This window comes from Marmota monax, unplaced genomic scaffold (genome assembly GCF_021218885.2).
Source record: "Marmota monax isolate L192 unplaced genomic scaffold, Marmota_monax_Labrador192_F-V1.1 WCK01_AAM20220418_F8-fsc01623, whole genome shotgun sequence".
NCBI classification, from domain to species: Eukaryota; Metazoa; Chordata; class Mammalia; order Rodentia; family Sciuridae; genus Marmota; species Marmota monax.
The window spans coordinates 1-52,181 of NW_026694377.1; the positions used below are offsets into that span (position 1 = coordinate 1).

General features: G+C 32.8%; 1 protein-coding gene across 3 annotated transcripts; it reads left to right on the forward strand.

Moving 5' to 3' along the window:
• Window positions 1–8,915: 8,915 nt before the first annotated feature.
• Window positions 8,916–49,468, forward strand: LOC124109296 (guanine nucleotide exchange factor subunit RIC1-like). Of its 3 annotated transcripts, none has more exons than XM_046467799.2 (5): window positions 8,916–9,108; window positions 19,601–19,680; window positions 45,590–45,697; window positions 48,592–48,734; window positions 48,956–49,468. In XM_046467799.2, exons 1-5 carry the CDS (start codon window positions 9,094–9,096, stop codon window positions 49,153–49,155), a joined length of 546 nt encoding a protein of 181 aa, XP_046323755.2. In that variant the 5' UTR covers window positions 8,916–9,093; the 3' UTR covers window positions 49,156–49,468. The 3 variants fall into 3 exon arrangements, with proteins under 3 accessions (XP_046323755.2, XP_058442558.1, XP_058442557.1); XM_058586574.1 differs by having other exon boundaries at window positions 8,934–9,108; window positions 48,953–49,460; XM_058586575.1 differs by lacking the exon at window positions 19,601–19,680 and having other exon boundaries at window positions 8,927–9,108; window positions 48,953–49,464.
• The last annotated feature ends 2,713 nt before the right edge of the window (window positions 49,469–52,181 follow it).

A 52,181-nucleotide genomic window follows, 5' to 3' on the forward strand; every position in this document is an offset into this window, starting at 1 on the left:
CCCAATTGGAGTAGGGGCAAAGCAGAGCCTCCACCCGTGCCCGAAAGGTGGGCAGATCTGCGACCGACCAGCGGGACAGGCCCAGTGGCCTGCTGGTACGACAGACACGTCACCCCAATTGGAGTAGGGGCAGAACAGAGCCGCCACGAGCTCCCAGAACAGGCCCAGTGACCTGCCGGCGTGGTAGCCACGACACCCCAATTGGAATAAGGAGAGAGCAGAGCCGCCGCCCGCACCTGCAGGAAAGATACGCAAGCAGTATGAAAAGACAAGGAAAGAAAGGACCACAAGCAATGCAGGTCAACGCAACTTTAGAAGAGGTAACAGCTGCAGCAGATGGAATGTCAGATAAAGAATTCAGGATATACATGCTTCAGATGATCTGGAGTATCAAGGAAGACATTAAACAGCAAAATCAGACAATGAAAGATCACTTCCACAACGAATTACGCAAACAAATCCAGGAAGCAAAGGATCAACTATACAGGGAGATAGAGGTTATAAAAAACAAACAAACAGAAATCCTAGAAATGCAGGAAGCAATAAACCAACTTAAAAACTCAATGGAGAATACTACCAGCAGAGTAGAACACTTAGAAGATAGAACATCAGACAATGAAGACAAAGTATTTCAACTGGAAAAGAACATAGACAGCTCAGCAAGACTGTTAAGAAATCATGAGCAGAACATCCAAGAAATATGGGATAACATTAAGAGACCAAACTTAAGAGTCATTGGGATACAGGAAGGTACAGAGCTCCAAACCAAAGGAATGAGCAGTCTATTCCATGAAATAATACAAGAAAACTTCCCAGACTTGAAGAATGAGACAGAATCCCAAATCCTAGAAGCCTACAGGACGCCGAATGTGCAAAATCATAAGAGATCCACACCTAGACACATTATAATGAAGATGCCCAACATACAGAATAAGGAGAGAATTTTAAAAGCTACAAGAGAAAGGAAGCAGATTACATTTAGGGGCAAGCCAATCAGGATAACAGCTGATCTTTCAACACAGACTCTGAAAGCTAGAAGATCCTGGAATAACATATTTCAAACACTGAAAGATAATGGGTTCCAACCAAGAATGGTGTATCCAGCGAAATTAAGCTTCAGGATGGAGAATGAAATTAAAACCTTCCACGATAAACAAAAGTTTAAAGAATTCGCAGCTAGAAAACCATCTCTTCAAAACATCCTAGCCAAAGTATTACAGGAAGAGGAAATGGAAAATAACAATGAAAACCAACAGTGGGAGGTAGGACAGTAAAGGGGGGGGGAAACAATCAAAGAGGAAAACAAACAATGTTTAGTAACAGAAATAAACAAATATGGCTGGAAGAACAACCCATATCTCAATAATAACCCTAAATGTTAATGGCTTAAACTCACCAATTAAGAGACACAGGCTAGTAGAATGGATCACAAAACAAGACCCAACAATATGCTGCCTACAGGAGACGCATTTGATAGGAAAAGACATACATAGGCTGAAGGTGAAAGGTTGGGAAAAATCATATCACTCATATGGACTTCGGAAACAAGCAGGCGTGTCCATACTCATATCAAATAAAATAGATTTCAAGCCAAAGTTAATCAAAAGAGATAAAGAGGGACACTACATACTGCTTAAGGGAACCATACACCAACAAGACATAACAATCATAAATATTTATGCCCCAAACAATGGTGCAGCTATGTTCGTCAAACAAACTCTTCTCAAGTTCAAGAGTCTAATAGACCACCACACCATAATCATGGGAGACTTCAACACACCTCTCTCGCCACTGGACAGATCTTCCAAACAAAAGTTGAATAAGGAAACTATAGAACTCAATAACACTATTAATAACCTAGACCTAATTGACATATATAGAGTATACCACCCAACATCAAGCAGTTACACTTTTTTCTCAGCAGCACATGGATCCTTCTCAAAAATAGATCATATATTATGTCACAGGGCAACTCTTAGACAATATAAAGGAGTAGAGATATTACCATGCATCTTATCTGATCATAATGGAATGAAACTGAAAATCAACGATAAAAGAAGGAAGGAAAAAGCATACATCAATTGGAGAATGAACAATAGGTTACTGAATGATCAATGGGTTATAGAAGACATCAAGGAGGAAATTAAAAAATTCTTAGAGATAAATGAAAACACAGACACAACATATCGGAATCTATGGGACACATTGAAAGCAGTTCTAAGAGGAAAATTCATTGCTTGGAGTTCATTCCTTAAAAAAAGAAAAAAACAACAAATAAATGATCTCATGCTTCATCTCAAAATCCTAGAAAAAGAAGAGCAAAACAACAGCAAAAGAAGTAGAAGGCAAGAAATCATTAAAATCAGAGCTGAAATTAATGAAATCGAAACAAAAGAAACAATTGAAAAAATTGACAAAAAAGTTGGTTCTTTGAAAAAATAAACAAAATCGACAGACCCTTAGCGATGCTAGTGAAGAGAAGAAGAGAGAGAACTCAAATTACTAGCATACGGGATGAAAAAGGCAATATCACAACAGACACTTCAGAAATACAGAAGATAATCAAAAACTATTTTGAATCCTTATACTCCAATAAATTAGAAGATAGTGAAGGCATAGATAAATTTCTTAAGTCATATGATCTGCCCAGATTGAGTCAGGAGGATATAGAAAACCTAAACAGACCAATATCAATTGAGGAGATAGAAGAAACCATAAAAAGACTACCAACTAAGAAAAGCCCAGGTCCCGATGGGTATACAGCAGAATTTTACAAAACCTTTAAAGAAGAACTAATACCAATACTTTTCAAGCTACTTCAGGAAATAGAAAAGGAGGGAGAACTTCCAAATTCATTCTATGAGGCCAACATCACCCTGATACCTAAACCAGACAAAGACACTTCAAAGAAAGAAAACTACAGACCAATATCTCTAATGAACCTAGATGCAAAAATCCTCAATAAAATTCTGGCGAATCGGATACAAAAACATATCAAAAAAATTGTACACCATGATCAAGTAGGATTCATCCCTGGGATGCAAGGCTGGTTCAATATACGGAAATCAATAAATGTTATTCACCACATCAATAGACTTAAAAATAAGAACCATATGATCATCTCGATAGATGCGGAAAAAGCATTTGACAAAGTACAGCATCCCTTTATGTTCAAAACTCTAGAAAAACTAGGGATAACAGGAACATACCTCAATATTGTAAAAGCAATCTATGCTAAGCCTCAGGCTAGCATTATTCTGAATGGAGAAAAACTGAAGGCATTCCCTCTAAAATCTGGAACAAGACAGGGATGCCCTCTCTCTCCACTTCTCTTCAACATAGTTCTCGAAACACTGGCCAGAGCAATTAGACAGACGAAAGAAATTAAAGGCATAAAAATAGGAAAAGAAGAACTTAAATTATCACTATTTGCAGATGATATGATTCTATACCTAGCAGACCCAAAAGACTCTACAAAGAAACTATTAGAGCTAATAAATGAATTCAGCAAAGTGGCAGGATTTAAAATCAACACGCATAAATCAAAGGCATTCCTGTATATCAGCGACAAATCCTCTGAAATGGAAATGAGGACAACCACTCCATTCAAAATATCTTCAAAAAAAATAAAATACTTGGGAATCAACCTAACAAAAGAGGTGAAAGACTTATACAATGAAAACTACAGAACCCTAAAGAGAGAAATAGAAGAAGATCTTAGAAGATGGAAAAATATACCCTGTTCATGGATAGGCAGAACTAACATCATCAAAATGGCAATATTACCAAAAGTTCTCTATAGGTTTAATGCAATGCCAATCAAAATCCCAATGGCATTTCTTGTAGAAATAGAGAAAGCAATCATGAAATTCATATGGAAAAATAAAAGACCCAGAATAGCAAAAACAATGCTAAGCAAGAAGTGTGAATCAGGCGGTATAGCGATACCAGACTTCAAACTATACTACAGAGCAATAGTAACAAAAACAGCATGGTACTGGTACCAAAACAGGCGTGTGGACCAATGGTACAGAATAGAGGACACAGAAACCAATCCACAAAACTACAACTATCTTATATTTGATAAAGGGGCTAAAAGCATGCAATGGAGGAAGGATAGCATCTTCAACAAATGGTGCTGGGAAAACTGGAAATCCATATGCAACAAAATGGAACTGAATCCCTTTCTCTCGCCATGCACAAAAGTGAATTCAAAATGGATCAAGGAACTTGATATCAAATCAGAGACGCGCCGTCTGATAGAAGAAAAAGTTGGCTACGATCTGCATTCGGTGGGGTCGGGCTCCAAATTCCTCAATAGGACACCCATAGCACAAAAGTTAATAACTAGAATCAACAAATGGGACTTACTCAAACTAAGAAGTTTTTTCTCAGCAAAAGAAACAATAAGAGAGGTAAATAGGGAGCCTACATCCTGGGAACAAATCTTTACTCCTCACACTTCAGATAGAGCCCTAATATCCAGAGTATACAAAGAACTCAAAAAGTTAGACAATAAGAGAACAAACAACCCAATCAACAAATGGGCCAAGGACCTGAACAGACACTTCACAGAGGAGGACATACAGTCAATCAACAAGTACATGAAAAAATGCTCAACATCTCTAGCTGTCAGAGAAATGCAAATCAAAACCACCCTAAGATACCATCTCACTCCAGTAAGATTGGCAGCCATTAGGAAGTCAAACAACAACAAGTGCTGGCGAGGATGTGGGGAAAAGGGTACACTTGTACATTGCTGGTGGGACTGCAGATTGGTGCAGCCAATTTGGAAAGCAGTATGGAGATTTCTTGGAAAGCTGGGAATGGAGCCACCATTTGACCCAGCTATTCCCCTTCTTGGTCTATTCCCTAAAGACCTAAAAAGAGCATGCTACAGGGACACTGCTACATCGATGTTCATAGCAGCACAGTTCACAATAGCAAGACTGTGGAACCAACCTAGATGCCCTTCAATAGACGAATGGATAAAAAGAATGTGGCATTTATACACAATGGAGTATTACTCTGCATTAAAAAATGACAAAATCATAGAATTTACAGGGAAATGGATGGCATTAGAGCAGATTATGCTAAGTGAAGCTAGCCAATCCCTAAAAAACAAATGCCAAATGTCTTCTTTGATATAAGGAAAGTAACTAAGAACAGAGTAGGGACGAAGAACAGGAGAAGAAGATTAACATTTAACAGGGATGAGAGGTGGGAGGGAAAGGGAGAGAGAAGGTAAATTGCACGGTAATGGAAGGAGACCCTCAGGGTTATACAGTGGAGGGGGTAGAGAGAGAGGAGGGGAGGGGAGGGGAGAGGTGGGGAGGGGGGAGGGTGGATGATGGGAAAGGCAGCGGAGCACAACAGACACTAGTATGGCAATTTGTAAATCAATGGATGTGTAACTGATGTGAATCTGCAATCTGTGTATGGGGTGAAGGTGGGAGTTCATAACCCACTAGAATCAAAGTGTGGAATATGATATGTCAAGAAATTTGTAATGTTTTGAACAACCCACAATAAAAAATTAAAAAAAAAAAAAAAAAAAAAAGAACTTGAAAAAAAAAAAAAAAAAAGAATTTCCATTAGGTTCTTATGGGGGGAGGTATGAAAAGTTGTTTATGAGGGGAGGAGCAGATGAGGAGGGAGAGCCAATTTCTTTTGTATGGTTTCTTTTTCTGTTTTGAGATTTCTCCCTTTGTCTTCACTCATTATGAGTATTTTTCCTTGAACATATTTATAATACCTTGATTTAAAATTTATGTTAAGTTCAACTTCTGGGCCATACCTCTTTATCAGTTTCTCTTAACAGTTTTTTCTTTTAAATATGAGTTATCCTTTCTTGCTCCTTCACATGCTTATTAATTCTTGACATTCTCTATAAATTATAGAAACCAGATTTTGTTGTGTTCCTCCAAAGAGTGTTATGTTCATGAAGGCTGTAACTTTTATCTCAATTCAATTATCTATTTCTCTTATGGTAGGCAATATCTAGTATCTTTCTTCATTTCTCTCAACTGCCACCTGTTGCTTTTTCATCAGATGCAGTTTAGTCTTTCCCATGAAGGGGAAAGTCTTTCCCATGTAGTTTAGAGTAGTTTAAGTGTGATTTGTGAGATTGATCTTCCCTGAGGCACCCGTTCTTTTAGAATTTCCTCCATAGCTTTCCAGCAAGAGTAGCAGGTCTGAGCTTTATTTTCTGTTTTTTTTGCCTCAAGTAAGTAAATCTGCCACTTTTTTACCCCTGAATCAGATACAGATTGGATTGCAAATTTAGGCAAAAAGCAAGATTTATAAAATATATATAATATGTTTATATATGTATATATTGGTAACACAGATTGAACCCAGGGACGTTTATTCACTGAGTTATATTCCCCGCCACTTGGTCATGGTGCTTAATTCTTTTTATACAGTGTTGAATTTGATTTGCTAATATTTAAAAAAAAATTTGTAGTTGTCAATGGACAGAATGCCTTTATTTTATTTATTTTTATGTGGTGCTGAAGATCGAACCCACTGCCTCACTCATGCTAGGCAAGTGCTCTGCCACTGAGCTACAGCCCCAGCCCTGTTAATATTTTTTGAGAGTTTATGTAACTATATTCCTGAAGGATTTTGATATGTAGTTTACTTTTCATGTAATATCTTTTTCTGGTTTTGGTATTAGGATAATGGTCGCCTCACTAACCTTCTTAGCTCCTCCCTAAGTTGCTAAAGCTGACTTTGCACTTGGGATCCTTCTGCCTCAGCCTCCTGAGTCCCTGGGATTACAGGCATGTGACATTGTGCCTGCCAGATTTACAAATTTTACCTGTGGCATGTCATGTCTTTCAGGATAGCTACCTTCCAGTTTTTGCCTATTTTACTTTGATTTCCAATGCCTTGAAATACTTCATTTTCTAGATTCTTGTCCATATCTCCAGGAGGGTTAGTTCAACCAAGTTTCTCTGGCATTGCCTGAAGCCACTTCTAAAAAAACAGCTTTTGAATTTCCTTTTCTAGATTCTTTACACATATATAAAGATTTATATAACTTTTTATACCTTTATTTTATTTATTGATTTTTTTATGTGATGCTGAGAATCGAACCCAGTGCCTCACATGTGCTAGTCAAGCACTCTACCATTGAGCCACAACCCCAGCCCTCTAGATTCTTTTCCACTTTTATAGTGCAGATTATTAGTTAAGTATGTTTTATTTAGATAATACTCTTTGCTTTAAAGTCCAGTTTATCAATCATTTCTTTCAACATTGTGCTTTTGGTGTCATTTACAAAAAGCCTTTGCCATACCTAAAGCTGTTTAGATTTTTCTACTGTTTTCTTCCAGGGGTTTTATATTTTACATTTAGGTCAGATTTATTTTAAATTAATTTTTATGAAGGGTGTAAGCTGTACATCTAGATTTATTTTCATGAATGTTGATGTTCATTAATTCTAGCACTATTTGTTGACAAGACTATCTTTTCTTTCTTATATAGCCTTTGCTGCTTTGTCAAAGATCAGTTGAGTGTATTTGTATGGGTCTATTCCTAGACTCTGTGTTCTTTTTCTTTGATTGATTTGTTTCTTCTTTAACCAGTAAGTTTTGAAGTTAGGTTATAATATCATGTTCTCCAACATGTTCTTACTCAGTATTGAGTTGGCTCTTCTTCATCTATTGCCTTTTCATATAAAATTTAGAGTGCATTTGTTGATATCTACAAAATAACTTGCTGGGATTTTGACTGAGATTACATTTAATCCATAGATTAAATTGGGAAGAACTGACATGTTAATAGTATTGACTCTTTTGTTCATTAAAGTAGGATATCTTTTATTCTCAGAGTTTTATGATATTCCTCATGTAAATGTTATATAAAGTCTGTTAGATTTATATAATGAATATTTCATTTTTAAAAAGCTAATATAATGGGAAAATATTTTTTATTACAAATTCCACTTTTTCTTTGCTGGAATATATGAAAGTGATTGGCTTTTTTATATTATCTTTGTATTCTGCAACTTTGTTATCATTGCATATCATTTCCAGAGGTTTTGATGTTCTTTTGGAATTTCTACATAAATGATCATATTATCTTATGAATAAAGGTAATTTTATTTCTTCCTTCCCAGTATGTATATGCTTTATTTTATTTTCTTGTCTTATTAAATTAGCTAGGACTTGTGCTATTATGTTGAAAAGCAGTGGATAGCAGGAACATTCTTGCCTTTGTTCCTGTTCTTGGAATTTCTTACTACAAAGTATAATATTAGGTGTGGATTTTTTGGTAGGTGTTCAGATTGAGGAAGTTCCCACCTATTCCTAGTTTGGTGAAAGGTTTATGTTTGTTTGTTTTTATCATAAATGAGTGTTAGATATATTAAATGCTTTTTCTGCATTTATTGTTATAATCATGAGTTTTACTTCTTTAGCCTGTTGATGTGATTTATTAATTTATTTTCTAATGTTTGGCCAGGCTTGTGTGCCTGGGATCCAGCCCACTTGGTCATGGTACATAATTCTTTTTATAAATTGTTGAATTTGATTTGTTAATATTTTTTAAGAGTTTATGTATCTATATTCCTAAGGGATTTTGGTGTGTAGTTTACTTTTCATGTAATGTCTTTTTGTGGTTTTATTATTAGGATAACAGTGGCCTCACAAAATGTGTTAGGAGGTATTTTCCCCCATTTCTGTTTTCTGGAAGACCTTGTAGAAAACTAGTATAATTCCTTCTTTAAATATTTTGTTGAATTCACCTGTGAACATATCTGGGCCGGTTTTTTTTTTTTTCTATTTTGTAATGTAATTTTATTAATTATTGATTCCTTTTCTTTAATAAATAGAGGCCTAACACATTATTTTTCTTTTTGGTTGATTTGCTTAGAATGTTGAAAGCTGATAGTTTAATATTAAATTGTTTATTTCTCAAATACTTCATCGTGTTCTGTTATTTTGTTTGTATGTGTTTTATGAGATTAATAAAAATACAACTATTTTCTTCCAGCCTAGTGTGTTAATTGTAACCTACAAGGAACCTACAAAATCATCTACTCAGTTCGGATCCTACAGACAAGCTGAATGGAGACCAGATAGTACCATGATAGCTGTGTCAGTAAGTAGATTTTTTAATTTAAATAGTGTTTTCTTATAAAATCATTATATTGCATCTACACTTGATTGTCTTAAATGACTTCTTTCAATTTTCCACACATCTAAGTATTTATCTTTTAATAATAGGAATTGCTGTATTGATTCTTCTGTACTACTACTGTGTTCTCTATTCTTCCACCTAATATATCTTTGTTGACTTTACCACTTCCTGTCATCCTTAAATATAGCACCTGTATCCTTTTCTATGTAATCATCTTACTTTCCTGTTTTGTCCTTGACATCTAATCCAGCTTTTAAAAGATTTGTCCATATTCACATGGTACTTCTGAATTTATGTTTTAAGTTCTGCCTTCCAGTTTTGGAGGATATCCTATAAAATAATAAGCTTTGTTTCTCATATCTATTGGAATCTATTTCTGCATTTCCATTAGATGTGCCTAGAAGTGCTTCATTTTATCTTTTCCATTTTTATTTTTTCAGTATCATCTTTAGGGATGTCATTATCATCTAATTTTCCATAGTAATAATATGTATGGTTAACATTTACTGAGTCTATGTAAGTACTATATTGTAATAAGTTTACATGGATCATCTCATTTAATCTTTAGGTCAATGCTTTGAAGTATGTACTGGTATCCTTTATAATAAATGAGTAATTTGAAAAACTAATAAGTCCTATCCAAGATTATACAGATAGTGTGTACCAGAGAAATAAGATATAAACTTAGGAACACAGATTTTATGTACTAGACTACGACTAGACTAATCTCTCTCTCTCTGTTTTCAGTCTTTTTAGTCTGTGCTACATTATGCTGACTATATTAATTATCAGAAAATGCCCCAAATAGACAAAAATATTAAGTAGTTCTGTACTGCTTATAGCAGGAGTTGGCCGACAACCACCACATATTACCAAATCTATCCTGCTGCCTGTTTGTGTGTATTCCATCAACTAAGAATAGTTATTACCTATTTAAATGATCAAAATAAATCAGTCAAAATAAATCAATTTTATACTTGAAAATTATATGATATTTTAATTTCGGTGTCCATAAATAAAGCTTTATTGAAGCACAGAAATGCTCATATATTTATGTATTGTTTGTGGCTTCTTTGAACTATGATAGCAGATTGAGTTGAATAGTGTGGACAGCAACCATATGTGAGGCTCTCAATGCTTTACTCTTCTATTTGGTGTATTATAAATTATAATTATACATTATGAATTAGGTGGCAAAGTATTTTGCTTATTATGCAATGAATTACACTATAGTTATGCCTAAAGAATAAAAGTCGATATTACCAGACTAAGCACTCATCATAGTATTTACTGTTCAAAGTAATAGCCACAAAATTAAGATATTTAAAATAACAGTCACAGAATTTATTCACAAAAAATGAAATATAAAAAGTGCACTCAATATAAGCTTGATTCTTGGTGAGTTAATAAATGTTAGAATTGCTTCTAGTTTATTTGAATGATCAATGCTGAGTGTGAAGTAACTGAGAATTACTCTGAATAAATATCCTATGTGGAACAACTTCAGATGAAAAATTCTCAAAGAAGTTGAGAAAACTCTAATTCAGTACAATCTGAAGAGGAATCCACTAAAGTGTGCCTTAATTGATGTTGGTAAAAATACATGTAACAGAAAAAGACTTAGTTGGGCAGACTTACAAAGCTTGTGAAAATGTAAGGCTTTTTAAAGCCTGTGGTTATTGTAAGCTTTTGTCAGAGATCCAAGGTGAGTACCCTGCCTTGCCCCACCCCACAGCTACCTGCTAGATGGCCAAGAAGGAATAAAGGATTATTGAAACATTTTTAGCTTATGACTGAAAATGAGATTTTTCTGAACTTGAAAGAATCACCCAGCTGGGTTTGGTGATGCACACCTGCAATCCCAGTGGCTCTGGAGGCTGAGACAGGAAGATCATGAGTTCAAAACCAACCTCAGCAACTTAGCAGGCCCCTATCTCAAAATAAATAAATAATTTAAAAAAGGACTAGGGATGTGACTCAGTGGTTAAGCACCCCTGGATTCAATCCCTGGTACCAAAAGAAAAGAATCACCCTTCACTACTTAACAGACACTTAATAATGGCTTTTTTACCCTAGAGCTGGGGGTAGAACTTAGGGAGTGACTCATATATGCAGAGCAAGCATTCTAATACTAAACTGTATCCCCAGCCCAGAAAATAGTTTTTGCTGCAGACTTGACAGAATTTCCTAATGAATTTAATCTAAAGCTATAAAGCAGACAGTTTTATCTGTGAAACTTATTTGTAGTAAACTCATTTCAGTTAACAACTAATAAAATTGTTTGAATTACAGGTAATGTCAGGGTGTTTTTTCTTTTCTTTCTTTTTTAATAGTTTTAGTTATAAATGGACACAATACCCTTATTTTATTTATGTGTTTTGTTTTGTTTTGTTTTTAATGTGGTGCTGAGAATTGATCCCAGTGCCTCACATGTGCTAGGCAAGGACACTAACACTGAGCTGCAACCTCAGCCTGTCAGGCTGTTTTTTTATACTTACAAATTTAGAGAAGATCTCTAACCCACACACATTAGCAGTAGATATATTTTATGAGCTCAAGCCACAGTTGTAATAGCATTTTAAATTTTTGTGTATAAAATCCAGTTGTGCAAAAGAGAAACTTCCTCATAACCTTCAATTAGAAATGATTAATCTGCAGTGTTAAAGTAAAAAACCAGGAGAAGAATTCCAGAATACCCTACAAGGTGACATATATTCAGTTAAAATTATATACTCATAGATTGATATCCATATTTGGCTGTACTTGTATGAAAAAAATTTTCAGATATGAAACCTATAAGTTCTCATTACTGACCTGTATTAATAGATAAAACTTTACAGTAAGTTTTGATGATAGGAATGATAGGAAAAGGTCACTTTAATCACTAATTAGTTAAAAATGTTATCCTCATAAAAAGAATTCCATTCTCTCTCATTAGTGGATGTGTACTACCAAAATACACACACACACACACACACTCTCTCTCTCTCTCTTTCTCTCTCTCTCTCTCACACAAACACACACACACACGGTTGTCATTATAATTTTATTTAGACAATCATTACTAAAACTTATAAAATTTTGGTTCTTTTCTTTGTATTTATTTTTTATTTTTACTTTTTATTTTTCTGTATTTCATTTTGACATCTTAGGGCTCACTTGTGTTTGGACAAATTGCACCCTCCTAGGAGTAGCCTATTTCTAGAGATAGTAAAGGACTTGCCTACAGCTGTACCTTAGTATGCAGACCAGTCTATCCAAAGCCCATGCTCCAGCCACTTTTATCATCCTTACCATCTCTGACACTCTGGGCCACTATTCCCCTCTCCTACTAACTGCAGGGACAGGTACTATGTAACTAAAGACCACTACTACAGTTTAGAGCTCACTGAAATTATTCAGACTCACCAATACTAACTCTCTTTACCTGTTTTACTCATTCCTTCTAATGGAAATCACAGTAAAGGCTCTTAACACGTTTTCCCTTTGCTCCTGTTGCTTCCTTGCTGACCCTGGTACTTCCCATGTAGCCTTTTATGTAATTTGTCATTCTTCCTCCTCCTGGAACTGAATAAAATTCTTCAGTGGTATTTGCCTTCTGACCTGTTGGCCTCATCATACCTGCACAATAATAAAACTTACCTTTTAAAATACTGTCGTGGTAAGCTGGGGTTGCGGCTTAATGGTGGAGGGCTTGCCTAGCATGTGAGACACTGGGTTTGATCCTCAGCACCATGTGTAAATAAGTAAAATGAAGGTATTGTATCCGTCTACACTAAAAATATTTTTAAAAAGCTGGTTGTGATGTGTATGCCTGTAATCCCAGCAACTTGGGAGACTGACGCAGGAGGATTGCAAGTTCAAAGCCAGCCTCAGCAAAAGTGAGGTGCTAAGCAACTCAGTGAGACCCCGTCTCTAAATAAAATACAAAATAGGGCTGGGGATGTAGCTCAGTGGTTGAGTGCCCCTGAGTCCAAACCAAAAAAAAAAAAAGCTGTCATGTTATATAAGTACCTATCTAATATCCTTGGTTTTCCTTTCTTGCTCAGAGATCCTAAAAATATATACTATCTAGCCCTTCACAGCTAAAGTTTGCAGTTCTGTGTTCCACATAATAAAGTCCAGGCTTCTTAGCATTGCATTTAAGGTCCTTTAATCCCTAAAATCCTACTTCATTATTACTTTTCCCATGTTATTTTTTCATTTTTCTTCTTCAGGGACTTTCCTTTAGCCAACCTGGCTTCTTTATTATTCATAGGAATATCCAAGGGAAAAAATATTTGCTAATTGTAGGGAATAAATGAATATGAGTAGTTGAAGATGACTGTGGTTTCAAGCTTAGATGAGTGTTAGGAGAATGTTCATGGCAATTAGTGAAAAAATGTAAGAAGAAAAGCAATTTCATGAAAGAAAATATGATATTCTGTACTTGGTCTCATTTTCGGTATATTGCATGATAAATTTTTTAAAATTGTAAGGTGTATATAGCATAAAGTTGCCATTTTAAGTGTGCAATTCAGTGTTATTAGTCACATTCACTGCATTACACACTATCACCACTGTTTTCTTTATCATCACCCCAAACAGAAACTTTGTAATCATTAAGCTTAAGTAAGCATTCCTAATTCCCTCCTGCCCCTGATAACTTCTAATCAACTTTCTGTATCTATGAATTTCTCATACCAGATACCTCTTGTAAGTGGAATCATAATATATTTGTGTCCTCTTGTGCCTAACTTATTTCACTTAGGGAAATGTTTTCAGGGCTCCTCCACATTATGGTATGTGTCAGAACTTCATTTTTTTTATGTCAGAATTATATTTTATAATATGTATGTAGCATATTTGTTTATCCATTGATCTATTGATGGGCATTTGTGTTGTTTCCAACTTATGACTATTGTGAATAATATGCAATTGAACATTATCATAGAAGTATTTGTTGGAATCCTTATTTCCAGTTCTTTTGGTTGCACACTCAAATGCAGAATTGCTGGATCAATTTCACAGGAGTTGCACTGTCTCATTCCCTTTGGCAGTATAAAAGTTCTGATTTCTTCTTATCATCCTTAGCATTTATTTCCATTGTTTGTTCTTTTGAGTTTTGAAGAGTTTGAAGGTGTATCTCATAGTAGTTTTGATTTGTATTTCTCTAATGACTGATGATGTTGACTATTTTTTCATCTATTCTTACATATTTAGAGAAATTTCTATTCATTTTTTTTAACACTTTTTAAATTGGATTGTTTTTGCATAGTTCTTATCTATAGTCACCCTATTGGGCTGTAGTATAACAGAACTACTTACTCCTGTCTAACTGTAATTTAGTACTCTTTCATCAACCTTTCTGTATCCTTCCCTGACCTCCTTATTATTTTAGTGTCTCTAGAATCTATAATCCTGTTACTATTCTCTCTTTTGTATTTAGTTTTTTTTTTCCTGATCAGTTTGAGTAGAGGCATGTCAATTTTAGTGATTTTCTTTTCTTTTTTTCTTGTGATTTTCTTTAAAAACTCGTAATTTCTTTCATTGATTTTACTTTTCTCTGTTCTATTCCATTTCCACTCTGATCTCATTATTTTTTTCCCTCCTGCTTAGTTGAGATTTCATTTGGTATTTTGTTACTAGTGTAAAATAGAAACTGAGATCATTGGTTTGATTTTTCTTTCTTTCTTTTTATTTATATATGACAGTGGAATGCATTACAATTCTTATTACACATGTAGAGCACAATTTTTCATATCTCTGTTTTATACATAGTATATTCACAACAATTCATGTCTTCATACATGTACTTTGGATAATAATGATCTTCACATTCCACCATCATTAATAACCCCATGCCCCCTCTCTTCCCCTCCAACCCCTCTGCCCTATCTAGAGTTTGTCTATTTCTCCCATGCTCTTGCTCTCTATCCCACTATTAATTAGCCTCCTTATATCAAAGAAGATATTTGGCATTTGGTTTTGGGGGAATAAGCATTAACTTCTCTAACTCCATTCATTTACCTTCAAATGCCATGATTTTGTTCTCTTTTATTGCTGAGTAATATTCCATTGTGTATATATGACACATTTTTTAATCCATTCATCTATTGAAGGGCATCTAGGTTGGTTCCACAGTTTAGCTATTGTGAATTGTGCTACAATAACCATTGATGTGGCTGTGTCCCTGTAGTATGCTGTTTTTAAGTCCTTTGGGTATAGTCTGATGAGAGGGATAGCTGGGTCAAATGGTGGTTCCATTCCCAATTTTCTGAAACATTTCCATACTGCTTTCCATATTGGCTGCACCAATTTGCAGTCCCACCAGCAATGTATGAGTGTGCCTTTTTCCCCACATCCTCGCCAACACTTATTGTTGTTTGTATGCAGTCTTTATTTCTAAACAGGTATTTAAAACTATAAATTTCCCCCTAAGTACTGCTTTAGCAGAATCCCACAAATTTTGGTACGATTTGTAAATTTTTTAATTTCCCGTTTGATTCCGTCTTTGATCCATGAATTAGTTAGAACTATGTATTTTAGTTTCAAAACACTGAAGGTTTTCCAGAATCTTATTTTATTGGTCTCTAATTTAATTCTGTTGGGATTAGGGAATGTACACATTTTATTTTACCTATGGTATAAGCTCCAGTATACATTTCTATTATTATTTAAAAGAAAATTGACATTTTAAAGAAATTTAAGTGAAGGAAGTGAATTTTAATTAAATTCAATGGAAATATAAATATTATCATTTGGGGACTTTTTGTGTATATGCCTATTGGGCCATATAAAGTTCCACAGTTTGTTGATCTCTTTCTGTTTTATTACTTTTTTTCTGTTTCATTGTGAAAAATTTTTATTGCTATACTTTTATAATCAGTAAACTTTTTTCCTGCAGTGTCCAACTTATTCATCCAATCCAATATGTTTTTTGACTCTCATATTTTAGCTTTTATCTCGAGTTCTGTTGGGTCTTCTATATTTTTGTAACCTTTTGAAGATAAGGAATATAGTATCTGTTTTAATGCTCTTTTGTGCTAATTTCAACAATCTTATTGCATTATGGATTGTTAAAATTGGTTGATTTTTCTTTTCATTGTGTCTTTGATTTCCAGCCTCCCTGTATCTTTTAATTAGATATCAGAAGTTGTGACTTTACTTTGTTATATACTGGGTACTTTTGCGATCCTATAAATCTTCCTGGAATGCAGTTAAGTTACTTGGAAATAATTTGATGTGTTCATGTCTCATTTTAAGCTTTTCTTTGTGTGTGTGTGGGGGGGGGGCTGGATTTAGAGCTCAATCCTGAGCTAGTTCTTGCCCACTACTAAGGCAATACCTTTCTAGAATTACCACAGGAAGACCTAAGAACTGCTTTCCCGAGTATTCTATCTAGTGCGCTGTAAATTATGACTTTCTTTAGTCCTGCTTATGCACTGTTTACCAATTCTTTCAAATTGTTCTTTCTTCTACCATGAGTAGTTTCCTCACATATATGTCCTTGTTGGTATTCTTGAGTTACTTCTGTATGTAATTCTTTTCTCTCTATTATGGTACTTTGTCACATGAATTTGAGTTGCCTTATTCTTCTAGAACACCGAGCTTTAACTTCTGAAGCCAGAGAGTCTATTAGACTCTGTTTCAGCTTCCATTCTCAGTGCTGTAACCTGTAAATTATCAACAAGGCAATAAACTGGGCAAGAGGAGTAGGGCTCACCTTCATTTCCCCTCTGTTAAGGATGACCAGCTTTCATTGCTTGATGCATGTTTTGAAAATCATTGTTCAATATATTGTCTGATTTTTTTTGTTGTTGTTTCAATGCAGCATAAATCAACTTCAGTTTAATACATTTTGGTTGGAGTCTTGCTGTTTTTGTTGTTTGTTTTGGGGATTTCCCCCCCCCTTCAAATTAATGCTCTGATATAGAACATAAAACAATGTGGTAATATTAGGAAAAATAATTTTGAAAGGTATGTCAAAAAACACTCTACCTACATTTAAGAGTGCTTGTGATTTATAATCTGTAATCATTTACCCTTTAAGTATAATCATTGTATGTATGTACAAAGTCTAGAAGTTTATACAAAAATATTAAATTATTATCTTGGGAGGGTGGTATGATTTAGGGTAACTAATTTTGTTTTTTCTCATTTGAACATGTGTCATAAATAAAAACAAAATATCATTTATAGACCAGTGTAAAGAATTTGAGTGCTAGTCTCTTATTCCATCCTTATTTGAAGACTGACATAACAATATGTTGGAATAGAAGATATATATATATCTAAGTCTTCAAACCCTTTATCTCTTAATTGTATCTTTGTGATACATCATTCAGGTCATTGAAGCTAGATCCTTAAATGTGTCCTACGGAAAGAAGGAAAGTGTATTTAAAACAAGTCATGATAACAGAAAAAAGAACTTCAAGATTATTTTTTTCATTTACTTAAAAATTAGTTTAGTTTTGGGTGACAATATGTATGTATGTAAGAAGAGGATGGTGGGATTGTTTCCTATAGATTAAGTAATAGTCATGCTTTATTTGCATTATTTTGGGAGCATGAAGAGAAAGAAAGAGAAGGTCATTATAACCCTATATCGTGACAAGATTCAGTGCAAATTAAGAGACTGCTTTTTAAGGATAGTTTACTATCGACTTTTTAATTTGTTCAAAATCAAGACTGTTTAATAAAAGATTGGTGATAGATGGTCATGAGATCCAGAATTATTTGGCATTTGGTTTACATATTAAGTTGATTGATATAAAATATCAAAACAGTAAATCAAGATATTATTTGTAATTTTACCTAGTATTCTATGTATATAAAATTTCCAAATGCTAGTGCAAAATGCTATGTTCTTCCTGACCTTGTAGCCTTTTAAGCACTTAATTTGATTTATAATATTAGCATTTGATACTCTGAAATGTCAAACTTTTGGCCTTCAGTGACTGATAGTTGGGACAGTATTTGTATGTCAATGTTATCCATGATATCATACTATGTTACTCTTGTTATGTTACTGTATGTTACTAAGGTAACAGTACAGATTAAAGTTTTTGAACAGTCATTTTTTTCTGTAAAGGAACAATGATATGTTTGTAACTTTTGTATAGTTTGATTTAAAGCCATTTTCCTTTTGTTTTCTTGTTTTCCATATGGTAAGAACATAAAACTGCTTGTGAAGATTTAGAAAGGTGATCTTATCTGAACAATCTTCAACCTTTTTCTTTTGTATTCTGATAAATTGAACTCTAGTTTTTGAGAGCACATTAAAAAATAGTTAAATTTATAGTTAAAAAACAGACCTGGCCTTGCTGAAGAAACTGAGTATTTTTTTTCTTTGTCCTTTCTGTAAATGAAAAACAGGAAGTTAGTACTGGAAAGAAATTTGAAACGTTGATCTTTTCTTTGGTTCTACTTTGGGTAAATGCTCACTTGCCTCTAAAATGATAGGAATTCAGTGTTAGTATAAAAAAGTTTGGGGAAAACATTTGCCACTTTGTTCTGTTCTGTTTGAAAATGTTTGGTTAGAAAAAAAGCTGTATATAGTATTTCATGTATAAATGTAAAATGGTTGCTTGAGTTTCACAAGTCACAGATGTATGCTTTGATCATATAATGGCATTGTTTGTTTTTAATATAGCTTCTGTCTTAAAACTATTTTGTTAACTTAGGAAAAAAATGTTATTCAGACTATGCTGTGTCCAAGTACAAATTTACCCAATGTGAAAACCTGCATATATAAAATTTAACACACTAATTAAAAAACAATGATAGAAAGGAGATCAGTAGAGTAGAGGAAGTAGATCTGGGGAGAAAAGATTGGGAGAGAAAGGAAAGGTACTGAAGAATGAGATTGATCAAATTAGTGCATATACAAACGTGACATAATGAATCCCACTATTATGTATAAATACAGTATACCAATTTAAAAAAAGAAAAATGATGTTCAGTTTAATGTTCAAATGTTCACATTTTTGGAAATTAAAGTTTAGCACTGCTTTTCTTTGATTTAGACTGTATTTTATGTAAATCGATTGATTTTGAAGTATGTAGATAGGCTATTTTGAGATTAGTGTTATATAAAGTTTATTTGGCCAGAAGCATTTTACATACTGTTACTTGCTTTAAAGCTTGGAATAATTATATGCTATATTATTGCAGAATAATAATTTACCCATTCAATAAATGTAATCATTGGAAAATATTCACATTTAAAATTAATATTTAATGAACAACTGATTTCAGTTATATGTTTCTGAAATATTTGTAAAACCTTTTTTTCACAATGGGTTATATTAAAACAAGTTGTTTTATTTACATATTTAGGCTAAAATTATTCAAAGGAAGTTTCCTAAGAATGAGATTTTTTGTTTCATAGTAAGAAGATATAAAATTAAAATTTAGTGGACCAGTCATAGCCTTATTCTTTAATTCATGCTTAATAAAATTTCTCTTTCAGACAGCAAATGGCTACATCTTATTTTTTCATGTTATATCTTCAAGAGGCGACAAGTACCTTTATGAACCAGTATATCCCAAGTAAGTTTGTTGGCTTTTATTTTTTTAATATAAATCTGCATACTTTATATTCACAGAAACATTAAAGTTTTGGATTGTCTGAAGTTATTAAAATAAAGATAAGCCAGCATTTCCAAAATAGCATTTCAGAAATTACCAGGTCTTTGAACCATAATTTCTTGATTAAAGAATTCTGTAATTAAATAAGTTTGGGAATCATTAGGAATGTATTGTATCCTTTATAGCCATTCATAATTACTATTAATATACTCCAGATCTGACATTCTGCAGTCTTTATTAGAGAGGAGCTAAGAAATCCTGAGTGGAAGAGGTGAAATATGACTATGTTATAAGTACTTTTGCCTGTATTTTTGTATATGCATAGATTTAAAAAAAAAGAAGAAAAAACAAATGTCTAGGGTTCTTTTTTAACTCTTGATTAAAATTTGAGGGAACATGAACTTTTGCTCTTTGTGTAGTTATGTATATTTTGTGTTTTTTCCTCCATAGCATGCCTTATTTTCAAAATAAAAGGATGTATAGGTTTAAAGCTTGACATCGTTTTTAAAAGATCAAGTTTTGGAGCTAAATATAAAATATTATTTATCATGTTTCTAGATAATAGAAAACATCCAAAATTTAATAGGTATGTAAGGAATTAATGAGAAAAATAGATTTTACTATTTGAAAAGTTTAAATTTCTGAAAATTAACAACAAAATTAAAACATTAAAAATCAAATAACAAACTTGGGGAAAATATTTTTAGTAAATAGGGCCTCAGCTTATTACTTTTAATAAAGGAATCATATAAATTGTCAATAAATACAGTCTATAATTGATAAAACAGTCTCAAAAAGAGGAAATGCAGTTACTATAAACAGAAGAGAAACTGTTCAAGCTTAAGATTATTCAAATAAAATATCAATTTCAACAATTTTTTAAAAAGAAACTCAAATTTTAATATAAAAAAAATGTTTGCTGAATTATTGTTCCACTAGCAGAGGTATAGTAAATGTTGTGTTGCTCACTTTTGATAGATGTTATATACCAAAGTGTGATAATAGCAGGTTAACTGTAGTACATCCTTCTCAATGATGTAGTCATTAAATATAAAGTCTCAGAAAATTTTGTGTACTCAAAAACCTGATCATATTAAAATAAATAAAGCATACACAAAATTACATGTATAATATTACCATAGCTATTTAAAACAAAACAATAAGAATCATATAAAAAATCCAGAACAATATAATACAAATTTTTATAGTATTTTGCCCCTAAGTGATAGAACTGTAATATAAATCTTTCTCTTTTTTTTTTTTTTTAATGGTTTTGGGCATTGAAACCAGGGCCTTGTGCATGTGAGGCAAAACACACTCTACCAACTGAGCTATATTTCTAGCCCTGTAATACAGCTCTTTATAGTATTTTGCTCCTAAATGGTAGAACCAGAATGATTTTTCTGCTTTCAATTCTAAATTTTTTTTAACATTTTTAAAATATGGAAATTGTATTTAATTTTGTTAAATTGGATTTGCAAAATCCCAAAGGAAAAGAAACCCATGATTTCCCAAGAAAATGGTACCATGGAAGTTTTTAATTTCTGTTTAAGAAACCTTTGTTTCTTAAACTAGGTCATTTAGAATATAGGTCAGATTCTTTTATCATAGATTCTAGAGAACTATCTAGACTTGCCTAATGGAAGAGCCACTTCTTTTTGTGACAAATATAGTGTTAAAGTATTAGCTGAGTTTTGGAAAACTTTTGTTAAGTACAGGAAAATTTTAATGATTTGGTTGTTTTTCAATATAAAACTTTAAATGAAGAAACCCTTTCAATATTGCTTATGGTATACTTATATACCATAATGGGCATTATGGTATATTTATAACTTTTATATTCTTTTAAAAAAATATTTATTTTTTAGCTGCAATTGGACACAATATCTTTATTTAATTTTTATGTGGTACTGAGGATCGAACCCAGGGCTTTGCACATGCTAGGCAAGTGCTCTACTGCTGAGCTACAACCCCAGCCCTTATATTCAGTTTTGTGAATATTAATAAAACTAAATTTTTTTATTCTAAGTGATAAATTTGTGAAATACTCTTGTAATCAATGTCTAAAATTTTATTGTGTATTTTGAACTATTGTGTCTGACTTCTTTTTTGGGCTTGATTCAGACGTGTTCCTGTAAATAAAAAGCAATAATCACAGTCAACTGAATTTAACTTGATCAGTCTATACAACTGTGGGCAGAGTACAGAAATAACTTCTCTTGAGATAGTAAAAAGACTCTTTTCTTTATCAGAATAGTACTTTTGAGACCCACTTTTTGTATCACAGAATTTTAAAAAATAGTGTCTTACCTTTTGATTCCAAAACTACACAAGATGCCTCTTAACTGAATCCTGACAATGCATAATCTTTGCTGTGCTTGACTATGTGTGTTGGGGTAGAGAATTAAATAAAGAATATTATTCTGTTTTCAGTTTGGACATTATTTCCTTATATTGAATATTTGGAGTTTTAATACCTGGGCTCAATAAAATGTTCTTAGAACAGCACGAATCTTGGTTTAAGAGATAAGCTTTGGTGGCAGATAGACCTGGAATTGAACATCAGCTTTACCATACCTGATGTATGATTTTTTTCAAGTTTTTAATACTGCCCCAAACGGTTTCATTTGTAGAATGGGATAACAGTACAAACCATTTCATAGAATTAAATGAGATCATTTATATTTAATGCTTTGATAAATACCTGGCTTAGGAGAAAATTAACAACGGACAACTGCTGTAATCACTAATGTATTTTTCTTTCACAAAATTTTTACTTCATTTTTAAGATTTTAAGTGATTAAAATATATATACATATAAGTAATTTGTTGATGCTGTGCCTCTCTGCCAACATATAACTTCTAGTAACTGCTACATAAAATCAAATAATATCTCATATACAAAACAATTTTGTAGGATAGTCAGTCTGTTACAGATTTGTGCATTGAACTACTTTTAGGTTAGGTTAGTTTAATAAGGTCCCCCCCGCCCCCACAGAAGTCATTTGTAAAATGGAAATAAAAATATCTTAAATTGTTAGATGTTCATATATTTAAAACCTGAAAAATAGTGGTTATATAAGTAAAAAAAAAAGTTTGATTTTGACAATATCACTTGTACCATTGTAAACAATTATGTAGTTCACAGACACTGTTGTAAGTACTTTCACTACTCATTTAATTTCTGTAGTAACCCAGAGAAGTAATTAGGTACAACTAGTATACAAACTATTACACAGAGAGGCCAGGTGACTCATCATAGTTGTATTCTTAAGTGGCACAGCCAAATCAGATATAAGTGTTATAGCTCCAGAGTTTGTGCTTTTAATCATTACTACTATACTGCCCCAACCTTGTTGTGCCCTATCTAGCCATCTACTAGGACTTACTGGGGGAATAGGGATAGAAAAAAGGAAAAATGATCTGGAGTGCTTTATAATGGTCCTGAAGAACAGAGGTAGCATAGTTAAGACCAATAGTTAATTGTCTTCTCAATTATAGAAATGCTGTTATCTCTTATTTCACTTCTCTAAATCTTAGCAGTATATCACATGATTTTTTTCTAGAGGATCTCAGCTTTCCTGTATTATATGAGAGCATCTTAACCTCAGGCTGCATATTATTCTCATTGTGTTCCATCTGAGAACACAGGTCAAATACCTCTTTGATCTTTCATAGTTTCCACCTATAGTAGTTGCTAGCATCCTTGTAGATACAGGGAGTCAATCTTTAAAAGTGATGGCAGTTTTATTAAATGACTCTACCTCAAAGATCACTCATTTATAATAACATTTTCTATTTCTTTGTCTTTCGTATCTTGACAGATTGCATTCTGTATAAAATATGTCTTCATACTACAAACCAGTGTGCAGGCTGGTTGAAGCTTGTCTTTTTTTTTTTAATTTCATGTTTTAGAATATGTAGTGAAATTAATGAAAGAAACTGCCAGGGATAAATCAGAAAAAAAAATGTTTTTAGATGGGAATGTGTTCACGTACTTGTATTTAAATGAGTTCAGTCAATCTTGAAATTGCTAATTATATTTCTTCATGATGAAAATAATTTCAGGGCTTGGGATTGTGGCTCAGCAGTAGAGCGCTCGCCTAGCATGGGCGGGACCTGGGTTTGATCCTCAACACCACATAAAAATAAAGGTATTGTGTTGTGTTCATCTGAACTTAAAAAATAAAAACGTATTTTTTAGAAAAAAGAAAAAAATTTCAGCAAATATATTATAATGTATATTTTGTTGAGAGCAGAGAACCTCCACACTTCTCTCACTTCTGTCTCTCCACCAGTACCATTAAGCTCTCTCTCTCTTCTTTTTTTTTTTTTTTTGTTAAGAGACAAGTCTTATTGAGGCCCAATTACAGGAGCTGGTGTTGTAGTTCAGTGGTAGAGTGCTTGTCTAGCATCAGTTAGGCTCTAGCTTCAATCCCCAGCACCACTGAAAAGAAAAAAAATTACAAAAATTGAGTGTACTTAATTTCAAATATCTAAGTTATAGATCATCATCTTCTTCATAGAAAAAAAATAATCCCTCCAAACAAAAGAACAAATCTCCCTCTCCTTTACTCCTTTCCTCCCCAACATAGTTTATCTTACAAGCTCTCTGTTAATGAATTAGTACTGACTAGAAAGGAAGAAGAGACTGACTGAGGCTATAATTTCTGATTTCAATAGTTTATCTCCAAAAATCCACTTTTTTTTTTTTAGGAAAATCCTATATCATAGGTCATAAGCATCTGCTGAATCACATCAAATGTATAGGAGAAAAGACGTCTGAATTAGTCATAGAATGAACGTTTCCCTCAACATATATTTAGTTGTGCATTGCTTAAGAACAGGATAGTTCTGAGAAATGCATCCTTAGGTGATTTCATCCTTGTGTGAACATCATAGAGTGTACTTATACAGATCTAGATGTTATAGCCTATTATAGATGTTTAGAGCTTTTGTATTCCAGGCTACAAACCTGTATAGCATGTAACTGTACTGAATACTATAAGCTGTTATACAATTATAAGTTATTTGTTTATCTAAACATCTAAAAATGGAAAAGGTATAGTGGTTGGACTTTTTTTTTTTTTTCCTTTATATTCTTATACAAGCGGTTTTGATATCTTCAGATTTCCAACACCAGAAGCTGTGAATACACTTTCCTATAACTGGCACCTCAATAGATTTGTTTATACCAGCATCACTACAAACATGGGTAATGAATGTTTTGTCTCCTGTGACATTACAGTAGCTGTAATGCCACTGGTTGATAGGCATTTTTTAGCTCCATTATAATTTATGGGACCACTGCTCTGTGGAGTCTACCTATTACAGTTTAAATATAAGGTGTCTCCCAAAGGCTCATGTCTGAGACAATGCAAGGCTGTTCAGAGGTGAAATGGTTAGACTTGAGACTTTAACCTAATCAGTGGATTAATCCACTGATATGGATTAACTGGGTGGGAACTGTAGCCAGGTAGGTTGTAGTTGCAGCACGAAGATCACTGACGGCATGTCTTTTGGGTTTATATTTTGCCCCTGGTGAGTGGAGTGCTGTCTGTCTCTCTTTGCTTCCTTGTTACGATGTTCTGAACTCTTTTTTTCTGCCATACCTGTGCACCATGATGTTCTGACTCACCTTGGGCCCAGAGCTATTGAGTTGGCTAATCAGGGACTGAACCTCTGAAATCATGGGCCAAAATAAACTTTTCCTCCTTTACATTGTTCTTGTCAGTTCTTTTGGTCACTACTGTGCAAAGCTGACTAAAACACCACCTTTGATTGAAATGTTGTGTGTTGCATGACTCTCTGACAGCATAATGATATGAGCACTTGTTAATAGGATTGGTAAGAATATTTATGTTTAGATTCTGGGTAGTGCAGTCTATTCCTTTATTAGCCACACTTTGAGTATGGCACCTGAACTCAGAGGATAAAATCTAACGATCTGTATAATTCACTTGTTTAAACTTTTGTAGTCTATTTTTTGATTTTTAAAATTTGTTTTAAATGACAGTAGAATACATTTATGCACTTTGATACATCATACATAGATGGAATATGATTTCTCATTTTTCTGAGTGCACATGTTGCAGAATCATATTGGTCATGGAGTCATATGTAAACATACAGTAATAATGTCTGTTTCATTCTACTATCTTTCCTAACCCCATATCCCCTCCTCTTCCCTCCCAACACTTCCCTGTACCTAATCTAAGGTAACACTATTCTTTCCTAGTGCCCCCCACTTTATTGTGAATTAGTATCCGCATATTAGAGAAAACATTCAGCCTTTGGTTTTGTGAGATTGGCTTATTTTGCTTAGCATGATATTCTCCAGCTCCAACCATTTACTGGCAAATGCCATAATTTTACTCTTCTTTTAAGCTGAGTAGTATTCAATACAATTCAAAGAGCCCTGCACATTGTTATTATCAGACTGAAGGCCATTTGATGTGTTCATTTGCAATTTTTTTGGATTGGGGCGGGGGTAGTTTATAAAATATCCAGTAGTCAGAGTAATACCTCTTTAAGAAAACTCTTCCAAAAATTATTTTCATGCATTTAAGAAGTATTCAGTTTTGTCAGGCTTTAAGAAATATTGTTTATGCTAAAGATGCATCGGTTAAGAAATGGAACAAAAAATCCTCTCTATAGAAATTGTATTCCCCTAGTGTAAAGGATGATAAATAATATTTCACAAATTAGAAAATACATTTTAGGCAAAAATATAAAGCCAGATAAGGGAATATGAAGTTGGATCATAATTTGATATAGGGTCTTCAGTAATTTTCACTGAGAAGATAACATGTAGAAGAATCTTAAAGAGTTTTGAGAGAACAAAACAAACCTAGGAAAAGAGTAATTCTGAGTTGGCGAGATTTACCAGGTAAGAAAATTCATAAGAAAACATTGTGAATAAATTCCCTTGAAGACATTAAATAAATAAAACATATAAGTGCTCATGCATTTATGATGTCAGTTAAGGGAAGCATGAAATATGCAAAGTTCTGCAGCTAAAGATCATAGCATATACATCTACAGAATATACACATAATGAAATCAGATTCAAAATGATGTTTCAGTAGGCGCAAAGGGAATAAAAAATATTGAGATCGCTAGTGTACATTATCAAGTTCATGAACTGAACACAGAATAATGTATGTTAGTATACTCCCATAGAACTTTCTTTTTTTTTTTAAATATATATTTTTTTAGTCGTAGGTGGACATAATACCTTTATTTTATTTTTATGTGGTTCTGAGGATCGAACCCAGTGCCTCACGTGTGCTGGGTGAGCGCTCTACCACTGAGCCACAGTCCCAACCCAGAACTTTCTAACTTTTTAACTGGTAATCCCTGAATCTCATTTAAAAAAAAAAAATCAAACAGTTATATAAAGAGAAAATATGGACAAATTGCCTGCTTTTTCAGATTGTAATCTTGTTTCACTGTCCAGTTGTCTTAAATCTCTTGGGTAAATAATTAGGAGTAGAATTACTGGAACATATCATATGCCTAGTGATTGTAGATTGTATGCTAGACATTATTATTAATAGTCTGATTTTTGTGTTTTTCCTTTAGAGAGTGTTGAAACTTGTTTTGGATGGCAGTTGATTGGCGTTCTTGATTCTTTTGAGGTGTGTGTGTCCTTTTTAAGGGTGGATTTAAAATTCACTTGGGCTAATTTATCCCCCTGAGGTCTTTAATAAGGTCTCTCCACTTGAGCCAGTTGGAATTGAAATTCTTTCAGCCTTATATGAGCTGGACAGCCAAAAACCTTAGCAGTTGCCAAGCCTTGTGGGGTGTCACAAAATATTTTCATAATTTAGTATTCGGTAAGACTCGGGGGAATGTGGATTTCTAGAGCCCTTTATATAATACCTTCCTGGTATTCTGCTCCATAAATTGCTTCTTCTGCTTCCCTGAATTTTAATCTTGCTCTCCTCAACTTTTATTGCCATCCTATGTTGGATTCTCTCACCCTAGATGATAGTCTGAAAGTGACTTCTGCTAGAAAACCTTATTTGCTTACCTTTGCTCATGATAACAATTTTGTGCTACCTGTTATTTACTTTCTAAATATAGTTGTTTCATATATTTTGTCCAGGTTTGTTTCTAGGGGGCTAGAAACTAATTATTCTATTAGTGGAATAATGAAATGAGTACTTACATGCTCATCAGTCAGCTTCAACAGTTTTTGGTCTTTTTCCATTAGAGTATATTTATGAACATCCAAGAAATCATTATTTTATTTCACCCAGAATGCTCTCATTATTATGGGCATATCAGTAAAAATATTGCAGTGGTGTGGCTCAGTGATAGAGCACATGCTTAATATGTGTGAAACTCTGAATTCAACCTCTAGGAACCCCTTGCTTCTCCAGTTGCATTGTCTGCAACTATGAATGTAAGATATGGGAAAAGAGATAATTCTGAGCCTTTCTAGAACTATGGTTAGAGAAGCAAAGCCTCTTAGTCCCAGAGTTCACCGAGGATTGCCAGAACCCCCTATATCAAGCACATTCTAGAATGAAAACCTACAATGGGATTCATCCTCATTGCTATATTTAAACTTATGCCTACTATCATTTGTAGACATTAGCTACATACTCAGGCTTAAGAGAGATGAAATAACTAATGAAAATAAATATTTAAAGTTAATGGCAATGTAAAGTGACAAATGACAAGTGAATGAATATTATGAAAAGTTATAATAGTAGTTCAGGGGAAAGTGCTCACTTATTAGGGGAAGCTTTCTTTAAACTTTATTTAAACTATATGCCTAAAGGAAAAGATAGGCCATAGATAAGTTACGTTAAACAATGAATAATTAACTATATTCTTGAAGTTCCTGTATCCCTGCACCCAAAATCCATCAGTTTATTTGCCACATTATTTTCTTTATCTTGTACTTAGAGTATTTGAGATCTTTTACAAAAAAGAACTTGTTGAATTGTATAGTAACAATTTTCTGTATCATCTAGTGTAATTCCCAAAGCATATTTAACATTTGAGAGAACTGTGGTTTGGTTTGCAGTTTTTTTTTTTTTTTTTTTTAAATCAGTTTAATGGGAACTTATTCCCTTTTCCAAGGATATGATAGTAAATTTGAATAGTAATTGATATCCCATTAAAGCATTTCAGTTTTTATTGCCCTTTATTGACATGAATGTCTTGTGTCATTCATTAGAATAGAAAGGTGGAAAATGCTACTTTTAATTTATATAAAATATATTAGTAAAATAAATCTCTCAAACAAGTGTTCTTGATCAAAAGCAAGTCTCAGATTGAGTCATGTATTAAATGTAAGCAATCACAAACTTGACTCTTCCTGACAACTTTATTAAGAGTATTTGTTTACAAATACTTGAAAATGTAAAGTGTTGACAAAGATAGCTTCTTTAATAGGGATAAACTCTTATTACCAACAGCAGTGTACTTATATTACAATAACTTGCTTATTTGTATTAATAGTTGTTCATTTAAATAAAGTTAATATTATAACATTAAAGCTTATTTACTGTATGTTAAATATAAAAGTGGAATTTTATGAAATATTCTCTGGAGAGACTTCTATGCCAAGTGGTAAGGGCAACCTAGTCTCTAGATATGTTTTACTTCATAAACTGAATTTTAACAAATCTTGGATAAATCATGTTTTTTGAATTAAGATTGTTGGACTTTTGCAGAAATCTGACACTCAACAGTTTCTGATATTCGCCCACTTTAATTAACTGAAACTAAATTAACATTATTATATTTCATGTATCAAAATTAATGGCAGTTTTCCATGATTAAACTTTAAAGTATATTCAAAAATTTCTTTGTTTATTTTTATGAATAACCTAATTGTCTGCAGAGGCTTTATGAACTTCCACAATTTAAAATGTTAAGGAAACAGTCACATAGTTGATCTGACGTTACATTGAGAGAAAAAAAATCAAAAATGCTTAAATGGTAACTTCTCATCATTTCCTTTATTCATTGGCTATTTTATTTGAAGAACTATTTATCAAAAACTCAAGGAAGGGCTGGGGATGTGGCTCAAGCGGCAGCGCGCTCGCCTGGCATGCGTGCAACCCGGGTTCGATCCTCAGCACCACATACAAAAATGTTGTGTCCGCCGAAAACTAAAAAAATAAATATTAAAATTCTCTCTCTCTCTCTAAAACAAAAAACAAAAACAAACAAACAAACAAAAAAAAACAAAACTCGAGGAAGAGGCTAAGGCTTACTCCAGTTAAAATTTAGAATGGATATTCTTTTGTATGCAATGAACAATCCTTTCAACTTTTTTTTTTTTTCCTATTATTAGTTTCTTGATCCTCAGGTTACCAGCTCTCCTGGATTGCCACCCCCACGACCCATTTGCAAGAAGTTCATTTGGTTTCCTTTGAAATTTCTGTCTCTTGTATCACAAGTTCCACCATAATTTGCAGGGGGAAAGCACCTGATTGAACTATCCAGTACTGAACTGGGAATGATTGAGCTCTTCAGCTAGTTACACAGATTTTTAGTTTTGTTGGCCCTATTCAGTCTTCAGTGGATAGAACTTTAGGACATTGTTGAGTCATTATATTGAAATTAAGCCCTTTTTCCTATCCCTTAATTCATTCAGCTGTTTTTCTCTTTTTGTTAATATGTGATTGTGTTTCAAGGTCAAGAATCTGCACATTAATTCAGAATTTTGATTTAAAAAATAGACAATTTATTAGTTTCAATATAAACATAGCTCTTAAACTTTCAAGTTCTATGTAAAATTATTATATTTATAAATCTATCAAATTTTAATAATTACTTTTAGAGAGAACTTTTACAACTTAAATTCTCTTAAGTATGTTAAGCTATGCTGTACAAATTTTATTTATTGTATTTCTTTATAGTCCTTCATTGTCTGACTAGCAAGCTTTTTAACTTTTCATTTGTAGTTTTTTTTTTTTGCTAAAGCATGGAATGCATTAGGTAAAAAGTTTCATTCTGCAAAATTGCATGTTAAAACCAGTTTGTGGGAAAATAACTGGAGATTACTGAAAACATTTTAAAACTGAATTAGAATATTCACAATAACAATCCTAATAAACATTCAAAGATAGTGTTTTAAATATAGGACTTAAAAGAGCAAAGAACACTTTATGAGTAAAGAAATTTAAGGAAAGAATTGAGCTATTAAATTATAGTGATAATGGCAAAATGTACAAATATAAACATTTGAGCTAAGAGGAAGAGAGTACTAAGTTCACTTGCATCTTTTGTTTCTCGGTGTATTTTGCTTTTAGTTGGTGGTGCAAAGCATTAGCAAGATAGGAGAAACTCTCTTAAGGAAGTCTGTGAAATTGGTAGTGAAACTTTGCAGATTTAGATGAGAGGATTCATCTAATATATTTAGATGTCTTATAGGATTTTTCTTTTCCATGTAGTTTTAACAAGACACTTAGAAATTTCATTTTTTTATTTAAATAGATAGAAATTGATTTCCTGCTACTGTTTTTCTGTTCATCATATTCTTTTTCCCCAGTTTAGCTTTTCAATTCAGATTCAACTCAGAATTGTAGAGTCAAGTGTTGTGTTTCATTTTTTTTCCCTCTAAATTTGTCTACTGTAAGACTTGTTGACTGGGTTCTGTTTCATTAATACAAATTAGCAAAAATTTTGTTATAACACATTCAAAAAGTCACTAGCTGGCTATTCCTTTGGGACTTGTAGGAATATTTTGAATTGTTTTATTCTATTCATCAAAGGATGTGTACATAGCACTCGTAATGTATTTGTCTCTTTTTAATGGGCAGATATATTTAATCCTCTCATAATAGTTTAAATACAAAGTGTAACTTAGAACTAAATTTTCTTTTGAAAGTTTAGGTTTTTGTTTTGATATCCATCTTCCTTTCCTTTAAATTTTAGCTCTGCAGAATTTACACCATAATGTTGATTGTGGATGTGGTAGTTATCAGATATCAAATTTTTTTTGGTTTCACCAGACAATTTATAATTTTTAGTGATAAAAGCTAAGGTAACTAAGAATATCAAAGCTTTTTAGTTTTTAAAGTGCATGATTGGAATAAAAAATAAAATGAATAATTATTAATATTTAATAAACCAAAATGTCACAAAACATTCTCATTCCGCTTATAGAAGGGTCATACACTCAGCATTCATCAGTAATCTGGAATAGCTAAGACCCAAGAAATGAGGCCTCAAAGAGGACACGAAGCAGCAGAATAAATATATTTATCCCATAAATGAGGTGCTCCTCATCATTTGCACTGCAGATAGCATGGATTATATTTTTCCAGTGTGCAATTCATAGTTTGTTAAGGGAAAAAAAAATTCAGATAATATCAAGTATACTATAAATATGATGAGAACAACAAATGAGGTGTAACTTAGTGGTAGAATACTTGCCTAGTATGTGGTAGGCCCTGGGTTTGATTCCCAGCACTGTCCCCTCCCCGCAAAAAGGGTCATCCATTTCACTTTAGCTATTTGTTCCCTTGATTACATAGTTTGACCTTATCCCCCTCAACAACATTAGCTCTAATTATATATATTTTAAACATTTCATTTGCTCTAAAATTCCCACTCTAATAATTCCTCTGTCTCGTGGAGACAGCCAGTCTGTTTTCACTATCTTCATACCCTTCATGTTTGTGTGCTTCACTCCTTGATTAAGTGACTTTTATGCTGGGAATTGTGTAGCATACAGAGATGATTTTGTATATTGATTGTATCAGAAGGGTTTTAAGATACTTTGCAAGGACACAGCCATGACTTTGTAGCAAGAAGAAAAAACCAGGATGACAGTTTCAACCAATGGAGCTGGAAACTGGTTATCCACATGTAGAAGAATGAGACTAGATCCTTCTCTCTCATCCTGCACAAAAATCAACTCAAATTGGATTAAAGACCTAGGAATTAGAACTGAAACTATGCAACTCCTAGAAGAAAATGTAGATTCAACATTCTAACATAAGAGGCACAGTCAACAACTTCCTCAATAGGATTTCTAAATCTCAGTAAATGATAACAAGAATTATTGAATAGAATAACATAAAGTTTAAAACCACCTGCACAGAAAAGGAAACATTTAAGAATGTGTAGAGAGAATCTACAGAATGAAGGAAAATATTTGTTAGCTATTCTTCTGACAAGATTAATATCCAGAATATATAAAGAATTCAAAAAACAACATACAAAAACTGAATATTCTAATTAACAAGTGAGCAGTTTAAACAGACACTTCTCAAAAGAAGAAATAGCAAATGTCCAACAAATATGAAAAAATTTTTCAACATCTTTAGTAGTCAGGGAAATGCAAATTAAAACTATACTAAGATTTCATCTCACTCCAATTAGAATGGCAGCCATCAAAATACAAGAATAATAAATGCTGGAGAAAAAGGAACACTTTTACACTGTTAAGATTGTGAATTAGTTCAAGCCATGTGGAAATAGTATAGAGTTTCCCCAAAAGACTAGGAATGGAACCACCATTCCTTTACCACTCCTCAGTATGTATCCTAAAGAAATAGTTATCATACTATAGTGATACATGCATACCTGTGTTTAGAACAGCATAATTCACAATAGCCAAACTATAGAACCAACCTCAGTGTCTGTCAGTGAATGAATGGATAAAGAAAATGTGGTATATGTACACAATAGAGTTTTATTCAGTCATAAAGAGAAGGAATGAAATTATATCATTTGCAGGAAAATGGATGGATCTTGAGAACATTATGTTCAGTGAAACAAGCCATACTCACAAAGTCAAAGTTTGTAAGTTTTCTCTCATATGTATAAGCAAGGTTCTCTTCAAAATTGAAGAGAGACCAGTGGAATACAGAAAGTTACCAGGAGGAAGGTGGAGGGGAGGGATGGGGGGAAACTGGTAAACACTATTGACCAAATTATGTCGTTGAATCATGTGCATATACAAATCTGTAGCAATGAATCCCACCACAATGTATAATTATAATGGAACAATAAAAAATATGGGAAAAAAAAATACAAGGGTGACAAAATAAAATGGAGTCAAGAACATGACTTTAAGAAACATACATACCAGGATTTCAATATGGTGGGGTAGAGGAGGTTGCTTTCCTGGCTGCTCTATGGCATGAAAGCAAGAAAGAAGAGATGCAGCTTCTCAGAAAGTAAGGTACTAGAAACTTTCAAGGACACTGTAAGTCCACAAGATAAAAACTCTACTGCCTCACATCCATACTGTTAGATGGGTAAACACACAAACAGCATGAAAAAGCAAGGGAGCAAATAGCCTCAAACAAATGAAGGTACTCCAATAATTGAATCCATCAACACCACAGTGGAAGAAATATCAGAGACAGAGTTAGAAATGTATATCTGTGAGGTAAAGGATTATATAAGGAGTGAAATCAGAGAGACAATACAGGAAGTGAAATATCACTTTAATAAAGAGATTCTGAAGAAAAAAGAAATACTCAAAATGAAGAAAAATTAAATTAAAAATTTAGTTGAAAGCATCAACACAGACTATACTTGGAAGACAAGAGTTTTAGACAATGAAGACTATAAATATTTAATCCTTGATGCCACCCACTTTCTGGGAGGAGAGTTGATTAACTGAGTCCAACAATTTGAATGCTAATCTCATCCAGATACACCCTCACAGACACATGTCCATAAATAAGGTTTAATCTGAGCACTCTATGGCCAAATTGACACATAAAATTAATTTGTCAACTATGCACCCATGCACATCTCTTTAAGCCATACTGATCCCCAAATAATTACAATAACAAGGTCCTTCTGTGAAACAACTATTCTGCCTATAACCAAAAACATGCTTTATCTCTTTTTCGAAAGAAAGTCCCTAATGATGTTTATTCCTCTCCTTCATTTTTCCTAAAAACTTAGTAATACTTAAATGCCATGACATGGAAATAAATCATGTCACATGATAAGAGAATAAAGAAAGAAAAAATATATATGCCACAAACATGTTCATAGCAAAATAAAGAAATACACATGAAAAAAATATATATATATAAAATATTGAAAATAAAGTTGACCATGGAGAAAAGATGTGAAGAAACTATGAACAGAACTTCTGAGAAATACAGATTAACCTGAAAAAAAAAAAAAAACAAATTTAAGATTTATTAGGTAGATGAAAGCTCAGAGATACAAACCAAACAAATGCACAACTTTTTTCAATGAAATAATAAAATTTCCCAAACCTAAAGAATAAAATGGAAAATCAAATCCAGGAGTCTTATGAGATACCAAATACACAAAATTACAACAGACTTAACCAAAGGCACATTATAATGAAAATGCCTAAATACAAATAAGGATAGAATTTTAAAGTCTGCCAGAGAAAAACAACAGGTAACATTTAGAGGCAAACCATTCTGGATCTTGGCTGATTTCTCAACTCAGACCCTCAAAACTAGGAGGTCTTGGAATAACATTTACCAAGCTCTGAAAGAAAATGGATGATGGTCAAGAATACTATACATGGCAAAATTAAACTTCAGAATTGACAAAGAAATAAAAACCTTCCTTGATAAACAAAAGGTAGAAGAATTCAAGACTAGAAAGCCTGCACTATAAAACTATATTTCAAAAAGAATAAATTAAAAATAAAATGCAGTGAAGTGGGGAACTAAACTAAAAGAACAATGAGTGACTTAACGAAGAAACTAATTCAAATTAAAAACCCACAATTAAATAAAAATAATAATAATATCAAGTGTAAATGGCCTGACCTCATTCATCAAAAGACATAGACTAGCAGATAGGATTAAAAAACAAGACCCAACAATATGCTGTCTCCAAGAGACTCCTTACTATGCTAGAACTTCATAGATTGAAGGTAACAAGATGGGGAAAAAAAACATCGCATTCACATGGACCACATAAACAAGCTAGGGATTTCTATCCTCATATCAGATAAAGTGGACTTTAAGCCAAAGTCAAAAGGGACAAAGAAGGACATTTCATACTGCTTAAGGGATTTATACATCAATAAGACATAACAGTCATAAATATGCCCCAAACAATAAAGCATCACAGTAATACTGAATGACTTTAATACATGTCTCACCACTGCATAGTTCCTCCAAACAAAAACTAAATAAAGAAGTTATGGAACTAGAAAATACAATTAATACTTTAGACTTAATAGACATATATAGAATATTTCATCTATCAAGGACTGAATACACCTTTTTTTTCAGCAGCACATGGATCCTTTTGTAAAATAGACCATATCTTAGGCCACAAAGCAACTCCTCGCAAATACAAAAAAATAAAGATAATTCCTTGCATTCTGTCATATCAGAATGGAATAAAATTAGAAATCAATGATAAAATAAAAAATAGAATCTACTCTAACACCTGGAGACTAATATGTTATTTAATGAAGAACAGATAGCAGAAGAAATCAAGGATGAAATTTAAAAATACTTACAAGTATGTTAGAGTAGTAATACAACATATCAAAACCTCTGGGACGCTATGAAGGTGGTTCTAGGGGAAGTACATTGCATTGAGATCATTCATTAAAAGAATAGAAAATCAACAAGTAAATAACCTAACATTACATCCCAAAGCCCTAGAAAAAAACAAAAAATCAACACCAAAAGCAGTAGAAGACAGAAAATAATTAAAATCAATGAAATTGAAACAAAAGAAACAATGCAAAAAGTCAACAAATCAAAAAGTTGGTTCTTTGAAAACATAAAATTGATAACAGAAGGAGGGAGAAAACACAGATTACTAAATCATGAAAAAGGAAACATCGTGATGGTCACTACTGAAATACAGGTGAAAATCAAACTATTTTGAAAATTTATACTCTAATAAAATAGAAAGTCTTGAAGACATTGACCTTCCCGAATTGAATCAGGAGGACATAGAAAATTCAAGCAGATCAATTTCAAGCAATGGAGTTGAAGATGTCATCAAAGGCCTACCAACAAGAGATTGGAGTGTTGCTTTTACAAGTCAATATTGTCATCAGGCTGCAAGAAATTGGGGAAAAGGCATAAAATAGATTCTCTTTCACAGCCATCAGAAGGAACAAACCATATCCTGTAAAAATATAACAGAGTAAAGATAACAACTACTTAAAAAAAAAAAAAAAAAGGCCTATCTTCAAAGGAAAGCCCAGGACCAGATGGATTCTCAGCTGAGTTCTACCAGACCTTCAAGAAGAATTCACAGCAATCCTCCTCAAATTATTATATGAAATAGAAAAGGCAGGAATCCTTTCAAACTCATTCTATGAAGCTAGTATCCTGATTCCAAAACCAGACGAAGACATCCAGAAAATTTTCAGACCAATACCCCTGATGAACATAGGTACAAAATTTCTTAGTAAAAATTCTGGCAAATCGCATATAAAAACATATGTAAAAGATAGTGCACCATGATCGAGTGCAGTTCATCTCAGAGATGCAAGGTTGGTTCACCAGACAAAAATCTACAAACAGTTCTTCACATCAATAGACTTAAAGACAAGAATCACATTATTATCTCAATAGATGCAGAAAAGGCATTGGACAAAATACAGCATCCATTCATGTTCAAAACACCAGAAAAACTAGGGATAATAGGAACATACCTCAACATTTTAAAAACTATATATGCTAAAGCTAAGGCCAGCATCATTCTGAATGGAGAAAAATAGTAAGCATTCCCTCTAAAAACTGGAACAAGACAGAGATGCCCTCATTCATGACTTGTATTGAACATAGTCCTGGAAACTAGCCAGAGAAATTAGGAGAAAGAAATTAAAGGGATATGAACAGGAAAAGAAGAACTCAAACTATCCCTGTTTGCTAATGACATGATTCTATATTTAGAAGTCAAAATACAAACAAAACTCCACCAGAAAACTTCTAGAACTCATAAATGAGTTCAGCAAAGTAGCAGGATATAAAATTAACACCCATAAATCAATTGTGTTCCTATATATCAGTGATGAATCAACTGAAAGAGAAATTAGGGGAAATGGTCCCATTCGCAATAGCCTCAAAAAATATATATATAAAATAAAATACTTAGGAGTCAAGCTAACAAAAGTGGTAAAAGACCTCTACAATGAGAATTACAGAATACTAAAGAAAGAAATTGAAGAAGACCTAAAAAGCAGAGTTAATTTTGTCAAAATGGACATATTACCAAAAGTGTTATACAGATTTAATGCAATTCCTATTAAGGTTCCATCCAATGACATTCTTCACAGAAATAAAAAAGGCAGCCATGAAATTCATTTGGAAAAATAAGAGACCCAGAATATCCAAAGAAATCCTCAGCAAGAAAAGTGAAGCAGGAGGCATCACAATACCAGACCTTAAATTATACTACAGAGCTATAGTACAAAAACAGCATGGTATTGGCACCAAAAAAGTCTTGGAGAATAATGGTATGGAATAAAAAACACAGAGACAAACCCACATAAATACAGTTATACTTGACAAAGGCTCCACAAACATGCATTGGAGAAAAGAGAGTCTCTTCAACAAATGGGAAAACTGGAAATTCATATGTAATAAAATGAAATTAGGCCCCTACCTCTCACCCTGCACACTTTTACTCTTGTTACAGACAGCATCAAATGTAATTAGATATGATTCCTCCTCTGGAGGAACATGCAGCAGGTAAGTCAGAAATTTATACCAATAGTTACAGTACTGGCATAATTTAACAGATGTAATAATAAGATTAAACAAAATGCTGTAGAATACAGGGAAATATGGTTTGGGTGGAGGTCAAGTTTTCATAGTGAGGTGGCAGAATTGTATGGGTTTCTTTTCTCCTTTGTAATGAAATATACATGACATAAAGTTTATCCTTTTTAAAGCATGTGGTTCACTGACATCAAGTACATTTGCAGTGTTTTATGCAATCATTATCTAGTTCAAGAACTTCTGCATTACTCTAAACAGAAACCATGGACCTATTGAGGAATTACTCCCTATTTCTACTTTGAGTGTTTGTGAGCATGAATCTATTTTCTGTCTTTATGAATTTACCTATTCTGGTTATAACAAGTAAATAGAATCACACACTATATAGCCTTTTGTTTCTTGTTTCTTTAATTTAGCATAATGTTTTCAGGGTACATTCATGTTTTTGCATGTATCAATAATTCATTCCCTCATGGCAGTAATCTTTTGTGTGGATATACCACCTTGTATTTATCCATTATGTTTATTTATTTTTCTGTTGGTGGACATTGAGGATGTTTCCGTCTTTTGGCTATTATGAATAGTGCTGCTATGAATGTTACTGTACAGTTTTTATTTGAACATTTTGTTTTGACCCTTGGGCATATACCTGAGTAGAATTGCTAGACCATATGGCAAGTTTAAAGTCAACATTTTTATTGTTTTTTTTAGTTATATGTGACAGTAGAATCCATTTTGACATAATAATAAAAGCATGGAATATATCATGTTCTAGTTCAGACCTCTCTCTCCCCTTCCCATTTTGAGGAACCAACAGACTGTTTTCCCACAAGCATTGTAAGAGGGTTCCAGTTTCTCTAAACCATTACTACTTCTTGCCATTTTCCGTTTCTTTTTATGGCCATCCCAATGGATGTGAAGTAGTATCTCAGTAGGATTTTGATTTATATTTACCCAGTGACGTTGATTATATTTTCCTTTGCTTATTGGCCATTTGATATGTTCCCTAGACTTCTAGGGAAGTCATCTCTTCATGTTTAATTGGAATGTTTATCTTTTTCCTTTCTTCTCTTTCTTGATAGTATATTTTGTACACACATTTAATTTTGATGAAGTCCAATTATATCTATTTTCTTTTTGTTTCTTATGCTTTTGGTGTTACAAGCAATTGCCAAATCCAAGACCATGTTTATTTACCCATATAAGAAAGAAAGAACACTGTAAATGGCATCCTACAATGTTCAGTTTTATTTTCATTAATTACAGAGTATTTTCTAATTTCCCTTTTAGTTTCTTCTTCAATCCATTGGTTACTATCTTCACGGAATATCTTTTTCTATCCTTTGACTATTTATGTCTTTGGATCTAAAGTGAGTTCTTTTAGACAACTTATATTTGTAATCATTTTTTTAAAAAAACATATTCTGACAGTCTTTGTCTTTTAATTGGAACCTTTAATCCATTTAAATATAAAGTTACTACTGATAGGGAAAGATGTCAGCCACTCTTCTATTTGTTTTCCTTATTATCTATTGTTTTTGTTCTGGGTTCCTCCATGGCTGCTTTCTTTTTGATTTTTTTGCAGTACTACATGTTTTGTCCTTTCTCGTATCCTTTACAGTGTTTGTTTTTTTGTTTGTTTTTATTACCTTGGGTATTACAATTAACATCTTACATCTACCCAAGCCTAGTTTGAGTTAATATCAATTTATCTTTAATAGTATAGCAAAACTACGTTCCTGGTATACCTCCATGCCTCCTCTTTTTGATTGTTATTGTCAAATTTCATCTTTTGCATTGTGTGATTATTAACAGATTTATAATTTTTGTTTTATGCATTTGTTAAATCACATAGGGAAAAAGGGTCATAGAGGACCAAATATATAATACTACCAGCTTTTATAGTGGTCTTTGTAGTTAACATTTTTCAGTAGTCTTATATTTTCACATGGCTTTTCAGTTATTGTCTCTTGTCCTTTCACTTTAGTCTGAAGGACTTTCTTCAGCATTTCCTGTTGTTCAAGTCTACTTTTGTCAAATTCCCTCAACTTTTTTATCTGGAAATAAACTTTTTTATCTGGAATCTCTTAGTTTCGTCTTTATTTTTGAAGAATACAATTCTTCGTCATTTTTTTCTTTCTTTGCTTCTGGTCTCCCAAGTACTTGATGAAAAATTGGCTGGTAGTCTAAAGGAGAATCCCTTCTATGTGAAGAGTTACCTCTGTTGCTGCTGTTGTTGATAGACCTTTATTTTATTTATTTTTATGCAGTGCCTCACATATGCCAGGCAAGTGCACTGCCGCTGACCCACAGCCCCAGCCCGTTTTTATCTTTTGACAGTCAAATATAATGTGTCTCACTGCGGATCTTTTCAAATTTATTGTATATCTAATTTTTCTATATCTCAGACTACATAGTTTATAAAACCACTCATGTAGGGCTGGGGATGTGGCTCAAGCGATAGCGCGCTCGCCTAGCATGCGTGCGTGCGGCCCGGGTTCGATCCTCAGCACAAACAAAGATGTTATGTCCTCCGAAAACTAAGAAATAAATATTAAAAAATTCTCTTTCTCTCTCTCTCTCTCTCTCTCTCTCTTTCTTTAAAAAAAAAAAACACTCATGTAGAATAGTTACAAACTATTAACTTGGTGTTTTGTTTTGTTTGCAGCACTGGGGATTGAACCCAGGGCCTCACGCATACTAAGCAATAGGCAAACACTCTACCAATGAGCTATATTCCCAGCCCTTTTAATTTTATTTTGAGACAGTCTCACTAAGTTGCTCAGACTGACAATTTGTAATCCTCCTCCAGCCTCCTCAGTGACTGGGATTACAGAGCAGTTTGTTTTCCAGTGCAATTTGTTGAGTTTTACTGGACAAAAGTCTAACAACAACAATGTTCAGTTATTTGATTTAGTATGCTGTGTCATTCAGCCTAAACTAAATCCCTATCACAGAGTTTAAAAACAACATGGTGTACAGAATAGCAGATCTTAAATCTTCTACCCATAAGGAATACAAATCCTTTATTCTTATATTTTGACCAAAGTAAGTTATGGGGCCATCCCTAATTTTAAGTAGGCAAGTAACCACCATATTTGTTTGTGCCCAAATGTAGAAACATAACTGTCTTCTAATTAGTCTACAATCTCCACTCCCTCTCCTATTTCATCCCCATCTATTCTTCAGCATTTATCTCATTATTTATTTGTGTAAACAAAGGTTATCACATTTCTTTCCTTAACTATAATTTTCATTTGCTTAGAACCTAGTACTGAACCCAAAAGCTCAATTGTCAGCTCTGTGACTATAAAGTTCTCAGTGTTTTTAAGTTTTAGTTTTTTCTCTTGTTAGAAAAAAAAAATTCAAATATTAGAATAATAAAGCTTATCTCAAAAGATTATAAATGGTTGAGATAATGTGTCTAGAACATTTTGTACACTGTTTCATGCATAGTAAATGCTTCAGTTATTACTATTTTCCTAGCCTTTAGTGCCTTTCATAATCTGGCTTCAACTTATCCTTTCATCTTCAGTTTTGTCTTCATCTTCTTTGGCTCTCTTATAACCATTTGATGGCTATACTTTATCAAATTATTGATAAACTATAAGTAATAGTATTTTTATTGTGTGTGTTTTTGTTTATAATTTTTTTTTTTTTTTTTTTTTTTGGTATCAGGGATTGAACCCCGGAGGCATTTAACCACTGAACCATATTCTCAGCTCTTTTATTATTTTTATTTTGAGACAAGAGTCTCAACGTTCCTTAGGGCCTTCCTTGCTAAGTTGCTGAAGCTGGCTTTGAACTTATGATTCTCCTGCTTCAGCTTCCCAAGCTGCTGGTATTATAGGCTCACACCACTGCACCCAGATGCTAATGTTGTTGTTATTATTTAGTTGTAGTTGAACACAATACCTTTATTTTATTCATTTTTATATGGTGCTGAGAATCGAACCCAGTGCCTCATAAGTGCCAGGTGTGCCCTCTATCACTGAGCCACAACCCCAATTCCTGTTAATGTTGTTTTTGATTTTGCTGTATTTTAATTTGTTTAGAAGAGAGAATGGAATTTTTTCTGTGAAATTTCCCACTGATTTTATGAGAAATCAGGATTTATTTAAAATTTTTTCAGAATTCTTATAATACTTCACTATAATAGAGGAAAGTATTTATATAAAGAAAAATAGGCTTTCCTATTTTAAGATAGGTAGTGAGGTAATTTCCTCTTGAAAATCAACAGAACAAAAATTTGAAATATTTTTATCTTTAACAACATTTAGAGGTCATTAAAGGTAGTCATTGACCTAAAAATTGGAAAAAAAAGAGTAAATGACTTAGGAAGAGTTAATTAAACCTGAGGGCTTAAACCTGTAGGATACAAAAATCACTTTGATTCATTCATATACTCAAAAAAGCTCAGGAGTTAGATGGACTAGTAAGTACCACAGACATATTGCTTTTAAAATCCAGATATGGATAAGGACCCTTTGTTTTCATCTCGTGGTGACAGGAAGTACATTGTCTGGTTGAACCAGAGGAATTCCAAACAGAGTGGGGTAACTGTGAGGCACTGAACTAAAGATCAGGATTAAGTGAAACTTGTCATACTGAATAGTAGTTCATTAAGCCTCCCTTCCCTGCTTGGCTCCAGATGTCTGTCTTTCATGCCTAAATATCTTAGGCACAATTGAGAGCTCTTTCCTATACAAATTGAACTACTCCAGAAAAGCTACTTAACAACTAACTAGTATTTGAAGACATCAGCAAAAAAGCCAGCTGGACATTACCCTGAAGCCCATAGTTGGCAAGCCCGGCCTATACATATATATACAGCATTATTGTTAGCTTTTTAATGTTGACCCTTTAAATAGGAGCAACCAACCAAAAATTGTTAGCTATCTTAGGAAATTTTCTAATATAGAAGAAGGATACATAACAGAAAGCTGGGGGTTGGGGCATTTTAAAGGAGCACACAATGCAGGAAACAAAAATACTTAAAGGAAATGAAAATCAATTACCTCAGACAGTATTGCTTCATGAAACAAAACATGATGCCCTAAGAAGAAAAAGGAGAGAGCAACTAAGAAAGTTTGTGGGATGAAAAGAAAAGCATGACACAGTTGAAAGGCTATCTCTGGACATAGAATATAGAACAAAATAGAGAAAGAGGTTGATAAGAGGCTCAGTATCTAATTGAACAAGAGTTCCAGAAAGAGATAACAGGAAACAAAGAACCCTATTAATATATTAAGGAAACAAAATATGTAAATTTTGTAGACCTAAAGACATCATTGGTTTGAACAGGTCAAGTGCCCAGCACAGTGATATAAATTCACATACTTGTGTAAAGTACATCATTCTGAAAATTCAGAACGGATAATAAAACGATTGTAAGAACTTTGAGATAGGAAGAGGGGGAAAAAGGGTGAAGTCTATGAATATGAATATCATTGAGGGCTAGGGTGGATCCCTAACACTATAAAAAGATGGGTGTGTGTGAGATTGAATCCCATATCCACTCATGAGAATATAAGACACTGCAACAAAACCTTTTAAATGAGGAGGGAAATATATTGTTACAAAATTTGTAAAAATATGCACCAGAAAGAAAAATATAATGAAAACCCATATATTCATCTCCCAGAGTCATTAGCCTTACCCTTTCCTCTAAGCATACTTAAAAAGTTTTAAAGCAAATTCCAGATACTTTATCATTCAATACTTACTACTTAATTTTATCTGTAACAGATATTTTAAAGAAACAAAATCACACTGTTACTAATCTAAAAATATAGGAATTTATTAATATCAAATATTTAGTTTTTGTTTTGTTTTCTCCATTTTAACTCAAAGCTGTCTTTAGGAGTTGGCTTATTCTAATAAGAATCTCCTGCATTTAGTAGATATATCTTAAATTTCCACTGAAAAGACTACCACTATGTGTATGTATATATATATATATTTTTTTTTTTCTTTTTCACAAGCCTTCTAGCAATATTTGAATTTTAAGTACTGTCTCTGTACTACTTTGAAAAATACAAATTAACTCCATAACCAGTTATACTTAGAGAATGTCTCAGGAGATTTACCAGAGTATATGATTAGCAGTTTAAATGTTACCCATGTATATTTTACAGACTTTCATGTTGATCAAATATTAGTTGAACATGAACTCGTGTAGCTAACTTAATTGGCTCAGCCATTCAGATATAGAAACAAATATTCCATGTTGTTGCAGTAGCAGGACAAGATGGCAAAAAGCCACCACCAAACATGTGAAAAATAGTCCAGAAATAAAAAGTAAGCAAGCAAAGTTTCTGAGCAACAGAATTTTCACAAAGCCAGGAACCTTAAAAGCCATTGGGTCTGTTCAACTTTTGCATGTAATTTTAAATAGTACCAGGATTGTAGGTGAGTGGAAAGGAAGAGAGGTGATGTCAGCAGGCTAATTATTGCCCAAATTGATAGCCAACAGTAGGAAAAGGGACAGATTATATTAAATCCTAACTCAGGCATTGAGGAAGAAAAGTAGTGTAGTGAATAATAGCCTGCTCTTATGCCACATGGAAATAAAGAATCCAAATCAACTCATGTAGTCCTTTTGAGGGGGGTTATGTGGCAGCTCAATTATGTTGGTGTTGACCTAGCCACTATAGTGCAGCCATTTAACACCCATGGATTTTTTTAAAGTTTAGATATTTTGCTTTTTATTATTACCAAATAATTTTTGAAACATCTAATTATATTCCTGAATCTGACTTAGTTCTAATATAACCAAAGAACAGGAATGAAAAATGAAGTGTGGAGTAAGATTAGATGAAGTAACAATGTGGACCTCTTGGAACATTTACTATATATGGAATAATACATTTCTTCCATTGTTTTCCAATCCACAGAGTTTCCTTAGTCATTTTAAACAAAATGTCTGTTGGTTCTCTTGAGACTTCATTTTTATTTTAAATGCCCCCCACACATAGAATCTCAACTTTCAGTTCTCCAATATAAGTTACATTGATCAAACTTACTTTTTTCCAATTAACAAATAGATATGTCTATTACAATAGAATTTATCTGTTTTTCATTTGAGAATCTAAAGGATAAACATCTGACTTTTAAGTTTAGTTATGTTTATTTAATTGGGTGTAAATTAGCCACAATATTTCTCTTTAACCCTGTGCTGTTTCTTTTAGAGGAAGTCCACAAATGAAGGGGACACCCCATTTTAAGGAAGAACACTGTGCTCCAGCATTAAATTTAGAGATGAGGAAAATATTGGATTTACAAGCACCCATCATGAGGTACAGTGCTTTGGTTAAATTTGGCATTTTGTAATGATAGTAGACAATGTAGTTGGTTAATAACATGATCAACAGGAAAATTGCTTGCATTTCTTATAATTCAAATGGAAATGCTTGATTAAGACATTTGAAGTTTTACAAATAGTACATTATTTTACTTGTGATAATAAAGCTCATAAATTGGGTAATTTTACTTTGGAATTTACATTTTTTGATAAGGTCTAGAATTGTTTGACTAAATAATATTATCCATGTCCCTCTAAAAGATAGTGATAAAAATCATTACGTAATCATAATTTAAGGTAAAGAGAAAGTGCCTTTGTTTTCAAAGCCTTCATATATTTCTAGGAAATTTAGAAGAAAATTAAGCTTTCTGATCCAAGTAAGAATAAAGATTCTATGACAAGGCAGCCAAAATACCAAAAATCTGTTTTTACACCAAAAATCTATTTTTACATCTATTGATGAAATAAGTGGTCTTATTTATAATTTGACATTATTTCTTAAAGTGCTTCATGGTTGACATTTTAGCTGCCACTTAGTTTAACTGCATATTGTTGCCATTGTGTAAATGTAAGAAACTGTTTTTAAATAATGTGCAGCTGTGAAAACAATGAGGATATTCTTTACTGAAAAAAACTTTCTAACTATATTAGTGAGTGACAAAAAACAATGTGAATATTATAATATATACTTTTAATATTAATATTATGATATATATAAGAGAAGATGGTAGTATTAGAATATTTATTGTTCTAGAAGAATACATAAGAAACTGGGGATGAGAACCAAGTAGCCTCAAGACAGGTTTGGGAAGATATTTTTACTGTTTACTTTGTAAAAATATTGAGCCATATGAATATAATATGAATGTATTGAACTATATAAATGTAATACCTATTTTTTGAAAGATCCTCTTGATTTACAATTTTAATGAAATGGCTTCTTTCACCATTTCTCTTATTAGAATAGAATGGCACTGGAACATATTACAGAAAAATCATGTGCAAGTTGTTAGCTATTGTCCGCCTTGCTTATTCCATCTTTTTTATATTCTCATAGAAAAGAATGCTGTTATTTTCTTAAATGTGGAAGTGTCACAAAATATTAGAATTCAGGATAATCATCACGTTCGTCAAAAGGTTACTCATCGCTTAAGACTTTATATATTTCAGCATTGAAATCCTTTTTAAGAATGTAACTTGATGCAGAACAGATTTTTTTGAGGGTCGGGATGATTACTGTTTTATTGCATTAGAAAAAACATTAGCAATGATGACTAATTTATTTCAGTACAGTTTACAAAAAAGAAAAGTGGTGCTGTAAAACAGTTACAGTGTAGTTTGCTTTGACAATGATCATCATAAAATTTGGAAGCAATATCTCTTTTCAGGATAGATTATTATGTAGAAGGAATTTTGAACGTATGGGTACCATGCGAGGTGAAAACTACAAACTTGGCTTTTTACGTCCACTTGGTGGTAAAACCTGTTTGGTGTATGGAAACAGGATAGAAAAAGAACCTATAAAAAAAAAGAGGCCCAGCACAGTGGCACACACCTGTAATCCCAGAAACTCGGAAGGCTGAGACAAGAGGATCATGAGTTCAAAGTCAGCCTCAGCAAGGGTGAAGTGCTAAGCAACTCAGTGAGACCCTGTCTCTAATAATAACATTTTTAGAGTTTTTAACATGTGAATTATATAATTCATATAATGTTTAAAATAATTTTGATTTATCAGAAACACTCTTCTACTTCAAGGTACACATGGAAGCATATATGTATTATATTGCTCTCTAACCATATTAAATTATTTATAACTCAATAAGATCCTAAATTTAAAAATACATACACATATTTGGGATACCAGATAGTTGTTATAATGCCCATGCAGCCAGTGATTGAAGAGGTTTTCTGAGGACATAACTTAAGTGTATTTAAATGTATCTTGTATGTACTTAAAACCAAGGATGATATTCAGAATATTTGAGAACCCATATAGCATGAAAAGTTGTGGGTTATTGGTACAGGGTCCTGGCATGTATGCCAAGAATTAATCCTTTAATATACTAGATCTTCATGAGGGAAGGAATCGTTAGTAGCACTTGGATGGCTTAGGGCAAGCCCTATATTTGCCATCATTTATGGAAATATTCATTACTTTAACAACTGACATCAGCCTTTATTTTAACAATTTTGTTTACTTTTAATTAAACAAGGTATATGATGTATCTGTCTTTCATATAGATTCTTTATCATCTTTAAAATCATTATCTGCTAATTCTATTGGTCATTTATTTCTATTGATGGATTTTTCTTTTGAAATTTGGGTCGCATTTTCCTGTTCATATGTCTGGTCATGTTTTGTTGCGCCATTGTTAATTTTAATGTAGAGATTATATATGCTATTAATTTTCAAGTGTACATTCACTACATAAGGCTATTAGCTACTTTTATAAGATAGTACCAATATAGAACATTTCCATCATTATTGAAAATTCTTTTGGACAATGCTTGAGTATTATTACCTCCACAGTCCATGGCTCTAGATTGTCATCCTGTTGTTAATGTCTGTTCTTTTTATGGTTTCCCCTCCTCTTTTCCTTTCATGTCATTTATCACTTGTGCTTCTCTTTACTAATTTGCTGTTTCAGCATTTCTAGTTTTTAACCCAATTCATCAAGTTTGTAACTGTGGCTACACATAGTCCATCATTTTTCCCTGAATTTCTGAATCTAGATTGAATTATACATAGGTAAAAGTCATAGCTAAATTGCATATAAATGGAGATGTCATGATTCTTTTGCATTAGCCTTTTCCAGAGTAATTATATTCATAGTCATTACTTTCCTAGCATGTTTTTAAAAGTGATTTAAGTTGCTTATTTCCCTACAGTTTGCAGTCTGTACTGGAAGATCTTCTGGTTGCTACTTCTGATGGACTTCTTCATCTTATTCACTGGGAAGGAATGACAAATGGAAGGAAAGCCATTAATCTTTGCACAGTACCCTTTTCAGTAGATCTGCAATCATCTAGAGGTAATTACACTTTCTACAGAAAGTAGAACCAGTTGTTTAATATTTGACATAACCTAGTTAGGTATTTTCTTTGGATGAGCATTGATTTTAGTTTAATTGTTTAGGGTCATTAGGTTATAATTTTTGTCATTTTAACTATTCTTAGAGGGTTTGCAAGCAAACGTGTGATAGTTTTATTATACTCATAAACCTATTTTGTGCACTTTTTTATTCCTCAGTAGGTTCATTTCTGGGCTTTGCCGATGTGCACATCAGAGACATGGAATATTGTGCCACACTTGATGGATTTGCTGTTGTGTTTAATGATGGTAAAGTTGGATTTATTACACCAGTGTCAAGTAGATTTACTGCAGAGGTATGGCTTATTTACTTTGAATATTTATTTTATTTTGCATTTAATAATGTTAATCTTTGTTATTAAATCCTTCCCCATTTTCTATTTTCATTTAAGATTTTAGGAGTTATTAATTTTTTAACTATATACATATGTATGTATAAACAATGTGTATAGACAAAATTATATTAGACATATTGAAGAAAATCAATGGTTTCTGTCCAGAGGCATATGCCTTTTAATTCTTGTACTAGTTATTTGGATATTTCCTCTACTGCTCTGAGCATTGTCTTTAATTTTAGTTTTTAGTTTGTGTTATTGACTTTCTCCTATGGAAAATGGCCATTCACTTCCCGCTTCCCTACTCCCAACATACTCATATTCTTTCCATATTCTCAATGAAGTTTTGTGTTTTTTTTTTAATATGTTGAAGGACTTTTATTTTATTCAATGAAGTTATTCATTTATTTTTTGTATTTTTATCAGTATGTAGACCCTATTAGTTCCTGAGCCCTGTTGTATGTTTAGTTTTCATGTATGGTTTCTTTTCATTTTCTGCAGATTTTCTGTCCCTCTAGGAATTAATAAGTGTTTTTTACATTATATGTATTTACCGCTTAACTCGTTTATTCCTTTAACATAGCTGCATTTTTTTTTATTTTTCATCATCATCACCCTGAGGGTTCCCATTACTCTTTTATTTATATGAGATCCTTGGATTGCTAATGGTTATTATTATATGGATTTTGCTGCTGTCATAGAGACCCAAAATAAAATTGGATTTATTGAAAACTGAGTTTTGGTGAATTTGGTTATATGATCTTCACTATGGGATAATCTTATTTAGTTATTTACTTGGGGAGCCCCCTATCTTTATGTTCATTACTTTTTCCTCTCCCCTTCTTTCTCTTCCCCTCCTCTTCAATCCCATCATCTTTCTTTCTCCACTATTCCTTGGAAAAGAGTCTTAGTTCTTTCCAGTGGATGTATACCTGGCTCCTGTAGTGTTAGAATTTGAGTTATGAAAGAGTTAGGCTAAAGGGTCCAATTTCAAGGTGTGAATTTTATCTTTGACATTCCTGTTTTTCTCGAATGAAAAATGTCCAGTTTTCTGTTGGAGTATAGATTATGTATTTCTTGGCTGCACAGCATTGAGAAAACCAGGTGCTTCTTAAATGGGCTTTAAGCCAGTTCTAATTTAGTTTCCAAGCCTTTCGTGTATACTACAATGTAAAGTTAGCCATTTCTCAGTATTCTTTACTGCCAGTGAAGGGCTCTACTTATCCATATGCTTCCCAGCTTTCAAAGTTGTCTAAAAATTCTACCTTCTCTCCCATTCTTTGTCTTTGTCAGTTTATGCTTTTGAAAAAAATCTTGTATGAAAGTGTGGGCTTTAGGAGTTATGGACACTAAATATTCATTTTCAGTCTGCTCTCTAATGGGAAAGAATTTCAAGTTTTTAAGGGGAATTTTGTTGTTGCTCTTCTTCAAATAAATTATTCTTCAAATAATGAATTTTTGGTAGCTTAATGTCAACATACAAATAAAAATAAAAATCTTTTCTACAAGATGTATATATATTTATATTTAGAACTTAAATGTTTGTACTGAAAACAAAAATATTTGAGCTGAAATGGTAGTTAATATTTTTCTGAGTATTTAAAATTAGTTCAGTTATTCTCATCATTTATTGGTTATATGGTTAAAGAAATTTCCAATAAGGATTTAAAAAATAAAAGCAGAAGAACATTATTAAATGTTATAACTGGAAAATATAAATTATAAGAGTATAATACATATGGATTACTGATAATTGGGAAATACACAAAATGACATTTAATAAATGTGTTAAAATGCATACATTATACCATTTCTCTGTTCAATAGAGCTAGAAAATTAGGGCAAAAAATCCTGCTGAGGATCCAAAAAGTTGGATTAAAACTTTAAAAAATATACATGAAGACTTTCAAAAGGTAACATAATAATAAAGAATTTCCTGGTTAGGGGAGGCCAGAGACCCAGTGAGCTAAACCCAGTGTTTAAGTGTATAGTAAACTTGAACAAACAATGCTGTGTGCAACAAAATAGATCTCACAAGCATGTTGAATAAAAACAGACCTGTGATTTTATTTTACACAAAAGTAAAAGGAAAGTAAAAATATAAGCAGTTTTAAATTAGAGAGTACATGGAAATATGTTTAAGTGGCAACAGTCTAAAGGAAAAGGGTTGTGGCTCAGTGATAGAGCACTTGCCTAGGTTAGATTCTCAGCACCACATATATATAAATGAATAAAATAAAGATCCATCAACATCTAAAAAAATATTAAAAGAAAAGAAAAATAAGTAAAATCTCTACAAAAGAGCAAATACAGTCATGTGCTACATAATTACATTTTGCTCAATGATATTCCACATATATGTGGAATATATGGTCCCATAATATTATATCACCTAGTGATGTCATAGCCTCCTTAGATTGTGAAGATATACACTGATATTTGCTTGGTGATAAAATTGTGGAACAACAAATTTGTCTGATCATTTGTCATTCACACATGACTATTCTCTGTTGAGAACTAGATTATGCAGTTCATTTGGAATTGAATAAAATCTGTAATAGTAAAGTTTCAAACAGTTGTGATTATATTGTATGCATCTTCTAACATTTACTTTGGGGATCATTAAAAAACAAAGTGCACAAATAAAAAATAAATAAATAAAGTGCTTTATTATAGCTCTACTTTGTGCTTCTAAACTAATGTCATGACCTTTCCTTTACAATTTATAAGCTAAATATCCTTGTTTTGGCAAATAAGAACTAACAACTATGGGCAAAATCTATTCTGTATATACAGAATTAAATAGCGTATGAGATTAATAATAATTTCATTCATTTATGGAGTACTTAAATTATTGAATTGTATGCATTGTACTAAGTAGTGTATATGGACATTCTCATTTAATCTTTGAGCCACACTGTGAGGTAAGAAATTTAGAGATAAGAAAATTAAAGCTTGGAAAGGTCATTTGAGAGAATCACCTGAAATAGATTTGCGCTTTTCTATCAGGCTGCTGGATATAATGCCATTAGCCTTACTACATAGTAAAGAAA

Excerpts from the sequence above, each read along its gene's own strand:
- LOC124109296 (XM_058586574.1), top strand. Across the intron at positions 45,698-48,591 it reads TTACAAGCACCCATCATGAG|TTTGCAGTCTGTACTGGAAG; the intron begins GTACAGTGCTTT and ends ATTTCCCTACAG. Across the intron at positions 48,735-48,952 it reads AGATCTGCAATCATCTAGAG|TAGGTTCATTTCTGGGCTTT; the intron begins GTAATTACACTT and ends TTTATTCCTCAG.